The following is a 72,089-nucleotide window of genomic DNA, read 5'->3' as shown; positions in this document are numbered from 1 at the left end:
ATGGATCATCACTGGAGGCTTCGTGCAATGGATCATCACTGGAGGCTTCGTGCCATGGATCATCACTGGAGTGAGGAGACATACAGGAGGCCTGGTTCTGGGAGCAGGCACAGGACTCACCAGGCTGGGGAGACATACTGGAGGCTTGGATCTTGGAGTAGGCACCAGATACACTGGGCCGTGGAGGCGCAGTGGAGTTCTCGCACGTAGAGCTGGCACAACTTGTCCTGGCTGGATGGTTACCTTCGCCCGGCAAATGCGGGGCGCTGGCACAGGATGCACTGGGCTGTGCAGACGCGCCGAAGACACAGTGCGCAGAGCTGGCGCAGGATATCCTGGGCTGAAGGGACGCACCAGAGGCCAGATGCGCTGAGCCGGCACCATCTGTCCTGGCTGGATGCCCACTCTAGCCTGGCAAATGCGGGGAGCTGGAATGTAGCGCACCGGGCTGTGAACGCGCACTGGAGACACCATGTGCTCCACCGCATAACACGGTGCCTGACCAGTACCACACTCCCTATGGTAAGCACGAGGAGTTGGCTCAGGTCTGAATCCTGACTGCCACACTCCCCATGTGTCCCCCCCAAAAAATAGTTTGGAGTGGCATCCCGGTCTTGCCTGGTTGCCGTGACTCCTGGTATCACCGCCGTTTCCCCCTTGCTGTTTCCACCTGTTTCCATGGTAGGGTCTTGTCCCCTGCCATAACCTCCTCCCATGTCCATGAGGTCATCCACTCCCGGGCCCAGGATCCCTGCGCCTCTTGGCCACACTGTTTGGTCCTTTGGTGGTGGGTAGTTCTGTCACAACCGTCGTCATCGTGGAAATGACCAGACCAAGGTGCAGCGTGGTGAGCGTACATTTCCTCTTTATTATAAATGTCTCCAACAAAACAAGAAACAACATAAACGACCGTGGCGCTTACTAGGGCTATACAGGCTACTAACAAAGACAACTACCCACAACTAAGGTGGAAAAACAGGCTACCTAAGTGTGCTGCCATCCTGTTAGAAGGTAACAGATTATTTTATTACAATGGTTAAATTGGATTTTCAATGTGTTCAATGGTGTTATTTGCCCCCTAGTGGCGCTTTCTGGTACTTAGAGAGACGACGCAAACAGGAAGTACAGAATTTGTTTTGCACGCATAGAGCAGCTACAAACAACGCTACGTTGCATGTCTTTCAATGTAGTTATTTCTTGTCACGCTTCAGCCTTGGAAAAATATTTGTTTGTAAGTTCGATTCAAGCATTTAGCTAATGATGATAATCTTGTTATTGATAGTTGCTTACATATCAATGTTGGTTGCATTTACTCACAAATTGTAATGCCTTTAATGTATGTCGTTAGCTGTATTACTTTGCTCATGCGTCATGCAAACGAATTGTAAAATATACAATACTGTAGTTTTGTTACTGTTTCTAGTGTAATATGCTTTGTTATTCTACATAGATGGTTATACATTATTAGAGTAATGAAAGGAGCCAATTACCATATGGTTAACAATTAGCTATATGGTTTGGCATCATGCCAGATGCATGGTACCTTAGCGCGTGCTTTGTATTTATGCAACTTCAACTTGCAATGTACAGCTACAGTATGTCGGTGTGAATTGAACACTAAAGTATATTCTTTTCTGTATTTTGCAGTTTCACAACATAAACGTTTTCAATATATTAATTCAAGAAAAGCTATCTGTTAGCTATCTGTCTAGTTTTGCATGGGAACGCAACTCAAGGGCAGAATACTAAGTATGATTCCCAATCAGAGACAACGATAGACAGCTGTACCTGATTGAGAACCATACCCGGCCAAAACATAGAAACATAAAACATAGAAATAAAGAAACTAGAATGCCCACCCTAGTCACAACCTGGCCTAACCAAAATAGAAAATAAAAGCCTCTCTATGGCCAGGGCGTGACACCCGTGGGAATCAAACCCACAACCCTGCGCCATGCTCTACCAACTGAGCCACACAGGACAATTTTTTTTTACACTGTTAATAGTTATGTATAGACAAGTCTGATGACATGACAGTAGTTACTGTATTTGAACAATCTTATCATCAACACTCTCCTTTCCATAGGCCTAAGTAGGCTAAGCACCGCGCCACGGTGTGAAATAGAAACATATTGCTGAACAGTGCTTGACTTGGGCAGAAGCAAACTGGAGCTGAGTACCGGTACCTAAAATCTGGTACCGATTGAACTTCTGTTCCTCTTATAGAAAATTAGCTCAAAATTATTGTGGAGCTTCTGCACCAAAATATAAACAGTACTGGCACCCAAAATGAGTACCGGAACCTACAGTACCAGTGAAAATTTTGGACACACTGACTAATTCAACACCTTTTCTTCATTTTTGAATAATAGTGAAGTTAATAGTGAAGACATGAAAACTATGAAATAATACATATGGAATTATTTAGTAACCAAAAAAGTGTTAAACAAATCAAATTGTATTTTAGATTTGAGATTCAAAGTAGCGGTTTAAGGCACCGCATCTCAGTGCAAGAGGTGTCACTACAGTCCCTGGTTCGAATCCAGGTTGTACCACATCTGGCCGTGATTGGGTGTCCCATTGGACGGTTGTCACGTGAAATACCTGGAAATCCAAAATTATATTTGAAGAAGAAAATATCCTGATGAAAATAAATACCCTTATGAAAATAATCACATTTGCTACACATGGCAGTTGGTTCAGTCAAAAAATCACACCCTGACCGTAGAGAGATTTTTATGTCTCTATTTTAGTTTGGTCAGGGTGTGATGTGGGTGGGCATTCTATGTTCATTTTTCTATGTTTTGTATTTCTTTGTTTTGGCCGGGTATGGTTCTCAATCAGGGACAGCTGTCTATCGGTGTCTCTGATTGGGAACCATACTTAGGCAGCCTTTTCCCACCTGTGTTTTGTGGGTAGTTGTTTTCTGTTTAGTGTTCTGCACCTGACAGGACTGTTTTGGTTTTCCCTCTTGTTTTATTTTGGTCGAGTGTTTGTTGATCCAATAAAATCATGAACACTTACCACGCTGCTCATTGGTCCGATCCTTCATGCAACGATGATCGTTACAGTGGTGCGCAATTGGCCAGTGTTGCTGGGGTAAACTGTCATTGTGAATAAGAATTTGTTCTTAACTGACTTGCCTAGTTAAACATAAAATAAATTGCTTTGATGACAGCTTTGCACACTCTTGGCATTCTCTTCACTAGCTTCATGAGGTAGTCACCTGGATTTCAGATGCATTTCAACTAACAGGTGTGCCTTCATTCGTGGAATTCCTTTCCTTCTTAATGTGTTTGAGCCAATCAGTTGTGTTGAAACAAGGTAGGGGGGTTATACAGAATATAGCCCTTTTTGGTAAAATACCAAGTCCATATTATGGCAAGAACTGCTCAAATAAGCAAAGAGAAATGACAGTCCATCATTACTTTAAGAAATTAAGGTCAGTCAATCCAATTTCAAGAACTTTGAAAGTTTCTTTTAAGAGCAGTCGCAAAAACAATCAATGCGCTATGATGAAACTGGCTCTCATGAGGACCGCCACAGGAACGGGAGACCCAGAGTTACCTCTGGATAAATTCATTAGAGTTACCAGCCTTAGAAATTGCAGCCCAAATAAATGCTTCACAGAGTTCAAGTTTCCTAGTTAAATAAAGGTTAAAAATATATTTTAAAAATTAAACAGAACCATCTCAACATTAATTGTTCAGAGGAGACTGCGTGAATCATGGTACTATTGCTGCAAAGAAACCACTACTAAAGGACACCAAAAAGAAGAGACTTGCTTGGGTCAAGAAACACGAGCAATGGACACTAGACGGGCTGAAATATGTCCTTTGATCTATTTATTTTCATCAGGATATTTTCTTCTTCGAGTATAATTTTGGATTTGCTGGTATGTCACATATTTTCAGACAGATTCGAGGTCCGTGGCCACCGAGCGTGATCCGACCCCCAGATCTCAGGTAATCAGGTTAGGGTATATCCGTGAAGACCTCTAGCTCAGAGACGGCTGTCAAAGAGACGACACACACACACTGGGCCAGGAGAAAAAGAAAAAGAGAGGAAGAGAGAAAAAGAGAGAGAGAGAACCTTTCACATGAAACGGAGAAGGAAATTAAAAATAGTTCTCCGAGAAGATGAAAACCTCCAGGAGTGAGGGAACGCTAAGACAACGCACACGTAAACGTTCTGACATTACTATGTGACAGCTAAATTTATGGCAGGAGAAGGAGAGGGATAAACAGTGATATTCATCACATTTATATTCTATATTCCACAGCAGAGCTAACATCAACAGCTATCAGCTACTCTACTAATCACTATTCCCCACCAGCACCAGTTTAAACTGTCGTACCCCATCAAAACCCAAAATATGAGCTTGTTTTACTCCTTTGTTTGTGAACAGTGTAGGCCTTATTGTAAATAAACACTGTATAGCCTCAAAGTATGCTTAAAACTCTACTCTATTTTGATCTCATGGGATGGTCATTCCTAGCTCTGTCTATGAATTTGAGAGTGGTTACATTCCTCCAACCCCATCCCTGAGATATTTACCAAAACACTGGATGGGGTAACACATTTGTTGTTGTTTGAACAGCGGATTGCCCTTTTAAAGCCTGCAGGTATAATAAGCACTATAAACCTTTATAATGTCTAATAATATGTAGGTTACTGTTGCAGTTCATAACATTTCCTACACTGAAATAATCAACTCTTGATTCTTTACCAGTGGTTCTGTGTCTACAGCATTCAGTGCTCCCACTGCTTCAAACTCATTATTTCTTTAAAAGGGGAGTGCAGACAAACACAACAGGGCTGATTATTCAATTCTATAAATATTCGCAAAGCAACAATTGTCCATTTCAGTGGGGATTTCATTAGGCATCCACAAATTAGAAACTAGTAGAGAGGGGGGTAAGATAGAGAGACAGAGAGTGGGAGAGAGACAGAGACCGAGAGAGGGAGAAAGACAGAGAGAGAAAAAGAGGGGTGAGGGAGAAAGACACAGAGAGGGGTAAGGGAGAAAGACACAGAGAGGGGTGAGGGAGAAAGACACAGAGAGGGGTAAGGGAGAAAGACACAGAGAGGGTTAAAGGAGAAGGACACAGAGAGGGTTAAAGGAGAAGGACAGAGAGGGGTAAAGGAGAAGGACACAGAGAGGGGTAAAGGAGAAGGACACAGAGAGGGTTAAAGGAGAAGGACAGAGAGGGGTAAAGGAGAAGGACACAGAGAGGGGTAAAGGAGAAGGACACAGAGAGGGGTAAAGGAGAAGGACACAGAGAGGGGTAAGGGAGAAGGACACAGAGAGGGGTAAAGGAGAAGGACACAGAGAGGGGTAAAGGAGAAGGACACAGAGAGGGGTAAAGGAGAAGGACACAGAGAGGGGTAAGGGAGGAAGACACAGAGAGGGGTAAAGGAGAAGGACACAGAGAGGGGTAAGGGAGGAAGACAGAGGGGTAAAGGAGAAGGACACAGACAGAGGGGTAAGGGAGGAAGACAGAGGGGTAAAGGAGAAGGACACAGAGAGGGTTAGGGGAGAAAGGTGGAGATGAGTAATAAAGGCATCAGCATGCTGGCTAGCGACTAGCCGAACTCGACTAGGTGAACTGAACGAGTGGCTCGCATACTCCCTTAAAATTAATTCGCTTGAAAAACTAGAAAAAAAGATGCAATAGAACTGTTTGTTCATCTTGAGACACCATTGCCTCAAAATAGCCAGAATTAATCTAAGATAACTCCAGAAATCTGTCATTAATTTTGACATTTTTGCCAAGGAGATCTTAGTCGGCAATTTTACATCTAACTAAGATGTTTGGTGCAGTGTTTCTCAAGTGAAAAAATGTGCATGAAAATTATTAATCTCTCGTTGAATGATAACAAACACTTAATTGAAGAATCCCTACTGTTGACCGATAACCAACGAAGGGGCCGACCTCAGCTACCGACTTCAGCTTGTGCACAAACATCGGAAAAAAACTGTGCCAAAGATCAAAATGAACAAAATTTCATCATAATATATGCACGAATTGTTACAAACTTTTTTAGATGGAATGCAGGTAGACTCAAGATAGAAAGTTGGAGAGAGACAGATAAAGGGAGAAAGAGACAGAGAGAATAACAGAGAAACAGATAGGGAGAATGACAGAGACAGGGAGACAAAGACAGAGAGAGGGAGAAAGAGAGAGAGAGGGAGACAGAAAGACAGAGACATAAAGAGGGAAAAGGTGGAGAGAGAAAGAGAGAGGTAAGGTAGAAAGATGGAGAGAAAAATAATGGATAACAGAAAAAGACACAGAGAGAGAGAGAGGGGTAAGGGAGAAACATGAACAGAGAGAGAGAAAGAGGGGTAAGGGAGAAACATGAACAGACAGAGAGAGAAAGAGGGGTAAGGGAGAAACATGAACAGACAGAGAGAGAGAGGGGTAAGGGAGAAACATGAACAGACAGAGAGAGAGGGGGGTAAGGGAGAAACATGAACAGATAGAGAAAGAGGGGTAGAAAACAAAGGAATTTCCAAAGTTAGCCATCCCAGGAGATTGGGTGTGGTATCTCGTATGTCTAAAGGTTGGAAATAAGTTAGGTAGAGTGGGACTTTAGAAATGAAAACATAGCAATGTATCAACCTACATATCAACATATCACAATATATTTCTCATTATTTTGACTGCATGGCAGTGTTTGACGGTATTCTATGTTTCTGAATAATACAAGCTATAAATATGTTTTATGACTAGTGCATAACCCTAGGATGGCAACAGATTCATTCTAATTGGTTTAATGTTCTTTCTCCTTTCGGATTGTTTTATACTCAACCAAACTATGACAAAACCAGTATACCTTGAAATATGATATATCACCCAGTCCTACACCAGTGTATTGACCAAGGATTGATATCTATGCTGTTGACAAAGTAAACAAACACTGACTATGCAATCTAGGGGAGCAGTGTTATGGACAACCAAACAGGGTCACTGGTTGGTTTGGCTCCAGTATTGAAAAAGTCCTGTTATACCGTCCCAATACTGTCCTCTCTCTTTAGGCCTCTTTGCCGTTATCCATCGCTCTCTGTCTCCCTCTGGGCACCATGTGGTGGTTCTTCATTAATTCATCGCCCCTTCAGCCTCCCAGCCGTCCTCCTTTTTCACTCTTAAAAATTACCCCACATCCCTCCCCCCTCTTCCCCTGACCCATGCTTTGCCATCATCTCTCCCGTGTCTCATAGTCTATCCTCCAAGTATGGCTGTGCATGGAAGGGACCATGCATGGGAGGGGACCAGTTTCCCACAACAGGAAAATAATCCTGCAGCAACAGGAAATTGTAATTATTGTGTGGATTATAATTAATAACACAACATTCAAAAACAAGCACATGTATGTACATGTACATAGAACATGTTTTCCCAACACCCAAACACACACACCAGTGTGATGCTGCGTCTTCCATTTCAATTTCCATGAAAAAAACACCAGACATACAGACACACTAATCCTTACATAATCCCCTCCTGCTGCCAAACACCAAACTCTGTTCATATCAACTCTTGCTCACACACACACAATATACACTGCTCCAAAAAATTAAGGGAACACTAAAATAACACATCCTAGATCTGAATGAATGAAATATTCTTATTAAATACTTTTTTCTTTACATAGTTGAATGTGCTGACAACAAAATCACACAAAAAGTATCAATGGAAATCAAATTTATCAACCCATGGAGGTCTGGATTTGGAGTCATACTCAAAATTAAAGTGGAAAACCACACTACAGGCTGATCCAACTTGGATGTAATGTCCTTAAAACAAGTCAAAATGAGGCTCAGTAGTGTGTGTGTGTGGCCTCCACGTGCCTGTATGACCTCCCTACAATGCCTGGGCATGCTCCTGATGAGGTGGCAGATGGTCTGCTGAGGGATCTCCTCCCAGACCTGGACTAAAGCATCTGCCAACTCCTGGACAGTCTGTGGTGCAACGAGGCGTTGGTGGATGGAGCGAGACATGATGTCCCAGATGTGCTCAATTGGATTCAGGTCTGGGGAACGGGCGGGCCAGTCCATAGCATCAATGCCTTCCTCTTGCAGGAACTGCTGACACACTCCAGCCACATAAGGTCTAGCATTGTCTTGCATTAGGAGGAACCCAGGGCCAACCGCACCAGCATATGGTCTCACAAGGGGTCTGAGGATCTCATCTCGGTACCTAATGGCAGTCAGGCTACCTCTAGCGAGCACATGGAGGGCTGTGCGGCCCCCCAAAGAAATGCCACCCCACACCATGACTGACCCACCACCAAACCGGTCATGCTGGAAGATGTTGCGGGCAGCAGAACGTTCTCCACGGCGTCTCCAGACTGTCACGTCTGTCACGTGTGCTCAGTGTGAACCTGCTTTCATCTGTGAAGAGCACAGGGCGCCAGTGGCGAATTTGCCAATCTTGGTGTTCTCTGGCAAATGCCAAACGTCCTGCACGGTGTTGGGCTGTAAGCACAACCCCCACCTGTGGACGTCGGGCCCTCATACCACCCTCATGGAGTCTGTTTCTGACCGTTTGAGCAGACACATGCACATTTGTGGCCTGCTGGAGGTCATTTTGCAGGGCTCTGGCAGTGCTCCTTCTGCTCCTCCTTGCACAAAGGCGGAGGTAGCGGTCCTGCTGCTGGGTTGTTGCCCTCCTACGGCCTCCTCCACGTCTCCTGATGTACTGGCCTGTCTCCTGGTAGTGCCTCCATGCTCTGGACACTACCCTGACAGACACAGCAAACCTTCTTGCCACAGCTCGCATTGATGTACCATCCTGCATGAGCTGCACTACCTGAGCCACTTGTGTGGGTTGTAGACTCCATCTCATGCTACCACTAGAGTGAAAGCACCACCAGCATTCAAACGTGACCAAAACATCAGCCAGGAAGCATAGGAACTGAGAAGTGGTCTGTGGTTATCACCTGCATAACCACTCCTTTATTGGGGGTGTCTTGCTAATTGCCTATAATTTCCACCTGTTGTCTATTCCATTTGCACAACAGCATGTGACATTTATTGTCAATCAGTGTTGCTTCCTAAGTGGACAGTTTGATTTCACAGAAGTGTGATTGACTTGGAGTTACATTGTGTTGTTTAAGTGTTCCCTTTATTTTTTTGAGCAGTGTATAAATGTATGTACCTGTTTCTTTGTACATAAATGCTATTCACACAGCTCAAAATTGCATTTTTTTTCCAAAAACAGGATTTTAAGTAGGCTAGATTCTGGACTCACTATCAAGTCCCTGGTAATAACCCACTCATTCCCTTTATTTATCAACAGATTAGTTGACCAGTATAGATCAGGGTCGTCACTACCACAGCCGCAAATCCATAAACCCTGCTTAACTTCAACAATTTCTCTTCTTAAAATGTGATTTTAACACTAACCTTTACCACACTGCTAACATTATGCCTAACCTTAAATTAAGACCAAAAATCTAAGTTACGTTTTCATACATGTTTATGATATAGCCATTTTTTACTGTAGCTGTCGTAACGAGTGGAAAACCTAGATCTGGGCCCTCTTAGACATGAAAACAGTGACATCACGTGGTAAGAAATTAGTCCACAGCTGAATGGAGAAAAGACTCAGTCTTGCTTACCTCACAAATGAGGTTACAGGTCATCTGAGTTGTGTTCATTTAGGCACTAAACGGAAGAAAACTGACTGAAACAGCAAGGGGATTACTTGGATCGGACCCATATGAAACACTTAATTTTGTTCACCATTGCAAACTCTTTTAATATGTTTTCTTTTGCATGCCCTAGTGAACACGACCCAGAGAAAGAGATGTTTAGAATGGTGTCATCAAGGTTGTATTCATTAATACCAAACGGGAGAAAAAAGACTGAAACAGGGAGGGACTATGAGAGCTTGTCCAATAAGAAACGCTTGTTTTCATTTTCCATTGCAAAATGTTTTGCTACATTATGCACTAATGAATATAACCCCAAAAGGTATTGTGTGCTTTCTCATAGGAGTCAAACAGACACTACCTGTATTGAAAACTCCTCTGTCACTTGAACTCGATGACCTAAACCCCACTTACATAGAGAATGAGTAGAGAACTCGTTAAGGCTATTTTAATGAAAACGGTGGTGTTCAAATGCTGGGAAAGTACTGATACAACACAAGACAACTTCAACCAGTCTCTACAGTAAAGCTTTTCAACGTGGAGATAAATTATGAAGTGATGGTTTTCAACATAGATATAATATATGGATTAATCGCTGTGCTTTTCAACACAGGCACAGAACCAGTGGAGGTTCCAGACCATTTCCAGTGGAGGTTCCAGACCATTTCAACTGGAGGGGCCAAGCTGGGGCCAGTTGTACTGTTAGAGAGGCCAGTTACATTAGATGTTACTGTTGTCATCGTTTTCTTCACTGCATTGCAGACATTAGCAGGCAAAAGACCATGTTCATAATCATCATCGTTGCCACTGTCTAATAGCGGATGTAAAAAAAGAACGATAGCATTTCATACACCACATTTAGGAGGGCCACAAGGGGGTCCAAAATTGTTGTCACTGGGGCACTGGACCCCCCTGCCCCCCAACCTCCCAGAACCGCCACTGCACAGAACATTGATAGAGTAATCGCCTAGACCTGTAGGACTACTATTAGAAGAAAACATGTTTTGGCTAAGTCATTTGTGGAATAGTGGGTTTCTTATGTAGTAGCCTTGTAGTGGATCAGCTTTAGTGTACAGAATATGAGTGTGGAGGTTAGTGTTAAGACTTTTAGCTACTTCTCTAGTTGGTACAGTAGGTGAGTGTGGAGGTTAGTGTTAAGACTTTTAGCTACTTCTCTAGTTGGTACAGTAGGTGAGTGTGGAGGTTAGAGTTAAGACTTTTAGCTACTTCTCTAGTTGGTACAGTAGGTGAGTGTGGAGGTTAGTGTTAAGACTTTTAGCTACTTCTCTAGTTTGTACAGTAGATGAGTGTGGAGGTTAGTGTTAAGACTTTTAGCTACTTCTCTAGTTGGTACAGTAGATGAGTGTGGAGGTTAGTGTTAAGACCATCATTCCATCATCATTCATATATCATTGAGCTTGGCTTCATAATACAGTTTATGTTTATTTTTGTTGAGTTTAGTCACATCATTTCTCAAATTGCAGTAAGTCAGCTAGTCAGATTTGCAGCCAGACTTATTAGCCACTCTTTTTGCTCCTTCTCTTTCAACCATACAGTTTTTCAAGTCCTCCTCAGTCCATGGAGCTTAAACAGTTCTAACAGTGAGTCTCTTAACAGGTGCAGCATCTGGATGCACCTTATTAATCACATCAGACCAACAAATATTTTTAACATCATCCACATAAGTCGAAGCAAATTCTCGGCCCAGCTTTTGGAACTTTGGATTTCCTGGATATTGCCACTATATTGTGAATAGTGAATTCTAAATAAATCACAGACAGTGTCACCAGCAAAGCACCCCCACACCATCACACCTCCTCCTCCATGCTTCATGGTGGTAACCACACACGCAGAGATCATCAGTTCACCTACTCTGCATCTCACAAAGACACGGCGGTTGGAACCAAAAATCTAAAATTTCCACTGGTCATTTCCACTACTGATGTCCATTGTTTGTGTTTCTTGACCCAATCAAGTCTTCTTATTATTACTGGTGTCCTTTGGTTGGTTTCTTTGCAGTAATTCAACCATGAAGGTCTGATTCATACAGTCTCCTCTAAACAGTTGATGTTGAGATGTGTCTGTTACTTGAACTCTGTGAAGCATTTATTTGGGCTACAATTTCTGAGGCTGGTAACTCTAATGAACTTATCCTCTGCAGCAGTGGTAACTCTGGGCCTTCCTTTCCTGTGGAGAGCCAGTTTCATGAGAGCCAGTTTCATCATAGTGCTTGATGGTTTTTGCGACTGCACTTTCAAAGTTCTTGACATTTTCCGGATTGACTAACCTTCATGTCTTAAAGTAATGATGGACTGTCGTTTCTCTTTTACCAAATAGGGCTATCTTCTGTATACCACCCATACCTTGTCACAACACAACTGATAGGCTCAAATGCATTAAGAAGGAAAGAAATTCCACAAATGAACATTTAACAAGGCACACCTGTTAATTGAAATGCATTCCAGGTGACTACCACATGAAGATGGTTGAGAGAATGCCAAGAGTGTGCAATGCTGTAATCATGGCAAAGGGTGGCTACTTTGAAGAATCTCAAATATAAAATATATTTTGATTTGTTTACCACTTTTTTGGTGACTACATGATTCCATATGTGTTATTTCATTGATGTCTTCACTATTATTCTACAACATAGAAAATAGTTTTGAAAAAATAAAGAAAACCCTTGAATGAGTAAGTGTATACAAACTTTTGACTGGTACTGTACATTTGACTTCGACACTTAAACTATATTTCTCTCTATAAGAAAATATGTAATCTATTGGCCTGTAGTGTATTGCATTGGAACCAAGGGAGTGGGTGGTGTAAAAAGTGTCGCTGGGCATATAAAAGTGTCCACCGTGACATAACATCATATATATATTATACAGACCGCACTGATAATTCCTTTCAATACTTTTACTGCGGAAAACAGAATAGTTATTTTTCTCTATAAGACAATATGTATTCCATATACAGTTATTCCCATTGTGGCCAATGGAATGGGTTGAGTAAAAGGCTAGCAACACTCTGTATTATTCAGAGCCCTATGAAATGACACACACATACAGTATATACATTCTACAGACCCTACTGAGTATTTCCTACAATACTTTTACTGCGACACCCAGAATAGTTTTTGCTTTTTTAAACCAATATGTATTCCATATGGTGATTCATATTGTGGCCATTTATTTGACCTTGGAACAAGTTTTAAAACCCAGGTTTAATCTAAATGTAACTTAAATATGAACAAATAGGAATCATTGTTAATGTTAAGACAATAATTGTTCATATATCATGAGTAAATACAGGTTATTGAAACGTTTCTACTATTACTTGGGGGGCTTTTATTTGGAAAAGTTCTGAAATTCCGTGACCCGGATGTACTCTGTTAGTGTTGCTGACGAGACGCTGAAAGCAGGTTCTCCCTTTCCAGTATGTAGCCAGCTAGCTAACGACACAATTATCATAACAGATTGCACTCAGATTAACGTTTTATAACATAATATTTATAAAACTTCACCACGGAATTTGCTAGCTATTGGCACGCGCTGATACTTAACTTACTCTGAATTGGTAGTATGACAGCGTTAGCTTGAATACTAGCTATTTGGCCATGCATGTTTATTGGTTTTTGCTTGTGGTATAACTAGCCAAGTTACCGAAACATCAGTTTAGCTTGTTACTATCGAAAGGTCACGTTTGGGGCGTAAACGGATATCTACATGGTCCCATGTGTTATACGTTTAATTAAAAGGAAGATGAACTAGTTATGAAAGTTCATTATTGCTTGTGAATAAAGCTTGACAGCTGTCTGATGCATCAGTTTGCCAGAATCTATACTGAACAAAAATATAAACGCAACTATTAACGATTTCCCTTAGTTACAGTTCATATAAGGAAATCAAGTCAATTTAAATAAATAAATTTGGCCCTATCTATGGATTTTACATGACGAGGCAGGGGTGCAGCCATGTGTGGGCCTGGGAGGGCATAGGCTACCCACTTGAGATCCAGGACCAGCCAATCAAAATGTGTTTTTCCCCACAAAAGGACTTTATTACAGACAAAAATACTTATGTTTCATCAGTTGTCGGGGTGGCTGGTATCCGACAATCCCACAGGTGAAGAAGCTGGATGTGGAGGTCCTGGGCTGGCATGGTTACACGTGGTCTGTGGTTGTGAGGCCGCTTGGACATACTGCCAAATTCTCTAAAATTACATTGGAGGTGGCTTATGGTAGAGAAATTAACATACAGTTCCCTGGCAATAGCTCTATTGGACATTCCTGCAGTCCATATGCCAATTTCACGCTCCCTCAAAAACTTGCAATATCTGTGGCACTGTATTGTATGACAAAAATGCACATTTTAGAGTGACCTTTTATTTTCCCCAGTACAAGGTGCACCTGTGTAATTATCATGCTGCTTAATCAGCTTCTTGATATTCCACACCTGTCAGGTGGATGGATTATATTGACAAAGGAGAAATGCTCACTAACAGGGAAGTAAACAAATTTGTGCACAAAATTTGAGATAAACATTGTTTTGGTGCATTTAGAACATTTCTGGGATCTTTTATTTCAGCTCATGAAACATGGGACCAGGACTTTACATGTTGCGTTTATATTTTTGTTCAGTGTATAATGAAACCTGAGTTTCCTTCATTTAATACATATACTAAAACCCAAAACTATTTATCATGAGGGAAATTCCATTTGCTCATGATTTTATTTTTATATATTATTTTTTCATGTACCTTGGCAGTCAGAAGGTAGACAAGGTGACAGATACAGAGGGAGAAAGAGTATAGGGAGCAAGGTGGAATTTGGAACCCCGTCACTAGCTTGCATGTGTGGTCTGGAGTCTGCCGGACTAACTAGACCAGACTCCGGCACCCATTTGCTCATGTTTTCTGTCAGTGAAATGATCCCCTCTCTCTCTTCCCCATCTCTCCTAGGCTGATCGACCCATTTGATCAGCTCCTGGTGGAACATCGTCATGACCTGACGAATTGTCCCTTTCCTATTTAATCATGAATGACAAGCTGGTTTTTCTGGGCCTCCTGTACTTTGTGCAGGGGATCCCCTATGGTCTCCAGTCCTTGTTGCTCCCTGTCTACCTCCGTGGGGCGGGCCACTCCCTCACTCACATCGGCTTGACCAAAATCCTCTACTTCCCCTGGGTGCTCAAGGTCCTCTGGGCACCCCTGGTGGACCGTGTGGGCACCAAGCGGCGCTGGCTGGTGGCCACGGTCTCTGGCCTGGCGCTTACTTGTCTCTCCAGTGCCGCTCTGGCCCCGGAGGCCCACATCTGGGGAGTGGTGGGGACTCTGCTGGCCATGAACGCCCTGGCATCGATTCAGGACATCACAGTGGACGGGGCCGCTGTGGGACTGCTGAAGGGCCGTAGCGAGCTGGGCCTGGGCAACATGGCTCAGGTGGTGGGCTACAAGGCCGGCTCGGTGTTCGCCGGGGGCGGGCTCCTGGCTGTGATTGATGTGGCCGGGTGGGGCCCTATGTTTATGCTGTTGGCCTTTGTGTACTTCGGGGTGGCACTGTTTGTGTTGGGGGCCCCCGTGCTGGACAATGAGCTTTTGAGGGGCCAAGCAGAGGGGAGGAAGGGGGTCCAGTCGGACGCTGTGCATCCCTGGAGGGTGTGGCGGAAGCTGATGTCAGTACCTGGGACGCCCTGGACCATGATCTACGTTCTCACATACAAACTGGGTAAATCTGCTAGTCAGTCTGACAACCATGTACACTCACCTTCTGTGCCAACCAGAGAAGTAGCTAAAAGTCTTAACACTAACCTCCACACTCACCTACTGTACCAACTAGAGAAGTAGCTAAAAGTCTTAACACTAACCTCCACACTCATCTACTGTACAAACTAGAGAAGTAGCTAAAAGTCTTAACACTAACCTCCACACTCATCTACTGTACAAACTAGAGAAGTAGCTAAAAGTCTTAACACTAACCTCCACACTCACCTACTGTACAAACTAGAGAAGTAGCTAAAAGTCTTAACACTAACCTCCACACTCATCTACTGTACACTAAAGCTGATCCACTACAAGGCTACTACATAAGAAACCCACTATTCCATAAATGACTTTAGCCAAAGCATGTTTTCTTCCAATAGTAGTCCTACATTATTTAATGCAAAACATAGCAAAACATTTTGCAAAGGAATACAAAAACAAAAAGTTTCTTATTGGACAAGTTCTCATAGTCCCTGTCTGTTTCAGTCTGTTTTATTCCATTTGGTGCCTATTGAATACAAGCCTGATGACCTGTAGCCTCATTTGTGAAGTGGGTGGCAGGTAGCCTAGCGGTTAAGAGCGTTGGGCCAGTAACCGAACGGTCGCTTGTTCAAATATCTGAGCTGACAAGGTGAAAAATAAAATCTGTTTGTGCTCTTGAGCAAGGTACTTAACCCTAATTGCCCCTGTAAGTCGCTCTGGATAATACCGTGTGCAAAATGACTAAAATGTATAAATGAAGTAAGCAAGACAGTAAGCAAGACAGAATCATATTTTCTCCATTCAGCTGTGGTCTCATTTCTTACCACTGTTGCCCTGAACTATTTACTACAGCCACAAAGTTTTTAAAAAGGGCTATATTGTAAAAATGTACTTTTTGGTCTTAATTTAAGGTTAGGCATAAAGTTAGCAGTATGGTTAAGGTTAGGTTTAAAATATCATTTGTGTCTGGGGTAACTAACGATGACCCTGATCTAGACTGATCATCTAGTCTGTTGATGAATAAAGGGAATTAGTGTGTTATTCCCAGGGACTTGGTAATGAGTCCAGAACCTACTTAACGTTCCATTTTTTAGAAAATATGACATTTTGAACTCAGTGAATAGCATTTATGTACAAAGTAACAGGTATATATTAGGGCTAGTGAGATGTTAGGAATGTTGTCCTTTAAAAATGTATTTGTCTCCAAGTTTATATTTGCAAGAGAAAACGTTCTATGATGAACACAGTTTGGTGTTAAAGTGTGTGTGTGTGTGTGTGTGTGTGTGTGTGTGTGTGTGTGTGTGTGTGTGTGTGTGTGTGTGTGTGTGTGTGTGTGTGTGTGTGTGTGGTGGAACACAGTTTGGTGTTAAGCAGCGTGTATGTGTGTGTGTGTGTGTATGGGAATTGGTAGGAACAGAGTTTGGTGTTAAGCAGCGTGTGTATGTATGTGTGTGTGAGTGAGAATTGGTAGGAACAGAGTTTGGTGTTAAGCAGCGTGTGTATGTATGTGTGTGTGTGTGTGTGTCTGAGAATTGGTAGGAACAGAGTTTGGTGTTAAGCAGCGTGTGTATGTATGTGTGTGTGAGCGAGCGAGAATTGGTAGGAACAGAGTTTGGTGTTTGGCAGCAGGAGGGGATTATGTAAAGGATTAGTGTGTCTGTATGTCTGGTGTTTTTTTCATGGAAATTGAAATGGAAGACGCAGCGTCACACTAGTGTGTGTGTTTGTTTGGGTGTTGGGAAAACATGGTCTGTATACATTTGCATACATGTGAATGTGTGTGCCATTGTTTTTCCTGTATGTGTTTGTGTGTGTTTGAGAGAGAGTGTGTTAGGGGGGGCACAGTAATTGGATGATCCCAGGCAGACACTAGACAGGAGCGTAAGACAGTTCGCTTGAGGGGTTCACCAGTATTGTCATCATCACCACTGTCACCCTCTCCATACCAATCATTTTCATCATCGCCATTATCGTTAACATCCTCATCCTGATGATGTTATCAATATTAACATAATAATCACATCTAATATAATCAGTATTTACAAATAACCGGCTTAGTTGTCCGCTCTTTATTTCAGAATAAAAAGGTCAGACTGTTTGTGTGCAACTGTCGGGTGAAACTTAACAATGTGAGACTGTTTGTGTGTGAGATTTTAAAGTGAAAGGTCTGCCTTAAACCCCCCCCCCCTCCCCCAACACACAAACACACTCATCTCAGACCCCTCTCCCACTTACTCTTTATGAACACAGCGAGTTTGCTCTGTGTAGAACCGCACAACCAATGAGAGGGAGCCGTTTGGATGACCCCTGTGTCATTTGAGGTCGCGGACATGGGACTTGCTGTCTGGGCAGAATCCCAGAGAGGGAGAGTCGGGGGCAAAAGGGATAGAAGGAGAATGAACCTGTGTATTGTAGTCCGGGGAACACTGATGGAGGGATGGGCTAGTATTGGTAGATGGGAAAGTGATAGCGCTGCTCTTATTGGGTTTAGTACCCACTGATCTAGGATCAGAATAATCTTCCCTACAATAATAACCTTAACCACTAATCAAACAGAGAAAAGAGAAAAACTGACCCTGTATCAGTCAGTGGTTAACTTGGGGCCAACGTCTACAGATGTAAGATCTTAATTTGATCATCCTGTTGTTGCAGGTAATTTCCACTTTAAAATGTCAGACTTGATTTGCACTAACAACAAAATGTATCAACCCCTACAAAAATGTCCATTAATTATAATCCATGCAATAATTTAAATGTCCTGTTGTTGCAGAATTATTTTCCTGCTATGGGAAACCGCCAACCTCTGCCATGCACAGCCATACTGGATAGACTGTGAGACATGGGAGAGAGGATGGCAGAGCATGGGTGAGAGAGAGGGGGGCCTGGGCAGTGGGGGGAGAGAGAGGGGGGCCTGGGAAGTGGGGTGAGAGAGAGGATGGGAGCATTGGTGAGAGAGAGGGGGCCTGGGAGTGGGGGAGTGGGGTGGGGGAGAGAGGGATGGCAGAGCATTGGTGAGAGAGAGGGGGCCTGGGCAGTGGGGGAGAGAGGGGGCCTGGGCAGTGGGGGAGAGAGGGGTGCCTGGGAAGTGGGGGAGAGAGAGGATGGCAGAACATGGGTGAGAGAGAGGGGGCCTGGGCAGTGGGGGAGAGAGAGGGGGCCTGGGAAGTGGGGGGAGAGAGAGGATGGCAGAGCATTGGTGAGAGAGAGGGGGCCTGGGCAGTGGGGGAGAGAGAGGGGGCCTGGGGTGGGGGGAGAGAGGGGTGCCTGGGAAGTGGGGGAGAGAGAGGATGGCAGAGCATGGGTGAGAGAGAGGGGGCCTGGGCAGTGGGGGGGGAGAGAGAGGGGGCCTGGGCAGTGGGGGGAGAGAGAGGGGGCCTGGGAAGTGGGGGGAGAGAGAGGGGGCCTGGGAAGTGGGGGAGAGAGAGGGGGCCTGGGAAGTGGGGGGAGAGAGAGGGGGCCCTGGGAAGTGGGGGAGAGAGAGGGGGCCTGGGAAGTGGGGGAGAGAGGGGGGCCTGGGCAGTGGGGGAGAGAGAGGGGGCCTGGGCAGTGGGGGAGAGAGGGATGGCAGAGCATGGGTGAGAGAGAGGGGGGCCTGGGAAGTGGGGGGAGAGAGAGGATGGCAGAGCAATGGGTGAGAGAGAGGGGGGCCTGGGAAGTGGGGGAGAGAGAGGGGGCCTGGGAAGTGGGGTGAGAGAGAGGGGGCCTGGGAAGTGGGGGGAGAGAGCGGTGTGGGGGGATGTGGGTTAATTTTCCAGAGGGAGAAAGGAGGACGGCAGGGAGGCTGAAGGGGGGATGAATTAATGAAGAACCACCACATGGTGCCCAGAGGGAGACAGAGAGCGATGGATAACGGCAAAGAGGCCTAAAGAGAGAGGACAGTATTGGGACGATATAACAGGACTTTTTCAATACTGGAGCCAAACCAACCAGTGACCCTGTTTGGTTGTCCATAACACTGCTCCCCTAGATTGCATAGTCAGTGTTTGTTTACTTTGTCAACAGCATAGATATCAATCATTGGTCAATACACTGGTAACGTGTAGTTAGGGCTGGGTGATATATCATATTTCAAGGTATATCGGTATGGATTTTTATAAAATCGTCTATAACGATATGTTGATACAGTGCTAAATAAATGAAAAGTCAGATTTGTCCTAGTTTGGTTGAGTAATAAGCAATCAGGAAGGAGAAAGACCATTAAACCAATTAGAATGAATCTGTTGCCATCCTAGGTTTATACACTACTCATAAAACATATTTATAGCTTGTATTATTCAGAAACATAGAATACCGTCAAACACTGCCATGCAGTCAAAAGAATGAGAAATATATTGTGATATGTTATTTTGGCCATATCGCCCAGTCCTACATGGAATGTTAGGACCCCTGATTGGTGGAATGGTGTAGATCTCCTGGTGCTATGGAGCTCTGTAGTGCAACAGCTTTCTGTATAAAGGTCAGCAAGGACAGTTATAGTTCATGTGGTTATGGGAGTAAAACATAGTTGGTAACGTAAGAGCAATTTTGCAAAGTGACCCATCTGGGTAGGGTGGGTGGGGTTCAAGTTCTTTTCCCATGCTTCAGCCTACTTCCTTAGGGGTTCAACAAACTATGTGACACCCTGCAAAGTGCACACCTGTAGGGATTGCTGTTAGTGTGTGTGTGTGTCAATGGAAGGTGTACGTAGAACTGTAGCTTACTGATTTACTGGGCCTCTCTATCTGTCTTGTTCCCAGGGTGTGTTTTGTGTCTTGTTTTCTCCTAAGTGTCCTAGTGATCCCATCTGATCCTGGCCTCTAGTGTCTGAGCTTCATGTGATCACTCTGTTACCCGACCGACCATTCTGTGTCCTAATTGACTCTCATGCTGATCCCTCATCCTGTTCTCTCTCTCTCTCTCTCTCTCTCACTATTTCTTTCTTTCTTTCTTTCCATCTTACTCGTGCACAAACACCTCTTGTTTCCCATCAGCAACCTGTCAGCCCTACTCTCCCCATCACCCCTCCTGTACCAAATTCCTCAGTCTCATTCTCCTGTCTCATTCTCCTCAGTCTCATTCTCCTCAGTCTCATTCTCCTCAGTCGCATTCTTCCACATTTTGCCCCTTTTTCTGAATCCCTCCTCTATAAACCCAGTTTCTTTCCATAAATCATTCTCACTATCTATCTCCCTTACCCCTCTCTCTCTGTCTGTTCATGTTTCTCCCTTACCCCTCTCTCTCTCTCTCTCTCTGTCTGTTCATGTTTCTCCCTTAACCCTCTCTCTCTGTCTGTTCATGTTTCTCCCTTACCCCTCTATCTCTCTGTCTGTTCATGTTTCTCCCTTACCCCTCTTTCTCTCTCTCTGTCCATGTTTCTCCCTTAACCCTCTCTCTCTCTGTCTGTTCATGTTTCTCCCTTACCCCTCTCTCTCTGTCTGTTCATGTTTCTCCCTTAAACCTCTCTCTCTGTCTGTTCATGTTTCTCCCTTACCCCTCTCTCTCTCTGTCTGTTCATGTTTCTCCCTTACCCCTCTCTCTCTCTGTCTGTTCATGTTTCTCCCTTACCCCTCTCTCTCTGTCTGTTCATGTTTCTCCCTTAAACCTCTCTCTCTGTCTGTTCATGTTTCTCCCTTACCCCTCTCTCTCTCTGTCTGTTCATGTTTCTCCCTTACCCCTCTCTCTCTCTGTCTGTTCATGTTTCTCCCTTAACCCTCTCTCTCTGTCTGTTCATGTTTCTCCCTTACCCCCCTCTCTCTCTGTCTGTTCATGTTTCTCCCTTACCCCTCTCTCTCTCTCTGTCTGTTCATGTTTCTCCCTTAACCCTCTCTCTCTGTCTGTTCATGTTTCTCCCTTACCCCTCTCTCTCTCTGTCTGTTCATGTTTCTCCCTTAACCCTCTCTCTCTGTCTGTTCATGTTTCTCCCTTACCCCTCTCTCTCTGTCTGTTCATGTTTCTCCCTTACCCCTCTCTCTCTCTGTCTGTTCATGTTTCTCCCTTACCCCTCTCTCTCTGTCTGTTCATGTTTCTCCCTTACCCTCTCTCTCTCTCTGTCTGTTCATGTTTCTCCCTTACCCCTCTTTCTCTCTCTCTGTCTGTTCATGTTTCTCCCTTACCTCTATCTCTCTGTCTGTTCATGTTTCTCCCTTACCCCTCTCTCTCTGTCTGTTCATGTTTCTCCCTTACCCCTCTATCTCTGTCTGTTCATGTTTCTCCCTTACCTCTCTCTCTCTGTCTGTTCATGTTTCTCCCTTACCTCTCTCTCTGTCTGTTCATGTTTCTCCCTTACCCCTCTTTCTCTCTCTCTGTCTGTTCATGTTTCTCCCTTACCCCTCTCTCTCTCTGTCTGTTCATGTTTCTCCCTTACCCCTCTCTCTCTGTCTGTTCATGTTTCTCCCTTACCCCTCTCTCTCTCTCTCTGTTCATGTTTCTCCAATACCCCTCTCTCTCTCTCTCTGTTCATGTTTCTCCATTACCCCTCTCTCTCTCTCTCTGTTCATGTTTCTCCATTACCCCTCTCTCTCTGTCTGTTCATGTTTCTCCCTTACCCCTCTCTCTCTCTGTCTGTTCATGTTTCTCCCTTACCCCTCTCTCTCTCTGTCTGTTCATGTTTCTCCCTTACCCCTCTCTCTCTGTCTGTTCATGTTTCTCCCTTACCCTCTCTCTCTGTCTGTTCATGTTTCTCCCTTACCCCTCTCTCTGTCTGTTCATGTTTCTCTCTGTTGTTCATGTTTCTCCCTTACCCCTCTCTCTCCCTTACTCTCTGTTGTTCATGTTTCTCCCTTACCCTCTCTCTCTCTGTCTGTTCATGTTTCTCTCCTGTCTGTTCACCCCTTACCTCTGTCTGTTCATGTTTCTCCATTACCCCTCTCTCTGTCTGTTCATGTTTCTCCCTTACCCCTCTCTCTCTGTCTGTTCATGTTTCTCCCTTACCCCTCTCTCTCTGTCTGTTCATGTTTCTCCCTTACCCCTCTCTCTCTGTCTGTTCATGTTTCTACCTTACCCTCTCTCTGTCTGTTCATTTTTCTCCCTTACCCTCTCTCTGTCTGTTCATGTTTCTCCTTACCCCTCCCTTACCCTCTCTCTCTGTCTTCTCATTTTCTCCCTTACCCCTCTCTCTCTGTCTGTTCATGTTTCTCCCTTACCCCTCTCTCTCTGTCTGTTCATGTTTCTCCCTTACCCCTCTTTCTCTCTCTCTGTCTGTTCATGTTTCTCCCTTACCTCTATCTCTCTGTCTGTTCATGTTTCTCCCTTACCCCTCTCTCTCTGTCTGTTCATGTTTCTCCCTTACCCCTCTCTCTCTGTCTGTTCATGTTTCTCCCTTACCCCTCTCTCTCTCTCTCTCTCTGTTCATGTTTCTCCATTACCCCTCTCTCTCTCTGTCTGTTCATGTTTCTCCCTTACCCCTCTCTCTCTCTCTGTTCATGTTTCTCCCTTACCCTTCTCTCTCTGTCTTTATCCCCCTCTGTCTCTCTGTCATTCTCCCTCTATCTGTCTCTCTGTCATTCCCTCTCTATCTGTCTCTGTCATTCTCTCTCTGTCTCTCTGTCATTCTCTCCCTCTATCTGTCTGTCTGTCATTCTCCCTCTATCTGTCTCTCTGTCATTCTCCCTCTGTCTCTCTGTCATTCTCTCTCTATCTGTCTCTCTGTCATTCTCTCTCTATCTGTCTCTGTCATTCTCTCTCTATCTGTCTCTCTGTCATTCTCCCTCTCTCTGTCTCTATGTCATTCTCCCTCTATCTGTCTCTCTGTCATTCTCCCTCTATCTGTCTCTCTGTCATTCTCCCTCTCTCTGTCTCTGTCATTCTCCCTCTATCTGTCTCTCTGTCATTCTCTCTCAATTCAATTCAATTCAATTCAAGGGCTTTATTGGCATGGGAAACATGTGTTAACATTGCCAAAGCAAGTGAGGTAGACAACATACAAAGTGAATATATAAAGTGAAAAATAGCAAAAATTAACAGTAAACATTACACATACAGAAGTTTCAAAACAGTAAAGACATTACAAATGTCATATTATATATATATATTCAGTGTTTTAACAATGTACAAATGGTTAAAGGACACAAGATAAAATAAATAAGCATAAATATGGGTTGGATTTACAATGGTGTTTGTTCTTCACTGGTTGCCCTTTTCTCGTGGAAACAGGTCACAAATCTTGCTGCTGTGATGGCACACTGTGGTATTTCACCCAGTAGATATGTGAGTTTTTCAAAATTGGATTTGTTTTAGAATTCTTTGTGGATCTGTGTAATCTGAGGGAAATATGTCTCTCTAATATGGTCATACATTGGGCAGGAGGTTAGGAAGTGCAGCTCAGTTTCCACCTCATTTTGTGGGCAGTGAGCACATAGCCTGTCTTCTCTTGAGAGCCATGTCTGCCTACGGCGGCCTTTCTCAATAGCAAGGCTATGCTCACTGAGTCTGTACATAGTCAAAGCTTTCCTTAATTTTGGGTCAGTCACAGTGGTCAGGTATTCTGCCGCTGTGTACTCTCTGTGTAGGGCCAAATAGCATTCTAGTTTGCTCTGTTTTTTTGTTAATTCTTTCCAATGTGTTAAGTAATTATCTTTTTTTTTTTCTCATGATTTGGTTGGGTCTAATTGTGCTGTTGTCCTGGGGCTCTGTAGGGTGTGTTTGTGTTTGTGAACAGAGCCCCAGGACCAGCTTGCTTAGGGGACTCTTCTCCAGGTTCACCTCTCTCTCTCTCTCTCTCTCTCTCTCTCTCTCTCTCTCTCTCTCTCTCTCTCTCTCTCTCTCTCTCTCTCTATCTGTCTCTCTGTCATTCTCCCTCTATCTGTCTCTCTATCATTCTCTCTCTATCTGTCTCTCTGTCATTCTCCCTCTATCTGTCTCTCTATCATTCTCTCTCTATCTGTCTCTCTGTCATTCTCCCTCTATCTGTTTCTCTGTCATTCTCTCTCTCTCTGTGTCTTTATCCCCCTCTGTCTCTCTCCCACTCTCTGTCTCTATCTTTCTCCCATACTCCCCTCTCTACTAGTTTCTTCTTTGTGGATGCCTAATGAAATCCCAAATGAAATGGACAATTGTTGCTTTGCGAATATTTATAGAATTGAATAATCAGCCCTGTTGTGTTTGTCTGCACTCCCCTTTTAAAGAAATAATGAGTTTGAAGCAGTGGGAGCACTGAATGCTGTAGAGACACAGAACCACTGGTAAAGAATCAAGCATAGGAGGTTGGTGGCACCTTAATTGGAGAGGACAGGGCTCGTGGTAATGGCTGGAGTGGAATGAGTGGATTGGTATCAAATACGTCAAACACATGGTTTCCATGTGCAACAGCAGCCTGCGGTTTATTAGACATCATAAAGGCTTTAAAAGAACAATCTGTCGTTCAAACAACCACAAAGGTGTTACCCCATCCAGTGTTTTGGTAAATATCTCAGGGATGGGGTTGGAGGAATGTAACCACTCTCAAATTCATAGACAGAGCTAGGAATGACCATCCCATGAGTGACCAACTGCCCCTCCCTACCTTCAGGCTATGCTCAAACCCTACACCCCAACCCGAGCACCTCTGGTCTCCAGCTCCTGCTCAGCCCAGTCCAAGCTCTTCTCTTTCCTTGCACAACCCGATGGTGGAACTGGCTTCCCCCTAAAGCTAGAACAGCAGAGCACTCCCCCCTGCATAAAAATGCATTTTGCGAAATAACACTTTTCTTTCCTTACTAACTCTGACTTTGCTGATAGCTCCTTTATTGAGGAAAAATGTACATAAATGTACTTACTATAACTGTGATATGTGGTTGTGGTTGTCCCACCTAGCTATCTTAAGGTGAATGCACTAACTGTAAGTCACTCTGGATAAGAGCATTTGCTAAATGACTAAAATGTAAAAATTAAATATGACACCAAAATTATAGTTAGAAGCATATTTTTAGGCTATTTTGATACAGTGTTTGTTTACAATAAGACCTACACTGTTTACAAACAAATGAGTAAAACAAATGTATATTTGGGGTTTTGATGGAGTAAAATAATTGAACTAAGCTCATGAGGCATTTGAACTACACTGAGTGTACAAAACATTGGGAACAACTGCTCTTTCCATGACAGACTGACCAGGTGAATCCACGTGAAAGCTATGATCCCTTATTGATGTCACTTGTTAAATCCACTTCAAATCAGTGTATATGAAGGGAAGGAGACAGGTTAAAAAAAATTGCTTTTTAAGCCTTGAGACATGGATTGTGTATATGTGCCATTCAGAGGTTGAATAGGCAAAAACAAAGATTTAAGTGTCTTTGAACAGGGAATGTAAATAGGTGCCAGGCGCCCCGGTTTGAGGGCTTTTCACGCTCAACAGTTTCCCATGTGTATCAAGAATGGTCAACCACCCAAAGGACATTCAGCCAACTTGACACAATTGCGGGAAGCATTGTAGTCAACATGGGCCAGCATCCCTGTGAAACGCTTTCGACACCTTGTAGAGTCCATTCCCTGATGGACTGAGGCTGTTCTGAGGGCAAAATGGGGTGCAACTCCATATTAGGTTTGTGTTCCTCATGTTTTGTACACTCAGTATATATTCTTCAAGAATCAATGGGTGTATATCAATCATTTCAAAGTCAAAAAAATGAATGTAGCAATGGCAGATTGTCCATTTAAGTAATGTCTTGCCTCAAACTATCTACCCTGTTGGATGATAAAAAGTTCCCCAGGTTTCAACCGGTGATGGTGGGAAGTAGTGAGCAATACAGTAGCTGATAGCTGTTTATGTTCGTGCTGCCTTGGAATATAGAATATAGACGCTGAATGAATATGCCATCACAGCAGCCTCTGTTTATCCCTCTCATTCTCCTGCCATACATTCAGCTTGGCTGTCACATAGCGCTGGCATAACGTGTGCGTTGTCGTGGCGTTCCCGTGTGCGTTGTCGTAGCGTTCCCGTGTGCCAGGAGGTTTTGAGCGTCTTCTCTAAGATCTCCTTTTGATATCCTTCTCCATTTCATGTGAAAGATTCTCTCTCTATTGTTGTTTTTCTTCTGGCCAAGTGTGTGGTGTGTGAGTGTGTCGTCTCTTTGACAGCAGTCTCTGAGCTGTCACTCAGCACTCCGTCTCCCTGTCTTTGTGAAGTCACTCTCCATTAATAATGGCGGCAGCGCTGAATATTTTACAGCGTCGTTCGGGCAGAAAATTGTCCCGCCTTCGAAACCACACAGCGACAGAGGCACTATTGTCTCACTGACAAACTTTTATTTCACCAGAAAGCTCTGTGTCTGAGGCTTGTGTTATCTGACGAAGTTTTACATTAGGCCCTTTTGAAAAATGACGCAGGATATTCATCGTTTTATTATTGATACTATCTAGGAATAGTGTATGTTGTTAGATTAAGAAAGCACCAATATAACATTGTCCAGTCTATGAAAGGTAACTGCTTTGTGCACTGTCACAGTGTTTAAGAAAGTTGGAGTTGTCATACACAGTGAAGACATCCACTATTGTTTTCTTCTTCCTGTTTTCCTTTAACTAGCTCTGTCACAGGAAGGTGGATTGTGGGTGTTTTTTGAGTATGTTTATTTCCAACAATGGCTAATCCATCGTAGTTGACTCTTGGCTATGTTGTAGATAAAATGACTAAAACTACAGATGAACAGATTTGTGTTTAGAGTCTAACTCTCTCTTGTCTAACCTGAACTCCAACTGGTTTGTCCTATCTCTCTGTCTCTATCCACAGGTGAGCAGGGTGCGGTGACCATGTTCCCTCTCTTCCTTTTGGACCATCACATGACAGCCCGGGAGCTGGGGTTCTGGAACGGCATGATCGCCATGTGCTTCTCAATCTGTGGCTCCTCCCTCGGTGGCCTGCTGCTCTCCCAGTTCAGGTAGCGTTCAGAGGCAGCACTCTCCTGTTAGCGTTCAGAGGCAGCACTCTCCTGTTAGCGTTCAGAGGCAGCACTCTCCTGTTAGCGTTCAGAGGCAGCACTCTCCTGTTAGCGTTCAGAGGCAGCACTCTCCTGTTAGCGTTCAGAGGCAGCACTCTCCTGTTAGCGTTCAGAGGCAGCGCTCTCCTGTTAGCGTTCAGAGGCAGCGCTCTCCTGTTAGCGTTCAGAGGCAGCGCTCTCCTGTTAGCGTTCAGAGGCAGCGCTCTCCTGTTAGCGTTCAGAGGCAGCACTCTCCTGTTAGCGTTCAGAGGCAGCGCTCTCCTGTTAGCGTTCAGAGGCAGCGCTCTCCTGTTAGCGTTCAGAGGCAGCGCTCTCCTGTTAGCGTTCAGAGGCAGCGCTCTCCTGTTAGCTCTCCTGTTAGCGTTCAGAGGCAGCACTCTCCTGTTAGCGTTCAGAGGCAGCGCTCTCCTGTTAGCGTTCAGAGGCAGCACTCTCCTGTTAGCGTTCAGAGGCAGCGCTCTCCTGTTAGCGTTCAGAGGCAGCGCTCTCCTGTTAGCGTTCAGAGGCAGCGCTCTCCTGTTAGCGTTCAGAGGCAGCGCTCTCCTGTTAGCGTTCAGAGGCAGCGCTCTCCTGTTAGCGTTCAGAGGCAGCGCTCTCCTGTTAGCGTTCAGAGGCAGCGCTCTCCTGTTAGCGTTCAGAGGCAGCGCTCTCCTGTTAGCGTTCAGAGGCAGCGCCTCCTGTTAGCGTTCAGAGGCAGCGCTCTCCTGTTAGCGTTCAGAGGCAGCGCTCTCCTGTTAGCGTTCAGAGGCAGCGCTCTCCTGTTAGCGTTCAGAGGCAGCACTCTCCTGTTAGCGTTCAGAGGCAGCGCTCTCCTGTTAGCGTTCAGAGGCAGCACTCTCCTGTTAGCGTTCAGAGGCAGCGCTCTCCTGTTAGCGTTCAGAGGCAGCGCTCTCCTGTTAGCGTTCAGAGGCAGCTCTCCTGTTAGCGTTCAGAGGCAGCGCTCTCCTGTTAGCGTTCAGAGGCAGCGCTCTCCTGTTAGCGTTCAGAGGCAGCGCTCTCCTGTTAGCGTTCAGAGGCAGCGCTCTCCTGTTAGCGTTCAGAGGTCAGCAGCTCTCCTGTTAGCGTAGGCAGCACTCTCCTGTTAGCGGTCAGAGGCAGCACTCTCCTGTTAGCGTTCAGAGGCAGGCAGCACTCTCCTGTTAGCGTTGAGTGGCAGCACTCTCCTGTTAGCGTTCAGAGGCAGCACTCTCCTGTTAGCGTTCAGAGGCAGCACTCTCCTGTTAGCGTTCAGAGGCAGCACTCTCCTGTTAGCGTTCAGAGGCAGCACTCTCCTGTTAGCGTTCAGAGGCAGCACTCTCCTGTTAGCGTTCAGAGGCAGCACTCTCCTGTTAGCGTTCAGAGGCAGCACTCTCCTGTTAGCGTTCAGAGGTCAGAGGCAGCACTCTCCTGTTAGCGTTCAGAGGCAGCACTCTCCTGTTAGCGTTCAGACGTAATACTCCTGTTAGCGTTCAGACGTGACACTCCTGTTAGCGTTCAGAGGCAGCACTCTCCTGTTAGCGTTCAGAGGCAGCACTCTCCTGTTAGCGTTCAGAGGCAGCACTCTCCTGTTAGCGTTGAGAGGCAGCACTCTCCTGTTAGCGTTGAGAGGCAGCACTCTCCTGTTAGCGTTGAGAGGCAGCACTCTCCTGTTAGCGTTGAGAGGCAGCACTCTCCTGTTAGCGTTGAGAGGCAGCACTCTCCTGTTAGCGTTGAGAGCAGCACTCTCCTGTTAGCGTTCAGAGGCAGCACTCTCCTGTTAGAGAGGCATCACTCTCCTGTTAGCACTCTCCTGTTAGCGTTCAGACGTGACACTCCTGAGGCAGCACTCTCCTGTTAGCGTTGAGAGGCAGCACTCTCCTGTTAGCGTTGAGAGGCAGCACTCTCCTGTTAGCGTTCCTGTTAGAGAGGCAGCACTCTCCTGTTAGCGTTGAGAGGCAGCACTCTCCTGTTAGCGTTGAGAGGCAGCACTCTCCTGTTAGCGTTGAGAGGCAGCACTCTCCTGTTAGCGTTGAGAGGCAGCACTCTCCTGTTAGCGTTGAGAGGCAGCACTCTCCTGTTAGCGTTGAGAGGCAGCACTCTCCTGTTAGCGTTGAGAGGCAGCACTCTCCTGTTAGCGTTGAGAGGCAGCACTCTCCTGTTAGCGTTGAGAGGCAGCACTCTCCTGTTAGCGTTCAGAGGCAGCACTCTCCTGTTAGCGTTCAGAGGCAGCACTCTCCTGTTAGCGTTCAGAGGCAGCACTCTCCTGTTAGCGTTCAGACGTGACACTCCTGTTAGCGTTCAGAGGCAGCACTCTCCTGTTAGCGTTCAGAGGCAGCACTCTCCTGTTAGCGTTCAGAGGCAGCACTCTCCTGTTAGCGTTGAGAGGCAGCACTCTCCTGTTAGCGTTGAGAGGCAGCACTCTCCTGTTAGCGTTGAGAGGCAGCACTCTCCTGTTAGCGTTGAGAGGCAGCACTCTCCTGTTAGCGTTGAGAGGCAGCACTCTCCTGTTAGCGTTGAGAGGCAGCACTCTCCTGTTAGCGTTGAGAGGCAGCACTCTCCTGTTAGCGTTGAGAGGCAGCACTCTCCTGTTAGCGTTGAGAGGCAGCACTCTCCTGTTAGCGTTGAGAGGCAGCACTCTCCTGTTAGCGTTGAGCAGCACTCTCCTGTTAGCGTTGAGAGGCAGCACTCTCCTGTTAGCGTCAGCACTCTCCTGTTAGCGTTGAGAGGCAGCACTCTCCTGTTAGCGTTGAGAGGCAGCACTCTCCTGTTAGCGTTGAGAGGCAGCACTCTCCTGTTAGCGTTGAGAGGCAGCACTCTCCTGTTAGCGTTGAGAGGCAGCACTCTCCTGTTAGCGTTGAGAGGCAGCACTCTCCTGTTAGCACTCTCCTGTTAGCGTTGAGAGGCAGCACTCTCCTGTTAGCGTTGAGAGGCAGCACTCTCCTGTTAGCGTTGAGAGGCAGCACTCTCCTGTTAGCGTTGAGAGGCAGCACTCTCCTGTTAGCGTTGAGAGGCAGCACTCTCCTGTTAGCGTTGAGAGGCAGCACTCTCCTGTTAGCGTTGAGAGGCAGCACTCTCCTGTTAGCGTTGAGAGGCAGCACTCTCCTGTTAGCGTTGAGAGGCAGCACTCTCCTGTTAGCGTTCAGCACTCTCCTGTTAGCGTTGAGAGGCACTCTCCTGTTAGCGTTCAGAGGCAGCACTCTCCTGTTAGCGTTGAGAGGCAGCACTCTCCTGTTAGCGTTGAGAGGCAGCACTCTCCTGTTAGCGTTGAGAGGCAGCACTCTCCTGTTAGCGTTGAGAGGCAGCACTCTCCTGTTAGCGTTGAGAGGCAGCACTCTCCTGTTAGCGTTGAGAGGCAGCACTCTCCTGTTAGCGTTGAGAGGCAGCACTCTCCTGTTAGCGTTGAGAGGCAGCACTCTCCTGTTAGCGTTCAGAGGCAGCACTCTCCTGTTAGCGTTGAGAGGCAGCACTCTCCTGTTAGCGTTGAGAGGCAGCACTCTCCTGTTAGCGTTCAGAGGCAGCACTCTCCTGTTAGCGTTCAGAGGCAGCACTCTCCTGTTAGCGTTCAGAGGCAGCACTCTCCTGTTAGCGTTCAGAGGCAGCACTCTCCTGTTAGCGTTCAGAGGCAGCACTCTCCTGTTAGCGTTCAGAGGCAGCACTCTCCTGTTAGCGTTCAGAGGCAGCACTCTCCTGTTAGCGTTCAGAGGCAGCACTCTCCTGTTAGCGTTCAGAGGCAGCACTCTCCTGTTAGCGTTGAGAAGCAACACTGCGCATTTTAGCGTCCCTTTCTGTGGCACAGATATCACATCACCCCATCACCTCCCCTCATCGGGGTGTGTGTGTGTGTGTGTGTGTGTGTGTGTGTGTGTGTGTGTGTGTGTGTGTGTGTGTGTGTGTGTGTGTGTGTGTGTGTGTGTGTGTGTGTGTGTGTGTGTGTGTGTGTGTGTGTGTGTGTGTGTGTGTGTGTGTGTGTGTGTGTGTGTGTGTGTGTGTGTGTGTCTATAGTCCTCTGTGTGTTGTAGGAGAACAGTACGGAGAAATGCTTTGTAGCCTCCAGTGATGCAAGGAGACAGGCCCCAGCAGCAACACTAGGTCTTCTGTGGTCTACAGCTGATAATTCAAAGCATTCACCAATAATCAACTATTTCTATTGACCTAACATGAAGTGAACTAAATGTGTTATTTTTGAGAGAGATCACAGATCAGACTTTAGCCTAAAAGTCATTATAATCTGCAGCAGCACCATTTGCTCATGAAAAATGTCACTCCTATAGACTCTCCTTGACGTCATCTTATTTTCTAAGAATAATTACATTTACATTTAAGTCATTTAGCAGACGCTCTTATCCAGAGCGACTTACAAATTGGTGCATACACCTTATGACATCCAGTGGAACAGCCACTTGCATCTAGATCTTTTTTTTGTTTTGGGGGGAGAAGGATTACTTACCCTTACTTACCCTATCCTAGGTATTCCTTGAAGAGGTGGGGTTTCAGGTGTCTCCGGAAGGTGGTGATTGACTCCGCTGTCCTGGCGTCGTGAGGGAGTTTGTTCCACCATTGGGGGCCAGAGCAGCGAACAGTTTTGACTGGGCTGAGGCGGGAACTGTACTTCCTCAGTGGTAGGGAGGCGAGCAGGCCAGAGGTGGATGAACGCAGTGCCCTTGTTTGGGTGTAGGGCCTGATCAGAGCCTGGAGGTACTGAGGTGCCGTTCCCTCACAGCTCCGTAGGCAAGCACCATGGTCTTGTAGCGGATGCGAGCTTCAACTGGAAGCCAGTGGAGAGCGGAGGAGCGGGGTGACGTGAGAGAACTTGGGAAGGTTGAACACCAGACGGGCTGCGGCGTTCTGGATGAGTTGTAGGGGTTTAATGGCACAGGCAGGGAGCCCAGCCAACAGCGAGTTGCAGTAATCAAGACGGGAGATGACAAGTGCCTGGATTAGGACCTGCGCCGCTTCCTGTGTGAGGCAGGGTCGTACTCTGCGGATGTTGTAGAGCATGAACCTACAGGAACGGGACACCGCCTTGATGTTAGTTGAGAACGTCAGGGTGTTGTCCAGGATCACGCCAAGGTTCTTAGCGCTCTGGGAGGAGGACACAATGGAGTTGTCAACCGTGATGGCGAGATCATGGAGCGGGCAGTCCTTCCCCGGGAGGAAGAGGAGCTCCGTCTTGCTGAGGTTCAGCTTGAGGTGGTGATCCGTCATCCACACTGATATGTCTGCCAGACATGCAGAGATGCGATTCGCCACCTGGTCATCAGAAGGGGAAAGGAGAAGATTAATTGTGTGTCGTCTGCATAGCAATGATAGGAGAGACCATGTGAGGTTATGACAGAGCCAAGTGACTTGGTGTATAGCGAGAATAAGAGAGGGCCTAGAACAGAGCCCTGGGGACACCAGTGGTGAGCGCGTGGTGAGGAGACAGATTCTCGCCACGCCACCTGGTAGGAGCGACCTGTCAGGTAGGGCGCAATCAGCGTGGGCCGCGCCGGAGATGCCCAACTCGGAGAGGGTGGAGAGGAGGATCTGATGGTTCACAGTATCGAAGGCAGCCGATAGGTCTAGAAGGATGAGAGCAGAGGAGAGAGAGTTAGCTTTAGCAGTGCGGAGCGCCTCCGTGATACAGAGAAGAGCAGTCTCAGTTGAATGACTAGTCTTGAAACCTGACTGATTTGGATCAAGAAGGTCATTCTGAGAGAGATAGCGGTAGAGCTGGCCAAGGACGGCACGCTCAAGAGTTTTGGAGAGAAAAGAGAGAAGGGATACTGGTCTGTAGTTGTTGACATCGGAGGGATCGAGTGTAGGTTTTTTCAGAAGGGTGCAACTCTCGCTCTCTTGAAGACGGGAGGGACGTAGCCAGCGGTCAGGGATGCGTTGATGAGCGAGGTGAGGTAAGGGGAGAAGGTCTCCGGAAATGGTCTGGAGAAGAGAGGAGGGGATAGGGTCAAGCGGGCAGGTTGTTGGGCGGCCGGCCGTCACAAGACGCGAGATTTCATCTGGAGAGAGAGGGGAGAAAGAGGTCAGAGCATAGGGTAGGGCAGTGTGAGCAGAACCAGCGGTGTCGTTTGACTTAGCAAACGAGGATCGGATGTCGTCGACCTTCTTTTCAAAATGGTTGACGAAGTCATCTGCAGAGAGGAGGAGGGGGGCAGGGATTCAGGAGGGAGGAGAAGGTGGCAAAGAGCTTCCTAGGGTTAGAGGCAGATGCTTGGAATTTAGAATGGTAGAAAGTGGCTTTAGCAGCAGAGACAGAGGAGGAAAATGTAGAGGGGAGGGAGTGAAAGGATGCCAGGTCCGCAGGGAGGCGAGTTTTCCTCCATTTCCGCTCGGCTGCCCGGAGCCCTGTTCTGTGAGCTCGCAAGGAGTCGTCGAGCCACGGAGCGGGAGGGGAGGACCGAGCCGGCCTGGAGGATAGGGGACATAGGGATGAACTCTGCCTTGTTGGCCGCAGATCGGCAGTTCCAGAGGCTACCGGAGACCTGGAACTCCACGTGGGTCGTACGCGCTGGGACCACCAGATTAGGGTGGTCGCGGCCACGCGGTGTGGAGCGTTTGTATGGTCTGTGCAGAGAGGAGAGAACAGGGATAGACAGACACATAGTTGACAGGCTACAGAAAAGGCTACGCTAATGCAAGGAGATTGGAATGACAAGTGGACTACACGTCTCGAATGTTCAGAAAGTTAAGCTTACGTAGCAAGAGTCTTATTGACTAAAATGATTAAAATGATACAGTACTGCTAAAGTAGGCTAGCTGGCAGTGGCTGCGTTGTTGACACTACACTAATCAAGTCGTTCCGTTGAGTGTAATAGTTTCTACAGTGCTGCTAATCGGGGCTAGCTGGCTAGCTAGCAGTGTTGTTTACGTTACGTTGCGTTAAAAGAACGACAATAGCTGGCTAGCTAACCTAGGAAATCGCTCTAGACTACACAATTATCTTTGAAACAAAGACGGCTATGTAGCTAGCTACGATCAAACAAATCAAACCGTTGTACTGTAATGAAATGAAATGAAAATGTGATACTAACTGTGGAGCGAGTGCGGAATGTGACCGGGTTGTTGTTGGCTGGCTGTTAGCTGTTAGCTGTTGGCTAGCTAGCAGAGTCTCCTACGTTAAGGACGACAAATAGCTGGCTAGCGAACCTCAGTGAATTAAGATAATCACTCCAAGGCTACACACACTAAACTACACAATTATCTTGTGAAACAAAGACAGCTATGTAGCTAGCTAACACTAGACTAATCTGTGTCGTACAGTTGAGTGAATAGCACTACAGTGATGCTAATCTGTGTGCGTTAGCTAGCGCTTGCTAGCTCCTGGGCGAATAGCAGTGAAGGCTACGTTAGGGCGACGAAATACGATAATTATGCAATTATCTCTGATACAAGGACGGCTATGTAGCTAGCTAAGAAGAATTGCTAAGATTAGACAAATCAACCGTTGTACTATAATGAAATGTAATGAAAAAGTTATACAACCTGCAGAGCGAAGTTCCTAGCAAACGGTAGTAGAACATACGTTTGGAAAGGCAGCAGCTGCACAACAAAGCAGGGATGCCTCAGCTCTAGAGATTACAGTTCTCCTTTCAATTGCTAGTTAATCTTACATTTTCACCAACTGCCATTACAGCACATACACTACCCTAACTCAACCTCCAATGCATAAAACAATACATGTGATGTAATGCAATCTATAAATAACAACAATACAACAAACAACAATGTATTTTCCCACACTGGGCATTGGCATGAGACATACATTATATATACAAAAGTATGTGGACACCCCTTCAAATTATTGGATTTGGCTATTTCAGCAACACCTGTTACTGACAGGTGTATAAAATTGAGCACACAGCCATTCAATCTCCATAGACAATCATTGACAGTAGTCAAATCTTACTGAAGATTTTCAACATTGCACCTTCATAGGATGCTTTTTTTACCTTTATTTAACTAGGCAAGTCAGTTAAGAACAAATTCTTATTTTCAATGACAGCCTAGGAACAGTGGGTTAACTGCCTGTTCAGGGGCAGAACGACAGATTTTGTACCTTGCCAGCTCGGGGATTTGAACTTACAACCTTTCGGTTACTAGTCCAATGCTCTAACCACTAGGCTACCCTGCCGCCCCCGCTTCCTTTCCAACAAGTCAGTTCATCAAATTTCTGCCCTGCTAGAGTTGCCAGGTCAACTGTAAGTGCTGTTATTGTGAAGTGGAAACATCTAGGAGCAACAACGGCTCAGCCGCGAAGTGGTAGGCCACACAAGCTCATGAATGAGACCACCGAGTTCTGAAGCGTGTGACGCATACAAATCATCTATCCCCGGTTGCAAAGCTCACTACCGAGTTTCAAAATGACTCTGGAAGCAACGTCAGCACAAGAACTGTTAGGTGGGAGCTTCAGGAAATGGGTTTCGACGGCCTATCAGCCACACACGAGCCGAAGATCACCACACACAATGCCAAGCATCGGCTGTAGTGGTGTAAAGCTTGCATTCATTGGACTCTGGAGCAGTTGAAAAGCATTTTCTGGAGTGATGAATCACTCTTCACCATCTGGCAGTCCGAAGGACGAGTCTGGGTTTGCCGGATGCCAGGAGAACGCTACCTGCACCAATGCATAATGCCAGCTGTAAAGATTGGTGGAGGAGGCATAATGGTCTGGGGCCATTTTTCATGGTTTGTGCTAGGCCCCTTAGTTCCAGTGAAGACAAATCTTAACGCTACAGCATACAATGACATTCTAGACGATTCTGTCCTTCCAATTTTGTGGCAACAGTTTGGGGAAGGCCTTTCCTGTTTCAGCATGACAATGCCCTCATGCACAAAGCAAAATGGTTTGTCAAGATCGGTGTTGAAGAATTTGACTGGCCTGCACAGAGCGCTGATCTCAACCCCATCAAACACCTTTGGGATGAATTGGAATGCCGACTGCGAGCCAGGCCTAATCGCCCAACATCAGTGCCCGACCTCACTAATTATCTTGTGGCTGAATAGAAACAAGTTCCCACAGCAATGTTCTAACATCTAGTGGAAAGCCTTCCCAGAAGAGTAGCGGCTGTTATAGCAGCAAAGGGGGACCAACTCCATATTAATGGTCATGATTTTGGAATGAGATGTTCGAAGTGCCGGTGTTCACATACTTTTGGTCATGTAGTGTACATCACCTTATTCATTGCTAGCGCTCACAATGCTAGATTGGTTAATGATAAGCATTAGCATCGAGCTGAAATAGGCCCTATATGAAGAGAATACCAATGTCTTGTCTTTCTATAAAACGTCTGCAGAAGTCTGTGGTCTGTCCTGTTTTAATTACATCACCATATGGTCTCTGATGCTGGCTCCCAGGTATTTGTCACACTACCCATGAAGAAATATGACCAAAAACAATGTTGTTTGGAATCTCTTTCACAAAAGCGCTGTCAAATTTTTGGGGTACTTCTACTCTTTCTTCCTGTCTAACTTTTTGAGAAGGCACACCTGATAATTGAAATGCATTCCAGGTGACTACTTCATGAAGCTGGTTGTGAGAATGCCAAGAGTGTGCAAAGCTGTCATCAAGTGGCTATTTGAAGACTCTCAAATATAAAACAAATATAAAACATATTTAGATTTGTTTAACACCTTTTTTGGTGACTACATGATTCCATATGTGTTCATTCATAGTTTTGATCTTTTTATATTTTTTATTTTTATTTCACCTTTATTTAACCAGGTAGGCTAGTTGAGAACAAGTTCTCATTTGCAACTGCGACCTGGCCAAGATAAAGCATAGCAGTGTGAACAGACAACACAGAGTTACACATGGAGTAAACAATTAGCAAGTCAATAACACAGTAGAAAAAAAGAAAAAAAAAAAAAATGGGCAGTCTATATACAATGTGTGCAAAAGGCATGAGGAGGTAGGCGAATAATACAATTTTGCAGATTAACACTGGAGTGATAAATGATCAGATGGGCATGTACAGGTAGAGATATTGGTGTGCAAAAGAGCAGAAAAGTAAATAAATAAAAACAGTATAAAAACAGTATGGGAATGAGGTAGGTGAAAAAGGGTGAGCTATTTACCTATAGACTATGTACAGCTGCAGCGATCGGTTAGCTGCTCGGATAGCTGATGTTTGAAGTTGGTGAGGGAGATAGAAGTCTCCAACTTCAGCGATTTTTGCAATTCGTTCCAGTCACAGGCAGCAGAGTACTGGAACGAAAGGCGGCCAAATGAGGTGTTGGCTTTAGGGATGATCAGTGAGATACACCTGCTGGAGCGCGTGCTACGGATGGGTGTTGCCATCGTGACCAGTGAACTGAGATAAGGCGGAGCTTTACCTAGCATGGACTTGTAGATGACCTGGAGCCAGTGGGTCTGGCGACGAATATGTAGTGAGGGCCAGCCGACTAGAGCATACAAGTCGCAGTGGTGGGTGGTATAAGGTGCTTTAGTGACAAAACGGATGGCACTGTGATAGACTGCATCCAGTTTGCTGAGTAGAGTGTTGGAAGCCATTTTGTAGATGACATCGCCGAAGTCGAGGATCGGTAGGATAGTCAGTTTTACTAGGGTAAGCTTGGCAGCGTGAGTGAAGGAGGCTTTGTTGCGGAATAGAAAGCCGACTCTGGATTTGATTTTTGATTGGAGATGTTTGATGTGAGTCTGGAAGGAGAGTTTGCAGTCTAGCCAGACACCTAGGTACTTATAGATGTCCACATATTCAAGGTTGGAACCATCCAGGGTGGTGATGCTAGTCGGGCATGCGGGTGCAGGCAACGATAGGTTGAAAAGCATGCATTTGGTTTTACTCGCGTTTAAGAGCAGTTGGAGGCCACGGAAGGAGTGCTGTATGGCATTGAAGCTCGTTTGGAGGTTTGATAGCACAGTGTCCAATGACGGGCCGAAAGTATATAGAATGGTGTCGTCTGCGTAGAGGTGGATCAGGGAATCGCCCGCAGCAAGAGCAACATCATTGATATATACAGAGAAAAGAGTCGGCCCGAGAATTGAACCCTGTGGCACCCCCATAGAGACTGCCAGAGGACCGGACAGCATGCCCTCTGATTTGACACACTGAACTCTGCATTAGGACACGGGCAGAATTGTCACATTTTCACACACACAGAGTTGCGTTCACCTGACACTGTACACCCAGTCCAGATTCCCACAGAATGACTCATCACCACTCTCCCAACACGCAAGCACACATACACACACTACACAAAGCCAATCCACCAAACCATCTCAATGCTCTCAAATCAAATTTGAACATTTCTCCTGGGCCCCATCAGAAACGTCTGAGTGGCCAGAGACTGACCGCCTCACACAGATCCCCGAGAGCCTATATGGTATCGCAGACCAGCCCGTGTGAGGTGTCAGTAGCGAGGCAGGTTCTCCTCTCACCCCATCACTACTGCAACTCCTTAGAGAGACAGATTTGAAAGAGACAGATTTGAAAGAGTGTCATTGAGAAGGAGAGAATAAAAAATGAGGGAAACCATGTCTTTAGCATGTGTATGATAGCAGATTGGTTTTCTGTTGGAAAGGGTAAAGAAGGAGAAATGAGAGAGGTGTTGTAGAGCCTGTAGACGTAAAGACTGACAGAATGGACAGATACTATTTGGTATCAGATATAAGTATAGTGGTAATGGTAATGTCCATGTGGTAATATCCTTGTCAGATGGTATAGATGTCAGATACCAGACAGTGACACGTGTCTGGTTCGTCTGATAGACAGGATCCTTTGGGGACTGATTGGCACAGTGGTAATCCCTGGAAGACACACACACACATACACAACACAATTCTCTAAGGGGGTGAGAAGTGGGGAGCTCCTTGGGTTATTGATTACCCCATGAGCCATGCCTATCGGGAGACACAGCTCTTAGACTAACAAGGAATCAATTAGCGTCTGGGAACATGTCGTGGGTGTGTGTGTGCGTATCATGGTTTCCGTTAGCCGGTAATAGCCGGCTTATGGCCAATAAATATTTTTTAAGCTGATAAATAAAATTTGTACCGGCCAATTGTCTGGGAGAGGGAAAAAAATCCCATAGCAAGATTATGCCTTTTAGCATAATCCATCAATTTCCATTGATGGAAATGCCAGTTGATGTAAATACATTTGACCAGTCATGCTTATTGGTCTATGGGTTAATTTCCATAATTTTGTGGAATTAAATTGGCATGTCTATATTTTTGTTAGTCGTTATGATTCTTATTTATCACACATGCACAGCATACAGAGCCTAGCATACAGAGCCTAGCGTACGGAGCCTAGCGTACGGAGCCTAGCGTACAGAGCCTAGCGTACAGAGCCTAGCGTACAGTGCCTAGCGTACAGAGCCTAGCGTACGGAGCCTAGCGTACGGAGCCTAGCGTACGGAGCCTAGCGTACGGAGCCTAGCGTACGGAGCCTAGCGTACAGAGCCTAGCGTACAGAGCCTAGCGTACAGAGCCTAGCGTACGGAGCCTAGCGTACGGAGCCTAGCGTACGGAGCCTAGCGTACGGAGCCTAGCGTACGGAGCCTAGCGTACGGAGCCTAGCGTACGGTGCCTAGCGTACAGAGCCTAGCGTACGGTGCCTAGCGTACAGAGCCTAGCGTACAGAGCCTAGCGTACAGAGCCTAGTTTAAGCTGAACATCTTTGACAGCACGAGACCTGCTGCTTCAGCTCCTGGTGCTGCTGGAGGGAAATGGGCTTTTATAAGCCCAATCATTGCGCAACAATTCTAAATGAAATCTTGTGTTAAAAACAATTTTGATAGCATGATAAAAAAGAGCTACTATTTTTATTTCTCAACTGGTATTGGAAGTGCACTTCCCATTCGCCATTCTAAGTGCCTATAATGGCAGGTAGGCTTCAGTGCTACCTGCTACCTTGAACCGTTTAGAAATTACAGCACTTTTTGTACATAGTCCCTTCATTTTAGGGAACAACAAGTATTGGGACAAATTCACTTATGTGTATTAAAGTAGTCCCATATTCCTAGCACGCAATGATTACATTATTTACCATTAATTTTTAAACGGTTCACCTGATATGGATGAAAATACACTTGAATTAAGCTGACAGTCTACACTTTAACTTCATAGACATTGTATCGTTTCAAATTCAAAGTGCTGGAGTACAGTGCCTAAACAACTAACAAATTGGGGTTAGTAGATTGATATAGGCTTGTGGTTTGGTTGTTCATTACTCGTCTTGTTGGCTGAGAAAAAGTAAATGTGGTAGTTATTCTAACATCTTTAAACGGAATTCGGCAAGAAGGACCCACACCATTTCATCCTTGAGGTTCATGATTTGTTAAGATGAATGAATTACTATAATTTAAATGTGATTTCTGTCATTCTGAATACCGTGGGTGGACGACCTGATCATGTTACGCACCAAATACGTATGGGACTGGTACATTTCTCAAATGTCAGGTATCACAGTGCTTGCTGTGCCACGAGAGATCCTGGGTTCGAGTCCAGGCTCTGTCGCTGCCGGCCGCGACCGGGAGACCCATGGCAGGGATGTTCTTGTCCCTTCGCGCACTAGTGACTCCTGTGACGGGCCGGGCGCAATGCACGCTGACACGGTCGCCAGGTGTACAGTGTTTCCTCCAACACATTGGTCCGGTTGGCTTCCGGGTTAAGCGGGCATTGTGTCAAGAAGCATTGTGGCTTGGCTGGGTTGTGTTTCGGAGGATGCACGGCTCTCGACCTTCGCCTCTCGCGAGTCCGTACGGCAGTGGCAGTGATGGGACAACTAGATACCACGAAATTGGGGAGAAAAATTCTCAAATGTCCAGTAAATGAAAATGCTGCCAGTCAAATGTCCGGTGGCACATTTTCCGAATGGAAACCCTGGAGTGTGGGTGTGTGTGCTACTGTAGAAGGAAATATGGTGTTTGTTTTTGTTAGCATACACATACTACACAGTATTCTTTGCCTGTGTGTGTGTCAAATGGAATTTGTGACTGGTTGTCTGTCTTGTGTGTCTCCACAGTATTGGCTCTCTGATGAGGCGTGTGTTTGTGATGCGGACTGTCAGTATGGTGTTCCAGAGCTCCCTCCTGACCGTGCTGGAACCTTCCCCGCTCATGAAAGGTGAGAGAAGACCAGACCGCACTCTGACCACAACTTGACTAGGCAGCATTGACCATGTTTCCATGCGTATTCCGGATAGTATTCCGGATAGTAGCTCATATCCCGCTTAAGGTCTTGTTCAGGATAAGCTGTTTACATGCACCTTTGATATCCCGCTCACGAATATCCCGGTTTCCCATCCACATTTAGGCCTATACAAAAAACATTTTGTCACGTGAAACCCATCCACATTTAGGCCTATACATAAATAAATAAATATATGTGTAACCCATCCACATTCAGGCCTATACAAAAAAACATTTTATCACATGTAACCCATCCACATTCAGGCCTATACATAAATAAATAAATATATGCGTAACCCATCCACATTCAGGCCTACACATAAATAAATAAATAAATAAATATATGTGTAACCCATCCACATTCAGGCCTACACATAAATAAATAAATAAATAAATATATGTGTAACCCATCCACATTTAGGCCTACACATTAATAAATAAATATATGTGTAACCCATCCACATTCAGGTCTATACATAAATAAATAAATAAATATATGTGTAACCCATCCACATTCAGGTCTATACATAAATAAATAAATATATGTGTAACCCATCCACATTCAGGCCTACACATAAATAAATAAATATATGTGTAACCCATCCACATTTAGGCCTATACATAAATAAATAAATATATGTGTAACCCATCCACATTCAGGCCTATACAAAAAAAAACATTGTATCACGTGTAACCCATCCACATTCAGGCCTATACATAAATAAATAAATATATGTGTAACCCATCCACATTCAGGCCTACACATAAATAAATAAATAAATATATGTGTAACCCATCCACATTCAGGCCTATACAAAAAAAAACATTTTATCACATGTAACCCATCCACATTCAGGCCTATACATAAATGAATAAATATATGTGTAACCCATCCACATTCAGGCCTATACAAAAAAAAACATTTTATCACATGTAACCCATCCACATTCAGGTCTATACATAAATAAATAAATATATGTGTAACCCATCCACATTCAGGCCTATACATAAGTAAATAAATATATGTGAAACCCATCCACATTCAGGCCTACACATAAATAAATAAATATATGTGTAACCCATCCACATTCAGGCCTATACAAAAAAAAACATTTTATCACGTGTAACCCATCCACATTCAGGCCTATACATAAATAAATAAATATATGTGTAACCCATCCACATTCAGGCCTATACATAAGTAAATAAATATATGTGTAACCCATCCACATTTAGGCCTATACATAAATAAATAAATGAATAAATATACGTGTAACCCATCCACATTCAGGCCTATACATAAATAAATAAATATATGTGTAACCCATCCACATTTGGGCCTATAAATAAATAAATAAATATACGTGTAACCCATCCACATTTAGGCCTATACAAAAAACATTTTGTCACGTGTAACCCATCCACATTCAGGCCTATACATAAATAAATAAATAAATATATGTGTAACCCATCCACATTTAGGCCTATACATAAATAAATAAATATATGTGTAACCCATCCACATTCAGGCCTATACATAAATAAATAAATAAATATACGTGGAACCCATCCACATTTAGGCCTATACATAAATAAATAAATATATGTGTAACCCATCACATTCAGGCCTATACATGAATAAATAAATAAATATACGTGTAACCCATCCACATTCAGGCCTATACATAAGTAAATAAATATATGTGTAACCCATCCACATTTAGGCCTATACATAAATAAATATACGTGTAACCCATCCACATTCAGGCCTATACATAAATAAATAAATATATGTGTAACCCATCCACATTTAGGCCTATACATAAATAAATAAATATACGTGTAACCCATCCACATTTAGGCCTATACAAAAAACATTTTGTCACGTGTAACCCATCCACATTCAGGCCTATACATAAATAAATAAATAAATATACGTGTAACCCATCCACATTTAGGCCTATACAAAAAACATTTTGTCACGTGTAACCCATCCACATTCAGGCCTATACATGAATAAATAAATAAATATACGTGTAACCCATCCACATTTAGGCCTATACAAAAAACATTTTGTCACGTGTAACCCATCCACATTTAGGCCTATACATAAATAAATAAATAAATATATGTGTAACCCATCCACATTTAGGGCTATACATAAATAAATAAATAAATATATGTGTAACCCATCCACATTTAGGCCTATACATAAATAAATAAATATACGTAATAATAATAATAATAATATATGCCATTTAGCTGACGCTTTTATCCAAAGCGACTTACAGTCATGTGTGCATACATTCTATGGGTGGTCCACATTTAGGCCTATACATAAATAAATAAATATACGTGTAACCCATCCACATTTAGGCCTATACAAAAAACATTTTGTCACGTGTAACCCATCCACATTTAGGCCTATACAAAAAACATTTTGTCACGTGTAACCCATCCACATTTAGGCCTATACATAAATAAATAAATATATGTGTAACCCATCCACATTTAGGCCTATACATAAATAAATAAATATATGTGTAACCCATCCACATTCAGGCCTATACATAAATAAATAAATAAATATACGTGTAACCCATCCACATTTAGGCCTATACATAAATAAATAAATATATGTGTAACCCATCCACATTCAGGCCTATACATGAATAAATAAATAAATATACGTGTAACCCATCCACATTCAGGCCTATACATAAGTAAATAAATATATGTGTAACCCATCCACATTTAGGCCTATACATATATAAATATATGTGTAACCCATCCACATTCAGGCCTATACATAAATAAATAAATATATGTGTAACCCATCCACATTTAGGCCTATACATAAATAAATAAATATACGTGTAACCCATCCACATTTAGGCCTATACAAAAAACATTTTGTCACGTGTAACCCATCCACATTCAGGCCTATACATAAATAAATAAATAAATAAATATACGTGTAACCCATCCACATTTAGGCCTATACAAAAAACATTTTGTCACGTGTAACCCATCCACATTCAGGCCTATACATGAATAAATAAATAAATATACGTGTAACCCATCCACATTTAGGCCTATACAAAAAACATTTTGTCACGTGTAACCCATCCACATTTAGGCCTATACATAAATAAATATATGTGTAACCCATCCACATTTAGGTCTATACATAAATAAATAAATATATGTGTAACCCATCCACATTTAGGCCTATACATATAACATTTTGTCACGTGTAACCCATCCACATTCAGGCCTATACATAAATAAATAAATATATGTGTAACCTATCCACATTCAGGCCTATACATAAATAAATAAATAAATAAATAAATATATGTGTAACCCATCCACATTCAGGCCTATACATAAATAAATAAATATATATATGTGTAACCCATCCACATTCAGGCCTATACATAAATAAATAAATATATATATGTGTAACCCATCCACATTTAGGCCTATACATAAATAAATAAATAAATAAATATATGTGTAACCCATCCACATTTAGGCCTATACATAAATAAATAAATATATGTGTAACCCATCCACATTTAGGCCTATACATAAATAAATAAATATATGTGTAACCCATCCACATTTAGGCCTATACATAAATAAATAAATATATGTGTAACCCATCCACATTTAGGCCTATACATAAATAAATAAATATATGTGTAACCCATCCACATTTAGGCCTATACATAAATAAATATATGTGTAACCCATCCACATTCAGGCCTATACAAAAAAAAACATTTTATCACGTGTAACCCATCCACATTCAGGCCTATACATAAATAAATAAATATATGTGTAACCCATCCACATTCAGGCCTAGACATAAGTAAATAAATATATGTGTAACCCATCCACATTTAGGCCTATACATAAATAAATAAATATACGTGTAACCCATCCACATTCAGGCCTATACATAAATAAATAAATATATGTGTAACCCATCCACATTCAGGCCTACACATAAATAAATAAATATATGTGTAACCCATCCACATTTAGGCCTATACATAAATACATATATGTGTAACCCATCCACATTCAGGCCTATACATAAATAAATAAATATATGTGTAACCCATCCACATTTAGGCCTATACATAAATAAATAAATATACGTGTAACCCATCCACATTCAGGCCTATACATAAATAAATAAATATATGTGTAACCCATCCACATTCAGGCCTATACATAAATAAATAAATATATGTGTAACCCATCCACATTCAGGCCTATACATAAATAAATAAATATACGTGTAACCCATCCACATTTAGGCCTATACAAAAAACATTTTGTCAAGTGTAACCCATCCACATTTAGGCCTATACATAAATAAATAAATATATGTGTAACCCATCCACATTCAGGCCTATACATAAATAAATAAATAAATATACGTGTAACCCATCCACATTTAGGCCTATACAAAAAACATTTTGTCACGTGTAACCCATCCACATTTAGGCCTATATAAAAAAACATTTTGTCACGTGTAACCCATCCACATTTAGGCCTATACATAAATAAATACATATATGTGTCACCCATCCACATTTAGGCCTATACATATAACATTTTGTCACGTGTAACCCATCCACATTCAGGCCTATACATAAATAAATAAATATATGTGTAACCCATCCACATTCAGGCCTATACATAAATAAATAAATATATGTGTAACCTATCCACATTCAGGCCTATACATAAATAAATAAATATATGTGTAACCTATCCACATTCAGGCCTATACATAAATAAATAAATAAATATATGTGTAACCTATCCACATTTAGGCCTATACATAAATAAATAAATATATGTGTAACCCATCCACATTTAGGCCTATACATAAATAAATAAATAAATAAATATATGTGTAACCCATCCACATTCAGGCCTATACATAAATAAATAAATAAATAAATATATGTGTAACCCATCCACATTTAGGCCTATACATAAATAAATAAATAAATATATGTGTAACCCATCCACATTTAGGCCTATACATAAATAAATAAATAAATAAATATATGTGTAACCCATCCACATTTAGGCCTATAGATAAATAAATAAATAAATAAATATATGTGTAACCCATCCACATTTAGGCCTATACATAAATAAATAAATATATGTGTAACCCATCCACATTCAGGCCTATACATAAAGAAATAAATAAATAAATATATGTGTAACCCATCCACATTCAGTCCTATACATAAATAAATAAATAAATATATGTGTAACCCATCCACATTCAGGCCTATACATAAATAAATAAATATATGTGTAACCCATCCACATTCAGGCCTATACATAAAGAAATAAATAAATAAATATATGCGTAACCCATCCACATTCAGGCCTATACATAAATAAATAAATAAATATACGTGTAACCTATCCACATTCAGGCCTATACATAAATAAATAAATATATGTGTAACCTATCCACATTTAGGCCTATACATAAATAAATAAATATATGTGTAACCCATCCACATTTAGGCCTATACATAAATAAATAAATAAATAAATATATGTGTAACCCATCCACATTCAGGCCTATACATAAATAAATAAATAAATATATGTGTAACCCATCCACATTTAGGCCTATACATAAATAAATAAATAAATATATGTGTAACCCATCCACATTTAGGCCTATACATAAATAAATAAATAAATATATGTGTAACCCATCCACATTTAGGCCTATACATAAATAAATAAATAAATAAATATATGTGTAACCCATCCACATTTAGGCCTATACATAAATAAATAAATATATGTGTAACCCATCCACATTCAGGCCTATACATAAAGAAATAAATAAATAAATATATGTGTAACCCATCCACATTCAGTCCTATACATAAATAAATAAATAAATATATGTGTAACCCATCCACATTCAGGCCTATACATAAATAAATAAATATATGTGTAACCCATCCACATTCAGGCCTATACATAAAGAAATAAATAAATAAATATATGCGTAACCCATCCACATTCAGGCCTATACATAAATAAATAAATATACGTGTAACCCATCCACATTTAGGCCTATACAAAAAACATTTTGTCACGTGTAACCCATCCACATTCAGGCCTATACATGAATAAATAAATAAATATACGTGTAACCCATCCACATTTAGGCCTATACAAAAAACATTTTGTCACGTGTAACCCATCCACATTTAGGCCTATACATAAATAAATAAATATATGTGTAACCCATCCACATTTAGGTCTATACATAAATAAATAAATATATGTGTAACCCATCCACATTTAGGCCAATACATATAACATTTTGTCACGTGTAACCCATCCACATTCAGGCCTATACATAAATAAATAAATATATGTGTAACCTATCCACATTCAGGCCTATACATAAATAAATAAATAAATAAATAAATATATGTGTAACCCATCCACATTCAGGCCTATACATAAATAAATAAATATATATATGTGTAACCCATCCACATTCAGGCCTATACATAAATAAATAAATATATATATGTGTAACCCATCCACATTTAGGCCTATACATAAATAAATAAATACATATATGTGTAACCTATCCACATTCAGGCCTATACATAAATAAATAAATAAATAAATAAATAAATAAATATATGTGTAACCTATCCACATTCAGGCCTATACATAAATAAATAAATAAATAAATATATGTGTAACCTATCCACATTTAGGCCTATACATAAATAAATATATGTGTAACCCATCCACATTTAGGCCTATACATAAATAAATAAATAAATAAATATATGTGTAACCCATCCACATTTAGGCCTATACATAAATAAATAAATATATGTGTAACCCATCCACATTTAGGCCTATAAATAAATAAATAAATATGTGTAACCCATCCACATTCAGGCCTATACATAAGTAAATAAATATATGTGTAACCCATCCACATTTAGGCCTATACATAAATAAATAAATATACGTGTAACCCATCCACATTCAGGCCTATACATAAATAAATAAATATATGTGTAACCCATCCACATTCAGGCCTACACATAAATAAATAAATATATGTGTAACCCATCCACATTTAGGCCTATACATAAATAAATATATGTGTAACCCATCCACATTCAGGCCTATACATAAATAAATAAATATATGTGTAACCCATCCACATTTAGGCCTATACATAAATAAATAAATATACGTGTAACCCATCCACATTCAGGCCTATACATAAATAAATAAATATATGTGTAACCCATCCACATTCAGGCCTATACATAAATAAATAAATATATGTGTAACCCATCCACATTCAGGCCTATACATAAATAAATAAATAAATATACGTGTAACCCATCCACATTTAGGCCTATACAAAAAACATTTTGTCAAGTGTAACCCATCCACATTTAGGCCTATACATAAATAAATAAATATATGTGTAACCCATCCACATTCAGGCCTATACATAAATAAATAAATAAATATACGTGTAACCCATCCACATTTAGGCCTATACAAAAACATTTTGTCACGTGTAACCCATCCACATTTAGGCCTATATAAAAAAAACATTTGGTCACGTGTAACCCATCCACATTTAGGCCTATACATAAATAAATAAATATATGTGTAACCCATCCACATTTAGGTCTATACATAAATAAATAAATATATGTGTAACCCATCCACATTCAGGCCTATACATAAATAAATAAATATATGTGTAACCTATCCACATTCAGGCCTATACATAAATAAATAAATATATGTGTAACCTATCCACATTTAGGCCTATACATAAATAAATAAATATATGTGTAACCTATCCACATTCAGGCCTATACATAAATAAATAAATATATGTGTAACCTATCCACATTCAGGCCTATACATAAATAAATAAATATATGTGTAACCTATCCACATTTAGGCCTATACATAAATAAATAAATATATGTGTAACCCATCCACATTCAGGCCTATACATAAATAAATAAATATATGTGTAACCCATCCACATTTAGGCCTATACATAAATAAATAAATATACGTGTAACCCATCCACATTCAGGCCTATACATAAATAAATAAATATATGTGTAACCCATCCACATTCAGGCCTATACATAAATAAATAAATATATGTGTAACCCATCCACATTCAGGCCTATACATAAATAAATAAATAAATATACGTGTAACCCATCCACATTTAGGCCTATACAAAAAACATTTTGTCAAGTGTAACCCATCCACATTTAGGCCTATACATAAATAAATAAATATATGTGTAACCCATCCACATTCAGGCCTATACATAAATAAATAAATAAATATACGTGTAACCCATCCACATTTAGGCCTATACAAAAAACATTTTGTCACGTGTAACCCATCCACATTTAGGCCTATATAAAAAAAACATTTGGTCACGTGTAACCCATCCACATTTAGGCCTATACATAAATAAATAAATATATGTGTAACCCATCCACATTTAGGTCTATACATAAATAAATAAATATATGTGTAACCCATCCACATTCAGGCCTATACATAAATAAATAAATATATGTGTAACCTATCCACATTCAGGCCTATACATAAATAAATAAATATATGTGTAACCTATCCACATTTAGGCCTATACATAAATAAATAAATATATGTGTAACCTATCCACATTCAGGCCTATACATAAATAAATAAATAAATAAATAAATATATGTGTAACCCATCCACATTCAGGCCTATACATAAATAAATAAATATATATATGTGTAACCCATCCACATTCAGGCCTATACATAAATAAATAAATATATATATGTGTAACCCATCCACATTTAGGCCTATACATAAATAAATAAATACATATATGTGTAACCTATCCACATTCAGGCCTATACATAAATAAATAAATAAATAAATAAATAAATAAATATATGTGTAACCTATCCACATTCAGGCCTATACATAAATAAATAAATATATGTGTAACCTATCCACATTTAGGCCTATACATAAATAAATAAATATATGTGTAACCCATCCACATTTAGGCCTATACATAAATAAATAAATAAATATATGTGTAACCCATCCACATTTAGGCCTATACATAAATAAATAAATATATGTGTAACCCATCCACATTTAGGCCTATACATAAATAAATAAATATATGTGTAACCCATCCACATTTAGGCCTATACATAAATAAATAAATATATGTGTAACCCATCCACATTTAGGCCTATACATAAATAAATAAATATATGTGTAACCCATCCACATTTAGGCCTATACATAAATAAATATATGTGTAACCCATCCACATTCAGGCCTATACAAAAAAAAAACATTTTATCACGTGTAACCCATCCACATTCAGGCCTATACATAAATAAATAAATAAATATGTGTAACCCATCCACATTCAGGCCTATACATAAGTAAATAAATATATGTGTAACCCATCCACATTTAGGCCTATACATAAATAAATAAATATATGTGTAACCCATCCACATTCAGGCCTATACATCAATAAATAAATATATGTGTAACCCATCCACATTCAGGCCTACACATAAATAAATAAATATATGTGTAACCCATCCACATTTAGGCCTATACATAAATAAATATATGTGTAACCCATCCACATTCAGGCCTATACATAAATAAATAAATATATGTGTAACCCATCCACATTTAGGCCTATACATAAATAAATAAATATACGTGTAACCCATCCACATTCAGGCCTATACATAAATAAATAAATATATGTGTAACCCATCCACATTCAGGCCTATACATAAATAAATAAATATATGTGTAACCCATCCACATTCAGGCCTATACATAAATAAATAAATAAATATACGTGTAACCCATCCACATTTAGGCCTATACAAAAAACATTTTGTCAAGTGTAACCCATCCACATTTAGGCCTATACATAAATAAATAAATATATGTGTAACCCATCCACATTCAGGCCTATACATAAATAAATAAATAAATATACGTGTAACCCATCCACATTTAGGCCTATACAAAAAACATTTTGTCACGTGTAACCCATCCACATTTAGGCCTATATAAAAAAAAACATTTTGTCACGTGTAACCCATCCACATTTAGGCCTATACATAAATAAATAAATATATGTGTAACCCATCCACATTTAGGTCTATACATAAATAAATAAATATATGTGTAACCCATCCACATTCAGGCCTATACATAAATAAATAAATATATGTGTAACCTATCCACATTCAGGCCTATACATAAATAAATAAATATATGTGTAACCTATCCACATTCAGGCCTATACATAAATAAATAAATATATGTGTAACCTATCCACATTTAGGCCTATACATAAATAAATAAATATATGTGTAACCCATCCACATTTAGGCCTATACATAAATAAATAAATAAATAAATATATGTGTAACCCATCCACATTCAGGCCTATACATAAATAAATAAATATATGTGTAACCCATCCACATTTAGGCCTATACATAAATAAATAAATAAATATATGTGTAACCCATCCACATTCAGGCCTATACATAAATAAATAAATAAATAAATAAATATATGTGTAACCCATCCACATTTAGGCCTATACATAAATAAATAAATAAATATATGTGTAACCCATCCACATTTAGGCCTATATATAAATAAATAAATAAATATATGTGTAACCCATTCACATTTAGGCCTATACATAAATAAATAAATAAATAAATATATGTGTAACCCATCCACATTTAGGCCTATACATAAATAAATAAATATATGTGTAACCCATCCACATTCAGGCCTATACATAAAGAAAGAAATAAATAAATATATGTGTAACCCATCCACATTCAGTCCTATACATAAATAAATAAATAAATAAATATATGTGTAACCCATCCACATTCAGGCCTATACATAAATAAATAAATATATGTGTAACCCATCCACATTCAGGCCTATACATAAAGAAATAAATAAATAAATATATGCGTAACCCATCCACATTCAGGCCTATACATAAATAAATAAATAAATATATGTGTAACCCATCCACATTCAGGCCTATACATAAATAAATAAATAAATAAATAAATAAATATATATGTGTAACCCATCCACATTCAGGCCTATACATAAATAAATAAATAAATAAATATATGTGTAACCCATCCACATTCAGGCCTATACATAAATAAATAAATATATATATATATGTGTAACCATCCATATTCAGGCCTATACATAAATAAATAAATAAATATATGTGTAACCCATCCACATTTAGGCCTATACAAAAATAAATAAATATATGTGTAAACCATCCACATTTAGGCTTATACATACATTTAGGCCTTCTTGATTGAACCTTTATTGAACCAGGTTTGTCTCGTTTAGATAGAAATACATTTTTCAATAGAGACCTGGTACATAAGGCCTATACATACAACACACACACATACAGTGCTTTCAGAAAGTATTCATATCCCTTCACATTAAGTTAGTCTTGGGGGGCGGTAGGTAGCCTAGTGGTTAGAGTGTTGGTCCAGTAACTGAAAGGTTACTAGATCGAATCCTTGAGCTGACAAGGTAAAAATCATCTACCCCTGAACAAGGCAGTTAACCCACCGTTCCTAGGTCGTCATTGTAAATAAGAATTTGTTCTCAACTGACTTGTCTAGTTAAATAAAGGTCAAATAAAAAATAAATAAGTTGTTACAGCTGGAATTCAAAAATGGATTCAAAAATAATAATCCTCACCCATCTACACACAATACCCAATAATGAATGTTTTTAGACATTTTTTCAAATGAAATACAGAAATATATTATTTACATAAGTATTCACACCCCTGAGTCAATACATGTTAGAATCACCTTTGGCAGTGATTACAGCTGTGTTTTTCTGGGTAAGACTCTAAAAGCTTTGCATACCTGGATTGTACAATTTTAAATTCTTCAAACTCTGTCAAGTTGGTTATTGATCATATCTAGACATAGATGTTTAAGCCGTCAAAATTAAAGTCAAAACTTTAACTAGGCCACTCAGCAACATTCAATGTCACCATGGTACGCAATTCCAGTGTATATTTGGCCTTGTGTTTTAGGTTATTGTCCTGCTGAAAGGTGAATTTGTCTCCCAGAGTCTGTTAGAAAGCAGACATTTTCCTCTAGGATTTTGGCTGTGCTTAGCTCTATTACGTTTATTTTTATCCTAAAAAAAAATCTATATTCCTTGCCGATGACAATCATACCCATAACATGATGCAGCCACCACCATGTTTGAAAAGATGAAGAGTGGTACTCAGTGATGTGTTGGATTTGTTCCAAACATAGCGCTTTGTATTCAGGACTTAAAGTTCATTACTTTAACAACAAAAAAATGCAAATGTACTTTATTGCCTTATTGCAAACAGGATGCATGTTTTGAAATATTTGTATTCCTTCTGTCATTTAGGTTAGTATTGTGGAGTAACTACAATGTTGTTGATCCATCCTCAGTGTTCTCCTATCACAGCCATTCATCTCTGTAACTGTTTTAAAGGAATTGTGAAAAACAGAGTTTAAATGTATTTGGCTAAGGTGTATGTTTTCTTCCGAGTTCAACTGTATACCCCTTGATTTTGGTGAATGTGAATGAGATAAGTACAAATGTCTAACATCATCAGTACATTGGGGCGGCAGGTAGCCTAGTGGTTAGTGCGTTCCACTAGTAACCGAAAGGTTGCAAGATCAAATCCCCGAGCTGACAAGGTAAAAATCTGTCACAGACATTAAACTCTGTAACTGTTTTAAAGTCACCACTGGCCACATGGTGAAATCCCTGAGCAGTTTCCTTCATCTCCAGGAACTGAGTTTAGAAGGACGCCTGTATCTTTGTAGTGACTGGGTGTATTGATACACCATCCAAAGTGTAATTAATAACTTCACCATGCTCAAAGCAATATCAAATGTCTGCTTTTTATCTACTAATAGCTGCCCTTCTTTGTGAGGAATTGGAAAACCTCCCTGGTCTATGTGTTTGAAATTCACTGCTCGACTGAGGGACTACAGATAATTGTATGTGTGGGGTACAGAGATGAGGTAGTCATAAAAAAAAGATGTTAAGCACTATTATTGCACACAGAGGGAATCCATGCAACTTATTGTGACTTGTTAAGCACATTTTTACTCCTGAACTTATTTAGGCTTGCCATAACAAAGGTTGAACACGTTGACTCAAGACATTTCAGCTGTTCATTTTTTATTCATTTGTAAACATTTCAAAAAACACAATTCCACTTTGATATTATTGAGTATTGTGTGTAAACCAGTGACACAACATCTCAATTTAAGCTATTTTAAACTTGGGCTGTAACACAACAAAATATGGAAAAGGTCAAGGGGTGTGAATACTTTCTGAAGGCACTGTATGTGGTGGAAGAAGAGGTGCGTGAAGAGGTCCGTTTACAGCGCTTTGAGCATCTCTCACATCCCATTTTAATCTCATGACTAAATTGAAGTAAAGCTGAAAGCAGAACAGAAGCTTTCTCAGTGACCTGTTTGAACCTATGTTGAGCTGTTCACTCTGGGAACCTCTGGAAGTGGAGGCCTCCCTCTTTAGAGCAGGAACAATGATGTCAAAGATTAAAAAATGTTTTGCTGTAAAATTCTCAATATTACATGAGTGCCCCATTTTCTCACTCTGATAAGCTGAGTTAGTGTCTCGCTCTCTGAATCCTGTGAAATGGAGAAGTCTTAAAACTCGACATCTCCGGTGAATAATTCAGCGTCAGTGGGAGCTGTGAGACACTCTGTGTCGCCTGTGTTCTGCTGTCTTCAGAGAGGGAACAACTTGTTTGGGGGAACGCGAGGAGACAGCACCCCCCTCACTTCCACCTTTGTTGTCTCGGTTCAGCGACAGATCAGGCTCCACTGAAATACGCTGTGCCACTGAGCTCTCCTTCTCACACCATCCAGTAGGGACTTTGAGTGAAAAGAAAGAGGCAAATTTAGATAACACCACTTTAAGACAGGAACGCAGCAGGTAGACTAGGGGTTAGAGCGTTGGGCCAGTAACCGAAATGTCACTAGTTCGAATACCTGAGTCGACAAGGTGAAATATCTGTCGATGCGCCCTTGAGCAAGGCACTTAACCCCTAATTGTTCCAGGGTCGCTGTTGATAATGGCTGACCCTGGCCTTGACCCCACTCTCCAAGGGTCTCAGGGAGAGTGGGATGTGCAAAAAACACATTCCCAATTCACACGTGTGAAATAGAACAAATGTAAGCACCCATAATGTTTCGCAATATTATGTTGAGACAGTGTCAAGGCTGTTACTGTGTTTGCCCCTCAGGTATGGCCGTGTTGAGTTTGAGCATTCAGCACTTCCTGGGAGGCCTCATCACAACGCTCACTTTCACAACCATGATGCACTGCACACAGAGAGCGGAGGAGAGTGTACAGGTAAGAGTCACCCTCTACACACCTGTCAACCTAGAACATTGTTTCCCATGGCAAAGGCAGGTCCTTTATGTGAGAAACACGTATTAAAGACAGACATCTGAATTTATTTCAGTGATATTAAATAATCACATACAGTTTAAGTCGGAAGTTTACATACACTTAGGTTGGAATGATTAAAACTAGTTTTTTTACCACTCCACAAATGTCTTGTTAACAATTACTATAGTTTTGGCAAGTCGGTTAGGACATCTACTTTGTGCTTGACACAAGTAATTTTTCCAACAATAGTACGCAAGTATAAACACCATGGGACCACGCAGCCGTCATACCTGTCATCTGTCTCCTAGAGATGAACGTACTTTGGTGCGAAAAGTTCAAATCAATCCCAGCAGCAAAGGGTTAGCAAAGGACCTTGTGAAGATGCTGGAGGAAACAGGTACAAAAGTATCTATATCCACAGTAAAATTAGTCCTATATCGACATAACCTCAGCAAGGAAGAAGCCACTGCTCCAAAACTGCCATTAAAAAAGCCAGACTACGGTTTGCAACTGCATATGGGGACAAAGATCATACTTTCTGGAGAAATGTCCTCTGGTCTGATGAAACAAAAATGAAACTGTTTGGCCATAATGACCATCGTTATGTTTGGAGGAAAAAGGGGGAGGCTTGCAAGCCGAAGAACACTATCCCAACCGTGAAGCACGGGGGTGGCAGCATCATGTTGTGGGGGTGCTTTGCTGCAGGAGGGACTGGTCCACTTCACAAAATAGATGGCATCATGAGGTAGGAAAATTATGTGGATATATTGAAGCAACATCTCAAGACATCAGTCAGGAAGTTAAAGCTTGGTCGCAAATGGGTCTTCCAAACAGACAATGACCCCAAGCATACTTCCAAAGTTGTGGCAAAATGGCTTAAGGACAACAAAGTCAAGGTATTGGAGTGGCCATCACAAAGCCCTGACCTCAATCCTATAGAAAATATGTGGACAGAACTGAAAAAGCCTGTGAGAGCAAGGAGGCCTAAAAAACATGACTCAGTTTCACCAGCTCAGGAGGAATGGGACAAAATTCACCCAACTTATTGTGGGAAGCATGTGGAAGGCTACCTGAAACATTTGACCCAAATTAAAGAATTTAAAAGCAATGCTACCAAATACAAATTGAGTGAATGTAAACTTCTGACCCACTGGGAATGTGATGAAATAAATAAAAGCTTAAATAAATAATTATCTCTACTATTATTCTGACATTTCACATTCTTAAAATAAATTGGTGATCCTAACTGACCTAAGATAGTGACTTTTTACTAGGATTAAATGTCAGGAATTGTGAAAAACAGAGTTTAAATGTATTTGGCTAAGGTGTATGTTTTCTTCCGACTTCAACTGTATACCCCTTGATTTTGTTGAATGTGACTGAGATAAGTACAAATGTCTAACATCATCAGTACATTGGGGCGGCAGGTAGCCTAGTGGTTAGTGCGTTGCACTAGTAACCGAAAGGTTGCAAGATCAAATCCCCAAGCTGACAAGATCTGTCGTTCTGCCCCTGAACAAGGCAGTTAACCAACTGTTCCTAGGCCGTCAATGAAAATAAGAATTTGTTCTTAACTGACGTGCCTAGTTAAATAAAGATAAAATTGTTTTGAGATGTGTCAGAAATCAAGTGCTATTTGTCATGGGGATGCATTTGCTCAGTTGTTAACATTTTTTGCCTGTGGCCCAATCTTTGAGGCTATGCACACATTTACGGTGTGAGGCTCTCATCCTTTTACCTCCACTTGGAGGAGATGATTTTTATATAAGAAGACAGAATTCTCTGAAACCCAGTGGCCTCTGAAATGGTCTGTTATGTTAGCGAGCAAAACGGAAACTCCTGGAGATAGATTATATCCTACGATGTCAACAGCCAGGACAGGTAGCCCTCCTCACAGCAACAACACCCACCCCTGAGCTGGGACTAACAAGGCCATTTTCTTCCCCTAGCTAACTCTCTCTCCCCTTTTACATATCTATATGTCCCTCTCTCTACCCCTCTCCTTTTACATATCTATATTTCCCTCTCTCTACCCCTCTCCTTTTACATATCTATATGTCCCTCTCTCTACCCCTCTCCTTTTACATATCTATATTTCCCTCTCTCTACCCCTCTCCTTTTACATATCTATATTTCCCTCTCTCTACCCCTCTCCTTTTACATATCTATATGTCCCTCTCTCTACCCCTCTCCTTTTACATATCTATATGTCCCTTTCTCTACCCCTCTCCTTTTACATATCTATATTTCCCTCTCTCTACCCCTCTTCTTTTACATATCTATCTTTCCCTCTCTCTACCCCTCTCCTTTTACATATCTATATGTCCCTCTCTCTACCCCTCTCCTTTTACATATCTATATGTCCCTCTCTCTACCCCTCTCCTTTTACATATCTATATTTCCCTCTCTCTACCCCTCTTCTTTTACATATCTATATTTCCCTCTCTCTACCCCTCTTCTTTTACATATCTATATTTCCCTCTCTCTACCCCTCTTCTTTTACATATCTATATGTCCCCCTCTCTACCCCTCTCCTTTTACATATCTATATGTCCCTCTCTCTACCCCTCTCCTTTTACATATCTATATGTCCCTCTCTCTACCCCTCTTCTTTTACATATCTATATGTCCCTCTCTCTACCCCTCTCCTTTTACATTTCTATATGTCCCTCTCTCTACCCCTCTCCTTTTACATATCTATATTTCCCTCTCTCTACCCCTCTCCTTTTACATATCTATATGTCCCTCTCTCTACCCCTCTCCTTTTACATATCTATATGTCCCTCTCTCTACCCCTCTCCTTTTACATATCTATATTTCCCTCTCTCTACCCCTCTTCTTTTACATATCTATATTTCCCTCTCTCTACCCCTCTTCTTTTACATATCTATATTTCCCTCTCTCTACCCCTCTCCTTTTACATATCTATATGTCCCTCTCTCTACCCCTCTCCTTTTACATATCTATATGTCCCTCTCTCTACCCCTCTCCTTTTACATATCTATATTTCCCTCTCTCTACCCCTCTTCTTTTACATATCTATATTTCCCTCTCTCTACCCCTCTCCTTTTACATATCTATATTTCCCTCTCTCTACCCCTCTCCTTTTACATATCTATATGTCCCTCTCTCTACCCCTCTCCTTTTACATATCTATATGTCCCTCTCTCTACCCCTCTCCTTTTACATATCTATATTTCCCTCTCTCTACCCCTCTCCTTTTACATATCTATATTTCCCTCTCTCTACCCCTCTTCTTTTACATATCTATATGTCCCTCTCTCTACCCCTCTCCTTTTACATATCTATATGTCCCTCTCTCTACCCCTCTCCTTTTACATATCTATATGTCCCTCTCTCTACCCCTCTCCTTTTACATATCTATATGTCCCTCTCTCTACCCCTCTCCTTTTACATATCTATATGTCCCTCTCTCTACCCCTCTCCTTTTACATATCTATATTTCCCTCTCTCTACCCCTCTTCTTTTACATATCTATATTTCCCTCTCTCTACCCCTCTCCTTTTACATATCTATATTTCCCTCTCTCTACCCCTCTCCTTTTACATATCTATATGTCCCTCTCTCTACCCCTCTCCTTTTACATATCTATATGTCCCTCTCTCTACCCCTCTCCTTTTACATATCTATATTTCCCTCTCTCTACCCCTCTCCTTTTACATATCTATATTTCCCTCTCTCTACCCCTCTTCTTTTACATATCTATATGTCCCTCTCTCTACCCCTCTCCTTTTACATATCTATATGTCCCTCTCTCTACCCCTCTCCTTTTACATATCTATATGTCCCTCTCTCTACCCCTCTCCTTTTACATATCTATATGTCCCTCTCTCTACCCCTCTCGTTTTACATATCTATATTTCCCTCTCTCTACCCCTCTCCTTTTACATATCTATGTGTCCCTCTCTCTACCCCTCTCCTTTTACATATCTATATTTCCCTCTCTCTACCCCTCTCCTTTTACATATCTATATTTCCCTCTCTCTACCCCTCTCCTTTTACATATCTATATTTCCCTCTCTCTACCCCTCTCCTTTTACATATCTATATTTCCCTCTCTCTACCCCTCTCCTTTTACATATCTATATTTCCCTCTCTCTACCCCTCTCCTTTTACATATCTATATTTCCCTCTCTCTCTACCCCTCTTCTTTTACATATCTATATTTCCCTCTCTCTACCCCTCTCCTTTTACATATCTATATGTCCCTCTCTCTACCCCTCTCCTTTTACATATCTATATGTCCCTCTCTCTACCCCTCTTCTTTTACATATCTATATTTCCCTCTCTCTACCCCTCTCCTTTTACATATCTATATTTCCCTCTCTCTACCCCTCTCCTTTTACATATCTATATTTCCCTCTCTCTACCCCTCTCCTTTTACATATCTATATGTCCCTCTCTCTACCCCTCTCCTTTTACATATCTATATGTCCCTCTCTCTACCCCTCTCCTTTTACATATCTATATTTCCCTCTCTCTACCCCTCTTCTTTTACATATCTATATTTCCCTCTCTCTACCCCTCTTCTTTTACATATCTATATTTCCCTCTCTCTACCCCTCTCCTTTTACATATCTATATGTCCCTCTCTCTACCCCTCTCCTTTTACATATCTATATGTCCCTCTCTCTACCCCTCTCCTTTTACATATCTATATTTCCCTCTCTCTACCCCTCTTCTTTTACATATCTATATTTCCCTCTCTCTACCCCTCTCCTTTTACATATCTATATTTCCCTCTCTCTACCCCTCTCCTTTTACATATCTATATGTCCCTCTCTCTACCCCTCTCCTTTTACATATCTATATGTCCCTCTCTCTACCCCTCTCCTTTTACATATCTATATTTCCCTCTCTCTACCCCTCTCCTTTTACATATCTATATTTCCCTCTCTCTACCCCTCTTCTTTTACATATCTATATTTCCCTCTCTCTACCCCTCTCCTTTTACATATCTATATGTCCCTCTCTCTACCCCTCTCCTTTTACATATCTATATGTCCCTCTCTCTACCCCTCTCCTTTTACATATCTATATGTCCCTCTCTCTACCCCTCTCCTTTTACATATCTATATGTCCTCTCTCTACCCCTCTCCTTTTACATATCTATATTTCCCTCTCTCTACCCCTCTTCTTTTACATATCTATATTTCCCTCTCTCTACCCCTCTCCTTTTACATATCTATATTTCCCTCTCTCTACCCCTCTCCTTTTACATATCTATATGTCCCTCTCTCTACCCCTCTCCTTTTACATATCTATATGTCCCTCTCTCTACCCCTCTCCTTTTACATATCTATATTTCCCTCTCTCTACCCCTCTCCTTTTACATATCTATATTTCCCTCTCTCTACCCCTCTTCTTTTACATATCTATATGTCCCTCTCTCTACCCCTCTCCTTTTACATATCTATATGTCCCTCTCTCTACCCCTCTCCTTTTACATATCTATATGTCCCTCTCTCTACCCCTCTCCTTTTACATATCTATATGTCCCTCTCTCTACCCCTCTCGTTTTACATATCTATATTTCCCTCTCTCTACCCCTCTCCTTTTACATATCTATGTGTCCCTCTCTCTACCCCTCTCCTTTTACATATCTATATTTCCCTCTCTCTACCCCTCTCCTTTTACATATCTATATTTCCCTCTCTCTACCCCTCTCCTTTTACATATCTATATTTCCCTCTCTCTACCCCTCTCCTTTTACATATCTATATTTCCCTCTCTCTACCCCTCTCCTTTTACATATCTATATTTCCCTCTCTCTACCCCTCTCCTTTTACATATCTATATTTCCCTCTCTCTACCCCTCTTCTTTTACATATCTATATTTCCCTCTCTCTACCCCTCTCCTTTTACATATCTATATGTCCCTCTCTCTACCCCTCTCCTTTTACATATCTATATGTCCCTCTCTCTACCCCTCTTCTTTTACATATCTATATTTCCCTCTCTCTACCCCTCTCCTTTTACATATCTATATTTCCCTCTCTCTACCCCTCTCCTTTTACATATCTATATTTCCCTCTCTCTACCCCTCTCCTTTTACATATCTATATTTCCCTCTCTCTACCCCTCTCCTTTTACATATCTATATTTCCCTCTCTCTACCCCTCTCCTTTTACATATCTATATTTCCCTCTCTCTACCCCTCTCCTTTTACATATCTATATGTCCCTCTCTCTACCCCTCTCCTTTTACATATCTATATTTCCCTCTCTCTACCCCTCTCTTTTTGACATAAATTATTTTGTCCTGTTTAAACTGGGCCATCGCTGCCTGGAGGTGTTCTGTTCGCAGCCTCTCAAACGTCACTCAATCAATTCTGAAGGGGACGAGTTACCACAGTTCTAACAAAGAGTCGTTGACTAGGAAAACTACAGCAAGGAGGATACAGGGCTGTATCTGGGTAATTAAGGAAGAAAAACCTAATGAAACAAAGCTAATAACCTCTGGGGTTAATTTGAAATGTTCTCATGACAGTGACACATATTTTTAAGGTCATATCCAGTGACAGAAAGCTGATACCGTGAGTGCTTGTCGATGACCCAGGAGAGAGAAACGGAATCTCTTTAGCAAGTTAGCCCAAATAAAAGCACTTCACTAAACCCGGGTCTACAGGCACTTCAACTGTGTGAACCTGGCTCAAATCAGCACTTTTCTCAATACTGAGACCCAGCAAAGATGCCTGGGTAATGTCTACTTTACAGTTTGCTCGTTTCGTCACCGGTGACATTTGTCCGAGTCAGGTAACTGGCTAAATTACAATTAGCCACACAGGAGCTATGTTACATGGCGTCAAAGGCACAACTAAGGAAGACCTTGTCGCCTTTTCACAGCCCCAAAGTTCTAATGATCTAAGTCATCTGCTCACCATGATCACTCCTCCCCTTATTAAGATCCATCTCACTTTGATCATGTGGAGTTAGGGATAGCCAGAACTGTACTGATAACTATGCATGCCACAGCGGATGTCTTAGTGGTTTCTGCTGCAATAAATCCATTCAGTTAAGAGGTTAGCAGTTTACATTGTTTCATTTGTAGAGTCTTTATGTCATACACCTGAGTGTATGGAACAGGGTTGCCATTGTGTGAACATGTAGGTGTCAGTGGAGGGTGGAGACCCATGGTGATGCGTTGGCTATGTTGCCCTGTTGTGTTTCTGTGGGCCTGAGAGTTGGAGTCTGGGATGTTAGGTCATCTGTGTCGGTGTGGTCTCTAGTTTTTCTCTCTCTGAGCTCGTCCCTACCTAACCCTCTCCTCTTCTCTCTACAGGCCACCCACTACAGTTTCCTGTCCACTCTGGAGGTACTGGGGAAGCTGATGTTCGGTGCCCTGGCAGGGGGCCTGGTGGACTGGGTGGGTTTCCCCACTGCCTTCCTCCTTTTCCTGGTCCTCTCTGCCGGAACAGCCCTCCACATCTGGAAGGCCACAGACACAGGGGCCCTCAGGGAAGAGCCCAAGTGATCAGCTTTTTGTTCTAGCCCTTACTAAACACATCAGATCAAGCTACTCAAGGGGTCGATAATCAGTTGACTCGTTGAACAAGCTGTGTGAGTGTAGGGTTGGAACAAAAACCTCCACACCCTATAGGTGCCCAGGACTAGGGATGGTGATCACTGAGATTGAGGAGGAGGAGGAAGTAGTGTGTTGCATGAGTGCGAAGCAAATTCTGTCGTACGTCGGCGTCCTAGAAAAACTCTGTATCTCACTTTTTTTAAACATAAATTGAAAGTTTCACAGAACATTCCACTCCATGTTCTGTGAAAGATTAATGAATCTAGTACTAATATAAGTCATTCAAAAAGCCATGTGAATTCCCATTAATATATGGCAACAACAACATTGTTTCAGATTCCTGAAAAGTAAACATTTTTATACAAGATTTTTCCAGGACACTGATTAGTAGCTATATTGAGTTGGGGGATTGGATCAGTAGCATAAGGGATAGGGGGGACAATAAATGGGAAAGCTGTTAAGGGGTTGTTGGAGGACATACAGTACCATCTGAGCCATTTTCATATTTGCCAAGGCTGCAGTAAAATGTAGTCCAGCAGTTATACTTAGTCATTGATTAGCCTGCGATGAAGGTTATATATGTCATATCAGTTTCCTTTTTGAACTTGTTCTGTGGTGATGTTTATGAATGAATCCCTACTACCTCTTATCAACACTGTAAGATATGCAGAATAGTCTAGTGAGCAGTAGAATACAACATTTGCTAGCTAGTGTGCAATTTTGATTAGCAGTAGCTAGCTTGAACCATTACTCTGCTAGCCTAGGTTAGTTGTTAGCGCAATTAGAGAACCAGGTCAGACTTTATTTATATAGTCCGGATTTTCCATCTGTAGATGCTCTAAAGATGGTCATACTATCAACAAACTATCTGTTGATAAGCAACTGCTTGTTATGGTTACTGTTAGTTTTAGAGTTAAGGTTAGGGTACGGTCTAAGCTTAGGGTTATGATTAAGTTTAGGGTTAAGGTTAGGGTACGGTCTAAGCTTAGGGTTATGATTAAGTTTAGGGTTAAGGTTAGGGTACGGTCTAAGCTTAGGGTTATGATTAAGTTTAGGGTTAAGGTTAGGGTACGGTCTAAGCTTAGGGTTATGATTAAGTTTAGGGTTAAGGTTAGGGTACGGTCTAAGCTTAGGGTTATGATTAAGTTTAGGGTTATGGTTAGGGTAAGGTCTAAGCTTAGGGTTATGATTAAGTTTAGGGTTACAGCTAGGGTTAGTAGATAGTTAGTTGAAATGTTACTGATGGTCTATGTCTACAGATGGACTATCCAAATAAAGTATTACCGAGAACAGTACTGTAGCCTTACATTTTGTATGGTGGTTAGTTTTACAAGATTGGCAAAAAAAACATGAAAAATGATATTTATATGTAATTTTACATAGATGCTGGTTGTTTTACTACCTGCTGATATTGCTTGTTTGAGTTGTTAAATAATGTGTAAAGTTCTTAAGAATAACACACACCTTATCTAATCACAGCAGTTGAAGCAATTTAGATTGTGGTACAGTTCATTTGACTGGTCAAAAGGACTGAAATATTCAACTAATGCCTCACACTGATTGAATACCATCTGTCTTTTGTTTACCGTATTACACATTGTGATGGCTGAATTACAATATAACAGATAGTCACAGGGATGACAATCACAGGGGACAAGTCAAAGGGATGACAGTTCAGAAGTAGCATAGTGACACTAGGCCTAGGCAGTTTCAGATAGAACCAGAGCAGCCATGTTATGAACTGTCATGATCAGCAAGGTCACTTTGACCAATACAGCCATGTCCACGCTAATGTAAAGCACCTGTTGCAAAGCACACCCCTGCCTCTGACACATGCTGAGAGATTGTCACAAAATAAAGCTGCTACCCAAATGTCATATCCTGTAATAATCCTCTACCTGAACATACCTGTTTTTAATACTGTCACTTTGGCATCAGTCTAAAAAAGAATCATAGTAAGCACCTGTACATTTGAAAGATAGAAGCATAATTATGTCTTCCTCACACACGTCTATCCTCCTGATAACCACAGCTCTTTGTGTGTGTGTGTGTGTGTGTGTGTGTGTGTGTGTGTGTGTGTGTGTGTGTGTGTGTGTGTGTGTGTGTGTGTGTGTGTGTGTGTGTGTGTGTGTGTGTGTGTGTGTGTGTGTGTGTGTGTGTGTGTGTGTGTGTGTGAGAGAGTCCATCTCCTATACCTCTCCCCTTGCTCCATGCAATACACCCACCACATTCTAGCTACAACATTGATATTTCTCAGAAATCACAGGTGGTATTGGCATTTTCAACACACATTGATCAGGTTTGGTTCTCTGTCGGGGATTCAAAACACAGGTGTTTGGAACCATGACTACATGAATGACCATTTAATCAATAGACCCATTTAAATTCGAACGTAACATCGAGCGATGATGTCGCTACATGTGCAGTGTTCAGTTTTTCTGCAGTACAGCACTGTTGAGTATTACATTGCCTAATTTGTCTGTTTCAAGTCAGTTGTAATCCGTGTATTTGCTACAGGTGTTATGTACCAGATTAGGGAAAACACCAGTCTTCATCTGTACAATAGGTAACCTGGCAGAAAATCCAGATAACCCCTACCAGCCCAATGTTTTTCCCCTTGCCAGTTAAAAGAGCATAGCTTAACACACTTCCCAGATCATTTCATATTTGGTTATGGAAAATGATAGATACAACAAAGATAAATGACACAAAGATACATATTCATTCGACTCCCTTGAATGTGAGACAGAGTATCCTGATGAAACACTTCAGTTCAATCAATCATACAAAGGCATTTAACCCCTTCAAGTCTTCTCAGAGTTGTGGATTTGCTACAGCACTGGCTGATGGACAGACATGTAATCATGGCATCGTTAGAGAGGGCTTTTCACAACACCCTGAACACTGTGATGCGGCCCTCAGCCAACGTGTCACGACAGGTTGTCTATGAGACACAGAGGGGGTTATGGGATGGAGTTGTAGTAGAGGGCAGAGGAATGAAGGGATGGGGAGGTGGGGTGCAGAGAGGGGTGGTTTGAAACATGGGGCGTCTTCTGCTATGGCCCTAATGGCTCAAACGAGGCTTTGAGAGAATAGGGTTGAGGCCAGGGATGGGGGCGAGAGGGGCCCACGACCCACTGTGAAGTGACTCAAGCACAACACCATATGAGCTGGCAGCCTGTCACATCTCCACCCATCAGAAAGGACTCTATAGGACCCTCTCTATTGGACTTTTCCCTACACACCAGCTTCTATCACTTTATACAGTAGTACTTCACTATACAAACTAACTCCCATTACCAAACACATCACCATAGACAGCTAAGATAACTAGGCGTTTGGTTTTGGGCATGTAACTGTGTGCCCCTTATTCTGTCCAATGAGGTATTTTCGGAAAATATACGTGTCCATTAAAGGGGAAATCTGGGATTCAAACAACAACAAAGCGGTTTCCCCACAACTGGAAACATGTGTCCACTTTCCAATTCATAGACAGAGCAATGGATGCAAGGACTGACCATCCACAGCGGTGGAATGTTGCGTTTGGCGAGCCACCATCGGCCTGCAATCTCACTCTTATCCTCTTTGATTGTAACTTCCAGTGAAAGTTATTTCACTTTATCTCTGATTCAGTCTTGTTACTCAGAGCAATAGATCTCCTCACAACAACCCCGCTGAGAACTGATCACTGGTCATTTTATCTTCAGTAATGATTCTTATAACACTCAAGTGGCATATTCTTTCATCTATTTGATAGGCTATTAATTGATTTTGTTTTCATGGAGTCGATTAAGCCATGACACAAGATACCAAATTAATTGATGAAAAATGTAGACTATAGTGCATTTGGAAGGTATTCAGACCCTTTCACTTTTTCAACATTTTGTTATGTTACAGCCTTATTCTAAAAGTGATTAAAAAAAAATAAAAAATCCTCATCAATCTACACACAATAACCCATAATGAATTTGAATTTTTTGCAAATATATTACATATAAAAACTGAAATATGACATTTACGTAAGTATTCAGACCCTTTACTCAGTACTTTGTTGAAGCACCTTTGGCAGCGATTACAGCCTCAAATCTTCTTTGGTATGACGCTACAAGCTTGACACACCTATATTTGGGGAGATTCTACCATTCTTCTCTGCAGATCTCAAGCTCTGTCAGGTTGGATGGGGAGCACATCTATTTTCTGCACATCTATTTTCAGGTCTCTCCAGAGATGTTCGATCCGGTTCAAGTCCGGGCTCTGGCTGGGCCACTCAAGGACATTCAGAGACTTGTCCTGAAGCCACTCCTGCGTTATCTTGGCTCTGTGCACAGGGTTGTTTCCTGTTGGAAGGTGAGCCTTCACCCTGACTCGTCTCCCAGTCCCTGCCGCTGAAAAACATCTCCACAGCATGATGCTGCCACCACCATGCTTCACCGTAGCAATGGTGCCAGGTTTCCTCCAGACGTGACGCCTGGCAGTCAGGCCAAAGTGTTCAATCTTGGTTTCATCAGACCAGAGAATCTTGATTCTCATGGTCCGAGAGTCCTTTAGGTGCTTTTTGGCAAACTCCAAGCGGGCTGTCATGTGTCTTTTACTGCGGAGTGGCTTCCGTCTAGCCACTCTACCATAAAGGCCTGATTGGTGAAGTGCTGAGGAGATGGTTGTCTTTCTGGTAGGTTCTCCCATCTCCACAGAGGAACGCTGGAGCTCTGTCAGAGCGACCATCAGGTTCTTGGTCACCTCCCTGACCAAAGCCCTTCTCCCCCGATTGCTCAGTTTGGGCAAGCAGCCAGCTCTGGGAAGAGTCTTGATGGTTGCAAACTTCTTCCATTTAAGAATGAAGGAGAAATCTGTGTTTTGGGGGACCTTCAATGCTGCAGAAATGTTTTGGTACCCTTCCCCATATCTGTGCCTCAACACAATCCTGTCTCGGAGCTCAACGGATAATTCCTTCGACTTCGTGGCTTGGTTTTTGCTCTGACATGCACTGGCAACTATGGGACCTTATATAGACAGGTGTCTGCCTTTCCAAATCATGTCCAAACAAGTTGTAGAAACATCTGAAATATGACCAATCGAAACAGGATGCACATGAGCACAATTTCGAGTCTCATAGCAAAGGGTCTGAATACTTATGTATTTCTGTTTTTTAAATTATTTTTTTAAACTGTTTTCACTGTCATTACGCTGTATTGTGTGTAGATTGATGAGGACATGTTAATTTATTCTATTTTAGAATAAGGCTGTAACGTAACAAAATGTGGAAAAAGGGAAGAGATCTGAATAATATCTGAATGCAATTGTTTCATGTCAGTTCATTGACCCGAAGCCAAGGTATGGGACGTCAAAAACCTGTTCCCAACTTACTTGAATTTGATATGGTATTACGGTGAAACCTTTTGAGTTTAATTGAAACTGCTACATTTCTCAATTTATACTAATCAATTTAAGCCATTGGTGAATTTTAATGGCTGACAGCAAATTCTTTCATTTCTTCTTTAAGCCGCGATGAGTTGGTTATAATTTTGTATTAAGCATGCACTGCCATACACAGTTGTATCGTGTGACATAATTGCTTGCTTGTGTGACATAATTTTATAGTTCTTCCACGTTGCACGTTCACACAACATTAAACATGATAGAGAAACCGAACACATGTGAAGTTACTGTTAATCCCAACATATTCACCCATTCATTTAGAATGTTTGGTTTCGGGAATGTTGATAATTCATTAAATACCATTCTCTCCATACAAAAAAATTAAATAAATGGACAGTAAACTGGTAGATGCAATTCAATAAACCAAAAGTTCTTAATCACAAGTATTGCACCGTTTGTGTGCTCTTCAAACAATATGTCCACTTGGAAAATGAGAATGGTATGAATGTATATTATATTTAATGAACTATCAACATTCCTAAAACCCAACATTCTAAATGAATGGGTGAATATGTTGGGATTAACAGTAACTTCACATATTAATATATATTTCACAGGGTATTGACAAACATTGACAAACAATTGACACAATGAAACAAATAGTGCGCACGAATTGGTAGGAGTCGAGAGAGACGTGTCTATAGACTGTCTTCACCACACACCCCTCCCCTTATTCCAGTCTCAACATTTTAAATGATTCTCGAGGCACATTCCTCACACATAAGCAGTAACCTCAAACATTGTCAGGAAGTAGCAGTGGTCATTTTGACTTCAACTGGAAGCATTACGGTTTAGTATTTCTAATTTAAAAGCACACACTACCCAAAGTAATGGACATGTGACAGCAAGGCAGAATGGCACATTCCAAAAGAGCACTGGGTACATGATACATATTGACCAACATGGTATGTCCATTTGGTGAATGGAAAAGTTTCCCTGAGGCAGATGAACACTTTGCCCTAAACACGATCCACTAACCTTTTGATGCGAGGGCACAAACTTCCCCGTATGGGCCTTTGTTGAAGTACGTAAGGGAGCATTCATACCCCAAACGATGCACAGTGGACACTGGGGGTTGTCTCCAGACCTCCCAGCAGTGACACTTCTTCTGTGCCACTCCCAGGAACATTTTACAGTGCAATCATTTTCTCTCCAAGCCTCGGGAAAGGGTCAGAACACACCCTCTCCTCTCCAGGCTCTGGGGAGAGCTCGATCATAATCAATTCATTGTCAATCAATGTTGGGATGAAAACCTCCCACACCATAGAGTGCCCACCATAGGAACAGCAGAGGAGTAGGAAGGAGACAGTTCGGCCTCCAACACAACGTCTTCACCAGGGCCCGACAGGTAAACTTGACCCCACCATTTTAAATCAAAATAAAATATTACAGGCGGAGGCATATCACCTGATTCACTTAGAAGCGTTTTTCCCGCTTTTTATGGAACCCTAAAGGAGGCATACCAAACCACCCCAGTGGCTTTCAATAGCACCCCCCCCCCCCTACGCACAACGCAGTGGCTTTCAATTAGAGTTATAAATGAGTTATAAATCTGTCATTCTCATTGAAAGCAAGTCTAAGAATCTGTAGATCTGTGCCCTATTACTATGCTCCCCGTTCTTAAGTTGAATTTTTGCATCTTTTACTTTCGGTTTTATATACCATCTTCAAACAGCTGAAAGTACAATATCTTGGGTTATTGAAAATACATTTCACAGCAGTTTAGATGGTATTATGATTCTCTACAATATACATTGCTTGTTTTGTCACAAACTGAAAGGTAAACTATAAGAATTTTAGCAACCAGGAAATGGCAGATTGGGAAACACTGCACTACATGCTGAGACAAAGGCAAAGGGTGCGTTCCTCAGCCCAGGTGCATGTATCAGGTTAACCTGGTGCCTGACAGAACGTGGCATACAACTTTTATTTGATGCATGCTACGTCTGAGCAGGGGATCCCGACCACAACCTTGGTTCCTCCATACACTTCCTGTGTGCGGATGAAGACAAGGGGGTTTAAATACACTAAAGTCACATGATCTGTCGATTAACCAATAGAACTGCTTGTTAGTTAAAACATGCAAATAAGTCACACCTGTCTCTGGGTGTTTCAATCTGTGAACTCAGAGGAGACTGGTGGGATTTTTATTACCTTTATTTAACAAGGCAAGTCAGTTAAGAACAAATTCTTATTTTCAATGACGGACTAGGAACAGTGGGTACTGGGTAGAACAACAGATTTGTACCTTGTCAGCTCAGGGACTTGAACTTGCAAACTTTCGGTTATTAGGCAGACACTCTAACCACTAGGCTACCCTGCCACCCCATTTGATGGTACTGTAGTGGCTCTGGATTTGGCTGCAGCACCCTTTCTCCTGAGCTTTCCATCTCCCATGTAAAACAATATATAACTAATACACTTCTCTCTACATTCTACAGACAATGTGTGTGTATGTGTGTCAGATAGACCTATATTGAGTGGATCTGTAAACCTAATAATAATACAACACATACAGTATTATATATTGCTGCTGTTTCAGAGAGAGAAGGGCATCCTGGCCTCCAGGTCACCCTGAGCCTGCACACACAAGACACACGCAGGCACGCACACACGCAGACATACATGCACGCACGCACACATGCACAAACCCACAGACGCACACACACACAAATGCACACAGACACACACACACACACACTCTGTATCATCCCCAGTCACATGGTCTCCACCTCATTGACTTCCTCAAGTCATCATCATCCCCTGCTAAGAGTTATCATAGCTGCCCCTCCATGACATATCCTTACCCCAGCCTGTTGTATAAATAATAAAGACATGAATCGACAACACAATCCAAAGCAGAGTAACTCATTTTAATAGAAAGGACATGGATTGTACTTAAAACCATCTACTGCATCTTGCCTATGCCGTTTGGCCATCGCTCATTCATATATTTTTATGTACATATTCTTATTCATTCCTTTACACTTGTGTGTTTAAGGTAGTTGTTGTGAAATTGTTAGGTTAGATTACTTGTTAGATATTACCGCATGGTCGGAACTAGAAGCACAAGCATTT

General features: G+C 41.9%; 1 protein-coding gene across 3 annotated transcripts; it reads left to right on the top strand.

Annotated features, from left to right (window-relative positions):
* Positions 1–13,046: 13,046 nt before the first annotated feature.
* LOC118392974 (major facilitator superfamily domain-containing protein 3-like) lies at positions 13,047–65,452 on the top strand. Of its 3 annotated transcripts, none has more exons than XM_035785054.2 (6): positions 13,047–13,095; positions 14,620–15,385; positions 27,083–27,230; positions 41,234–41,334; positions 55,882–55,991; positions 63,333–65,452. In XM_035785054.2, the coding sequence occupies exons 2-6, from the start codon at positions 14,695–14,697 to the stop codon at positions 63,522–63,524; spliced, it is 1,242 nt and encodes a 413-aa protein (XP_035640947.1). In that variant the 5' UTR covers positions 13,047–13,095; positions 14,620–14,694; the 3' UTR covers positions 63,525–65,452. The 3 variants fall into 3 exon arrangements, 2 of the variants coding, with proteins under 2 accessions (XP_035640947.1, XP_035640948.1); XR_008063863.1 differs by lacking the exon at positions 13,047–13,095 and having other exon boundaries at positions 13,103–15,385; positions 63,333–64,541; positions 64,686–65,452; XM_035785055.2 differs by lacking the exon at positions 13,047–13,095 and having other exon boundaries at positions 13,103–15,385.
* The last annotated feature ends 6,637 nt before the right edge of the window (positions 65,453–72,089 follow it).

The sequence above is a fragment of the Oncorhynchus keta genome, chromosome 14 (genome assembly GCF_023373465.1).
Source record: "Oncorhynchus keta strain PuntledgeMale-10-30-2019 chromosome 14, Oket_V2, whole genome shotgun sequence".
Lineage (NCBI taxonomy): Eukaryota > Metazoa > Chordata > Actinopteri > Salmoniformes > Salmonidae > Oncorhynchus > Oncorhynchus keta.
This window is presented reverse-complemented; position numbering and strand designations above follow the sequence as displayed.

What these genes read in the sequence shown, in the direction of transcription:
- LOC118392974 (XM_035785054.2), top strand. Translation starts at nt 14,695, where the DNA reads ATGAATGACAAGCTGGTTTTTCTGGGCCTCCTGTACTTTGTGCAGGGG. An exon ending in CGTTCTCACATACAAACTGG is followed by an intron (nt 15,386 to 27,082) that starts GTAAATCTGCTA and finishes CTCTATCCACAG; the next exon opens with GTGAGCAGGGTGCGGTGACC. An exon ending in GAGCGGAGGAGAGTGTACAG is followed by an intron (nt 55,992 to 63,332) that starts GTAAGAGTCACC and finishes TTCTCTCTACAG; the next exon opens with GCCACCCACTACAGTTTCCT.